This window comes from Ranitomeya imitator, chromosome 4, assembly GCF_032444005.1.
Source record: "Ranitomeya imitator isolate aRanImi1 chromosome 4, aRanImi1.pri, whole genome shotgun sequence".
NCBI lineage: Eukaryota > Metazoa > Chordata > Amphibia > Anura > Dendrobatidae > Ranitomeya > Ranitomeya imitator.
In genome coordinates, this window is record NC_091285.1 from 316,664,941 (window position 1) to 316,737,029 (window position 72,089).

The window sequence follows — 72,089 nt, forward strand, 5'->3', positions numbered from 1 at the left end:
TGGCAGCAGCACATGACAGAACGGGCGCAGGATGGCAGCAGCACATGACAGAACGGGCGAAGGATGGCAGCAGCACATGACAGAACGGGCGAAGGATGGCAGCAGCACATGACAGAACGGGCGCAGGATGGCAGCAGCACATGACAGAACGGGCGCAGGATGGCAGCAGCACATGACAGAACGGGCGCAGGATGGGAGCAGCACATGACAGAACGGGCGCAGGATGGCAGCAGCACATGACAGAACGGGCGCAGGATGGCAGCAGCACATGACAGAACGGTCGCAGGATGGCAGCAGCACATGACAGAACGGGCGCAGGATGGCAGCAGCATTCGGGGGCATACACACTGGAGCGGGGGGCATATAATACAATGGTGGCGCAGGATGGGAACAGCACATGACAGAACGGGCTCAGGATGGCAGCAGCACATGACAGAACGGGCGCAGGATGGCCGCAGCACATGACAGAACGGGCGCAGGATGGCAGCAGCACATGACAGAACGGGCGCAGGATGGCAGCAGCACATGACAGAACGGGCTCAGGATGGCCGCAGCACATGACAGAACGGCCGCAGGATGGCCGCAGCACATGACAGAACGGGCGCAGGATGGCTGCAGCACATGACAGAACGGGCGCAGGATGGCCGCAGCACAAGACAGAACGGGCGCAGGATGGGAGCAGCACATGACAGAACGGGCGCAGGATGGCCGCAGCACATGACAGAACGGGCGCAGGATGGCAGCAGCACGTGACAGAACGGGCGCAGGATGGCAGCAGCACATGACAGAACGGGCTCAGGATGGCAGGAGCACATGACAGAATGGGCGCAGGATGGCAGCAGCACATGACAGAACGGGCGCAGGATGGCAGCAGCACATGACAGAACGGGCTCAGGATGGCCGCAGCACATGACAGAACGGCCGCAGGATGGCCGCAGCACATGACAGAACGGGCGCAGGATGGCCGCAGCACATGACAGAACGGGCGCAGGATGGCCGCAGCACAAGACAGAACGGGCGCAGGATGGCCGCAGCACATGACAGAACGGGCGCAGGATGGCAGCAGCACATGACAGAACGGGCGCAGGATGGCAGCAGCACATGACAGAACGGGCGCAGGATGGCCGCAGCACATGACAGAACGGGCGCAGGATGGCAGCAGCACATGACAGAACGGGCGCAGGATGGCAGCAGCACATGTCAGAACGGGCGCAGGATGGCCGCAGCACATGACAGAACGGGAGCAGGATGGCAGCAGCACATGACAGAACGGGCGCAGGATGGCAGCAGCACATGTCAGAACGGGCGCAGGATGGCCGCAGCACATGACAGAACGGGCGCAGGATGGCAGCAGCACATGACAGAACGGGCGCAGGATGGCCGCAACACATGACAGAACGGGCGCAGGATGGCAGCAGCACATGTCAGAACGGGCGCAGGATGGCCGCAGCACATGACAGAACGGGCGCAGAATGGCAGCAGCACATGACAGAACGGGCGCAGGATGGCCGCAGCACATGACAGAACGGGCGCAGGATGGCAGCAGCACATGACAGAACGGGCGCAGGATGGCAGCAGCACATGACAGAACGGGCGAAGGATGGCAGCAGCACATGACAGAACGGGCGAAGGATGGCAGCAGCACATGACAGAACGGGCGCAGGATGGCAGCAGCACATGACAGAACGGGCGCAGGATGGCAGCAGCACATGACAGAACGGGCGCAGGATGGGAGCAGCACATGACAGAACGGGCGCAGGATGGCAGCAGCACATGACAGAACGGGCGCAGGATGGCAGCAGCACATGACAGAACGGGCGCAGGATGGCAGCAGCACATGACAGAACGGGCGCAGGATGGCAGCAGCACATGACAGAACGGGCGCAGGATGGCAGCAGCACATGACAGAACGGGCGCAGGATGGCAGCAGCACATGACAGAACGGGCGCAGGATGGCAGCAGCACATGACAGAACGGGCGCAGGATGGCAGCAGCACATGACAGAACGGGCGCAGGATGGCAGCAGCACATGACAGAACGGGCGCAGGATGGCAGCAGCAAATGACAGAACGGGGACGCAGGATGGGAGCAGCAAATGACAGAACGGGTGCAGGATGGGAGCAGCAAATGACAGGATGGGAGCAGCAAATGACAGAATGGAGGCGCAGGATGGGAGCAGCACATGACAGAACGGGGGCGCAGGATGGGAGCAGCACATGACAGAACGGGGGCGCAGGATGGGAGCAGCACATGACAGGATGGGGGCGCAGGATGGAGCAGCACATACCAGGATGGAGACCATATACCAATATAAATGCTCGCCACCCGGGCGTAGAACGGGTTCAATAGCTAGTACTATATATCTCAGTAAAATAAGTAAATAAATAAAGTAAATAAAAAAAATACTACATTTTTTGCATGTTATGTATTAAAAATAAATAATGAGACAGTTTTATAGATCTGCTTGCATTGGATTTGTTGATACAAATTATGTGTACTTTTTTGTTTATTTTGTTTTTACAATGTTACAGTGGCAAAACAGTTTTACATTTTTCCAAATTTTATTAAACTTTCTTTTTACATTTTTACGGAATTAAGCAACTGAATATTTTTCCCATTGTTTGCTTGTCTCATACACAGGAAAACTTCTCTACTGAAGTGCATGTGACCTGGTATTTTTACACTGACAAAGCTTGTTAGACCCTGCTTATTGTAGGGTTGTAGCTCATTATTACAGACAAAGATAGAAAGGTTTAAATCTGTATGTGATGTACTACTACAGCACTGAAGAATATTAAACATGGGAGAGGTAGTCTCAGTCTTCAGGCACAGGCAGACGGCTGTATAACATAGGTTATCGCATAGCAATATTCAGACTAGCCGGAGTCTCTCCTGCTCCGAGCATAACAGCATGTATTTTTATGCAGCTGTCAAATTCAGTTTAGCAGAGCCACCAGCCAGTCCGAGCATTGCGAAGCGATAGTCATCCATGTTATACGGCTATCTGTCTGTCCCGTTTGAATAACAATATAAAGATTCAAGCGATAGGAGGTGAAGGATCTGCAGAGTTAGTGTGGCTGAGAATTGATTGTTCTGTGAAATACTGCAGCACTACACTTTAATAACCCTTTTTTAATTTCTGAAGCATTGCAAACAAATAAGGAAATTTTATACGGTAAGGTTGACAAAAGCTATGTCCATCAAGTTCAGACAAAGTGTCTTTCATGCCTTGTAAGATGTACAAGCTATAACATAAGTGATTTTTTTTTTCATTTCTTTTGCTTTTTTCTCTAAAGGTGTTTTTTTTCTAAAACAAAAAAAAAATTCTCCACATTCGAGAAATTTAAAAGCAACCATCTACCTGAGAAAATGTGCATGTTGCAAAAAACAGTAGTATTTTTTTTTGCATATATTGGCTTTTGGTATATGAAATACTTAGCTTTTCTTGTCCTATTTTTCTTAGTAAAATGGTAGGATTATTTTAATCTTTAACCCCTTAGCGACCGCCGATACGCCTTTTAACGGCGGCCACTAAGGGTACTTAAACCACAGCGCCGTTAATTAACGGCGCTGTGGAAAAAGTGTATAGCGCCCCCCAGAGTCGGATTTTCTTTGGGGGTCTCGGCTGCCGGGGGTAGCCGAGACCCCAGAGAACATGATTCGGGGGGTTTTGTACCCACCCCGCATTTGCGATCGCCGGTAATTAACCGTTTACCGGCGATCGCAAAAAAAAAACAAAAAACGCGATCTCTTTTTAATTTCTCTGTCCTCCGATGTGATCGCACATCGGAGGACAGAGAAAAGGGGTCCCAGGTGGCCCCCCAATACTTACCTAGCTCCCCCGGTGCTCCTCGTGTCTCCCGGTGGGCGCCGCCATCTTCAAAATGGCGGGCGCATGCGCAGTGCGCCCGACGGCCGGCCCCGCGAGAATCTTTGGGGTCTCGGCTGCCGGGGGTAGCCGAGACCCCAGAGAGCATGATCGGGGTCGGTTTTACCGACCCCTGTTTTGCGATCGCCGGTAATTAACTGTTCACCGGCGACCGCAAAAAAAAAAAAAAAAAAAAGGTAAAGTGTAATTCTCTGTCCTCTGATGTGATCGCACATCAGAGGACAGAGAAATAGGGGGATTCGGGGACCCTACAATACTCACCTGTATCCCTGGATCCTCTTGCTGCTCCTCCTGGCCGCCGGCAGAAGAAAATGGCGGGCGCATGCGCAGTGCGCCCGCCATCTGTCTCCATCTGCCGGCCGGCAGGAGAACAGCAGTTGGGGCTAAAAGTAGGGTTAGGGGTAGGGGTAGGGTTAGGGGTAGGGTTAGGGGTAGGGTAAGGGTTAGGGCTAGGGGTAGGGCTAGGGGTAGGGCTAGGGGTAGGGCTAGGGGTAGTGTTAGGGCTAGGGTTGGGGCTAAATTTAGGGTTAGGGTTGGGGCTAAATTTAGGGTTAGGTTTGGGGCTAAATTTAGGGTTAGGCTTCTTTCACACTTACGTCGGTACGGGGCCGTCGCAATGCGTCGGCCCGACATACCGACGCACGTTGTGAAAATTGTGCACAACGTGGGCAGCAGCTGTAGTTTTTCAACGCATCCGCTGCCCAATCTATGTCCTGGGGAGGAGGGGGCGGAGTTACGGCCATGCATGCGCGGTCAGAAATGGCGGATGCGACGTACAAAAAAACGTTTCATTGAACTTTTTTTGTGCCGACGGTCCGCCAAAACACAACTGATCCAGTGCACGACGGACGCGACGTGTGGCCATCCGTCATGATCCGTCGGCAATACAAGTCTATGGGCAAAAAACGCATCCTGCGGGCACATTTGCAGGATCCGTTTCTTGTCCAAAATGACGGATTGCGACGGAATGCCAAACGACGCAAGTGTGAAAGTAGCCTTAGGGCTAGGGTTAGGGTTGGGGCTAAAGTTAGGGCTAGGGTTGGGGCTAAAGTTAGGGTTAGAGTTGGGATTAGGGTTACGCTTGGGATTAGGGTTAGGTTTGGGATTAGGGTTGAGATTAGGATTAGGGGTGTGTTGGATTTAGGGTTTTGATTAGGGTTATGGTTAGGGTTGACATTAGGGTTGTTTTGGGGTAAGGGTTGTGATTATGGTTAGGGTTAGTGATTAGGATTATGGATCAGGTTGGGATTAGGGTTAGGGGTGTGTTGGGGTTAGGGTTGGAGCTAGAATTGGGGGGTTTCCACTGTTTAGGTACATCAGGGGCTCAGCAAACGCAACATAACACCCACAGACCATTCTATCTAAGTCTGCATTCCAAAAAGGCGCTCCTTCCCTACCGAGCTCTGCCGTGCGCCCAAACAGTGGTTTACCCTCACATATGGCGCATCAGCATACTCGGGATAAATTGGACAACAACTATTGCAGTCCAATTTCTCCTGTTATCCTTGTGAAAATAAAAACTTGGGGGCTACAATATCTTTTTTGTGGAAAAAAAAAATATTTTTTATTTTCACGACTCTGCATTCTAAACTTCTGTGAAGCACTTGGGCATTCAAAGTTCTCACCACACATCTAGATAAGTTCCTAGGGGGGTCTAGTTTCCAAAATGGGGTCACTTGTGGAGGGTTTCTACTGGTTAGGTACATCAGGGGCTCTGCAAACGCAACATAATACCCGCAGACCATTCTATCAAAGTCTGCATTCCAAAACGGCGCTCCTTCTTTCTGAGCTCTGCCGTGCGCCCAAACAGTGGTTTACCCCCACATATGGGGTACCAGCATACTCAGGACAAATTGGACAACAACTTTTGGGGTCCAATTTCTCTTGTTACCCTTGTGAAAATAAAAACTTGGGGGCTATAAAATCTTTTTTGTGGAAAAAAAAATATTTTTTATTTTCACGACTCTGCATTATAAACTTTTGTGAAGCACTTTGGCATTCAAGGTTCTCACCACACATCTAGATAAGTTCCATGGGGGGTCTAGTTTCCAAAATGGGGTCACTTGTGGGGGATTTCTACTGTTTAGGCACATCAGGGACTCTCCAAACGCGACATGGCGTCCAATCTCAATTCCAGCCAATTCTACATTGAAAAAGTAAAACGGCACTCTTTCTCTTCAAAGCTCTGCGGTGCGCCCAAACAGTGGTTTACCCCCACATATTGGGTATCGACGTACTCAGGAGAAATTGCACAACAACATTAGTGGTCTAATTTCTCCTGTTACCCTTGTGAAAATAGAAATTGGTGGGCAAAATATCATTTTTGTAGAAAAAATGCAATTTTTTTTTCACGGCTCTACGTTATAAACTTCTGTGAAGCACATGGGGGTTCAAAGTGCTCGCCACACATCTAGATAAGTTCCTTAAGGGGTCTAGTTTCCAAAATGGTGTCACTTGTGGGGGGTTTCTACTGTTTAGGCACATCAGGGGCTCTCCAAACGCGACATGGCGTCCAATCTCAATTCCAGCCAATTCTACATTGAAAAAGTAAAACGGCGCTCCTTCAATTCTAAGTTCTGCGGTGCGCCCAAAAAGTGGTTTACCCCCACATATGGGGTATTGGCGTATTCAGGAGAAATTGCATAACAAAATTTATGGTTACATTTCTGTTTTTACACTTGTGAAAATAAAAAAAATGGTTCTGAATTAAGATGTTTGCAAAAAAAAGTTAAATGTTCATTTTTTCCTTCCACATTGTTTCAGTTCCTGTGAAGCACGTAAAGGGTTAATAAACTTCTTGAATATGGTTTTGAGAACCTTGAGGGGTGTAGTTTTTAGAATGGTGTCACACTTCATTATTTTCTATCATATAGACCACTCAAAATGACTTCAAATGTGATGTGGTCCCTAAAAAAAAAATGGTGTTGTAAAAATGAGAAATTGCTGGTCAACTTTTAACCCTTATAACTCCCTAACAAAAAAAAATTTTGTTTCCAAAATTGTGCTGATGTAAAGTAGACATGTGGGAAATGTTATTTATTAACTATTTTTCATGACATATCTCTCTGATTTAAGGGCATAAAAATACAAAATTTGAAAATTGCAAAATTTTAAAAATTTTCGCCATATTTCCGTTTCTTTCATAAATAATCGCAAGTAATATCAAAGAAATGTTACCACCAACATGAAGTACAATATGTTATGAAAAAACAATCTCAGAATCAGCGGGATCCGTTGAAGCATTCCAGAGTTATAACCTCATAAAGTGACAGTGGTCAGAATTGCAAAAATTGGCCTGGTCATTAAGTACCAAATTGGCTCTGTCACTAAGGGGTTAAAAAGGGACTCATTTTATATTTTTTTGCGTATCTCTTATTAGACCAATTTAGCAAAAGTCTCATGGTGCAGCGCTGAGCTCAAAGAGTTCACCGGGAGAAATTAGAAATTTCTCCCGGTGAACTGCGGTGAACTCACCTCTTCACCGTGAGACTTTTTCTCACTGTACTAGCGGTTGATGTCACCGAGGTCTCCACATTTCAGGGGTGTGGCTGGGAATGCAACCTCAGTGACCAGCTGTAACCTTGATGACATCACTGTTAGTCACTGAGGCTGAGCTCACAGCAGATCATTCCCCATTGGTTCTCAGCTTGAACGATCACATCTTGACACCGTCTAGGTTGAAAACTGTTTATCCCCAGACATGTATTACGGCATGTGACAAAACAATGGACAGTTGAGGGATATGGTTGTTTTTTTATTTTTGTTTTATTACAGGAGATGAGAGCCTTAACCCCTTAGTGACCGAGCCAAATTTTTGAAATCTGACCAGTGTCACTTTATGTGGTAATAACTCTGCAACGCTTCAACAAATCCCAGTGATTTTGAGATTGTTTTTTCGTGACACATTCTACTTTATGATAATGGTAAATTTAGTTCAACATTTTTTGTGTTTATTTATAAAAAAAATCAAAAATTTGAGAAAAATGTTAAAAAATTAGCAATTTTCTAAATTTGAATGATTATCCCTTTTATCCAGATAGTCATACAACAGCAAACCATTAATAAATAACATTTCACACATGTCTGCTTTACCTCAGGACCATTTGTAAAATGTTATTTTATTTTGTTAGCATTTTAGGAGGTTTAAAAATGTAGCAGCAATTGTTCATTTTTTCAAAGAAATTTACAAAATTTATTTTTTTAGGGACTTATCCATGTTTGAAGTGACTTTAGGGGTCCCATATATTGGGAAACCCCCAAACGTGATACCATTTTAAAAACAGCACCCCTAAACATATTGAAAACTGCTGTCAGGTAGTTTATTAACACTTCAGGTGCTTTACAGGAATTAATGCAAAGTGGTATGACAGAAATGAAAATGTGTATTTTTACCACCTAAATGTTGCTAACTTCTAAACAGATTACTACAGCCGTCAGACTCTAAGGCCGCTATTTGGTCATGAATTGCCATGGCAAACATCAGGACCACAAAATCATGATCTGAGGGCACCAATTGGGATAAAGAGGAAGCCCCCACACTCTGTTAACCATTTATAATGATGTAGTCACTATTGACAGCAGCATCTAAGGGGTTAAACAGATTTAGAAGGTGCAAATACTGATCGTGGCTGGTGCAGCAAGTTGTCAGCTATAGTGTACAGCCGACAGATGATGGATTGTCATCTGTATGGGGATACTATTCTCTTATATCTAAGGTCAGTTAAAAGACGTATTGGCGGTCATTAAGGGGTTAATGGAATTTGCATTAGGTGAGAATAACTGTGTTTGTTATTTTAAAATAAAAAAGAAAAGTGTTGTTTTTTTATTTTAAATAAAAGACTTTATTCTGACTGTTTGTATATTTACAATTAGTGTTGAGCGATACCGTCCGATACTTGAAAGTATCGGTATCGGATAGTATCGGCCGATACCCGAAAAATATCGGATATCGCCGATACCGATATCCGATACCAATACAAGTCAATGGGACATCAAGTATCGGAAGGTATTCTCATGGTTCCCAGGGTCTGAAGGAGAGGAAACTCTCCTTCAGGCCCTGGGATCCATAGGGATGTGTAAAATAAAGAATTAAAATAAAAAATATTGATATGCTCACCTCTCCGGCGGCCCCTGGACTTCACACTGCTAACCGGGAGGCTTCTTTGTTTAAAAAGCGCGCCTTTCGGACCTGTGAATGACGTCCCGGCTTCTGATTGGTCGCGTGCCGCCCATGTGACCGGCACGCGACCAATCAGAGGCCGCGACGTCATTCGCAGGTCCTCAATTCCTATAATTAGCAGTTTTGTGAATGAGAATGACGTCGCGGCTTCTGATTGGCTGCGTGCCGGTCACATGGGCGGCACGCGGCTAATCAGAAGCCGGGACGTCATTCACCGGTCCGAAAGGCGCGCTTTTTAAACAAAGAAGCCTCCCGGATAGCAGCGTGAAGTCCAGGGGCCGCCGGAGAGGTGAGCAATGTATATCAATATTTTTTATTTTAATTCTTTATTTTCCACATCCCTATTGATTCGATACCGATACCCGATATCACAAAAATATCGGATCTCGGTATCGGAATTCCGATACCGCAAATATCGGCCGATACCCGATACTTGCGGTATCGGAATGCTCAACACTATTTACAATACATCTATAAGATTAGTAATGGAGAGGCTTCAAATAGACTCCTCTCTATTACTAAGCTATGAGTTTGATGTCCCCGAGCAAAACAAAGATGACATCAACCCCACAAATATGAACCCTACTTGCTACTGCTACAGGGCAAGTGGGAATAGTCAAGCAAATTGCCAGAATTGGCGAATATATTAGATGTGCCTTTTCTGGGCAGCTGTGGGATGCTATTTTTAGGCTGGGAGGGGGCAATGTTCATGGCCCCATACTAGCCAGAGAATACCAGCCCCCAGCTGTCTGCTTTAACAAAGCTGGTTGTCAAAAATGAAGGGACCCCATGCTGTTTTAAAAATTATTTATTTAAAGAATTAAAAAATATGGCATAGTAACATAGTAACATAGTAACATAGTTAGTAAGGCCGAAAAAAGACATTTGTCCATCCAGTTCAGCCTATATTCCATCATAATAAATCCCCAGATCTACGTCCTTCTACAGAACCTAATAATTGTATGACACAATATTGTTCTGCTCCAGGAAGACATCCAGGCCTCTCTTGAACCCCTCGACTGAGTTCGCCATCACCACCTCCTCAGGCAAGCAATTCCAGATTCTCACTGCCCTAACAGTAAAGAATCCTCTTCTATGTTGGTGGAAAAACCTTCTCTCCTCAGCATGGGGCTGAGAGTTGACGGTTGCAGCCCTCATATGTGAGTTTTGCCTGGCTGGCGAAGATGATTTCACCACTGATCAGAAGCAGTGTTTGCCGCGCTGTCATGCACATGACATCATGGCAAACACTGTATGTGCAGGCCCCCATTCAAGTGAATGGAAACCAGATTCGGGTCTGGGTACTGTTCTGGTACCCAAACCCGAACTTTTTATAATTGTTTGGCCAAACCCACCAGACCCGAACATAGAGGAGTCTACCCATCTCTAGTGAAGTGGTCAAAGATGTTGAGAAGGCCTGACTTTTATTTTCCTATTTTGCATCTGTGTTCTCTAAGAAAGCATATGTAACATCAACTAATCTTCATGGTGCAATCGAAAAAATAAAGAATCCACACTATCTTATACAGAGAGATGGAGAGGGAACACTTAGCTAATTAAAATGAATTTACGTCTCCTGGACCAGATGAATTACATCCTAGTGTACTGAAAGAGTTAGCAGACAAAATTGCAGAACCACTAGCTAGAATATTTGAAAAATCCTGGAGTACCAAAAGATTAGAGAAGGGCAAAAGTTGTCTCTATCTTCAAAAAAAGAAAGAAGATAGAGCCAGGAAATTACAGGCCAGTGAGCCTTACTTCTATATTATGAAAGATTTTTGAACAAATTAGTAATCATCATGTATATAAGTATTTGAATAAGATCCTAGTAATTAACCCGAGCCATCATGGGTTTGCAGCAAATAATCGTGCCAAATTAATCTAAGTTCCTTCTATGATGGAATCACTGACGGGGTGGATCAGGAAAATGCAGTATAGTATATCTAGACTTCAGCAAAGCATTTGATAAAGTATCCCATACTACTCTTGATTAAAAAGTTGACCAAGTATGGGATTGACAAGGCTACGGTTTTTTGGATGCATTGCTGGCTCAGTGATCATGTTCAAAGAGTGGTAATAAATTGATTGACAGAGAACACTCACACCGGAGCGCAGAATCTTTAATTACCGGTTGTCGAGGGCCCGTCGTGTGGTTGAAAATGCCTTTGGGATAATGGCAAATCGGTTTAGAGTGTTCCACACAGCTATCAACTTGAAGCTGCCGTCTATAGACATTGTGGTTTTGGCATGCTGTGTGCTCCATAATTTCCTGAGACGTCATGATACGAACTCCTATTCTCCTCCTTCGTTTATTGATGCAGTGGACGCACGAACCGGAGATATTGTGCCCGGGGAATGGCGTACACAACCTGAAAATTTTACAGCTCTTCAAGCTCTTGGATCTGGCAGACAGGCAGACGATGCAAGGGACTGTCGCGAAAAATACTGTCAGTACTTTAATGGTTCTGGAGCTGTACCGTGGCAGGATCGCGCCGTATAACATAAAAATTTGTTTTTTTGCTTTGCTGTCATATAAACCTCGCTAAATAACTTTAAATGTGATGCCTATACAATGTTGCTGTTAACCCTTATAGCTTGGTAAACATTAAAGAAAGAATGCGAAGATTTTTGTTTTTTTTTGTAACACTTCTTGGTTTTAAATTATTTTACAACAAAATATAACATAACCCCCCCACCAAAAAAAATATTATCTCCTGCCCAAGAGGTGTCGCAGCGTCACGCCCTGCTGCTCCACTTGACTCTGGAGGAGCGCTGCTGTCTGCTGCAGGAGCGCTGCTGTCCGCTCCAGTCGCAATTGTCTCGCCAGGAGCTCTCTTACGGTGGCCGTTTCTGTGGATAGAAGAGTTTGGAGAACCAACGTTGATTCCTCTGAAAATACATCTCGACCTCTGGGGCAGGACCGAATTTTCTGTGTTGTAAATTTCTATTTGGTCTGGCACCACAGGGCGATGTAAATTTTAATATATTTTACAGTTTTGGTTGTCTATGGTGACATCCAGCAGAAAACCACTCGCATTATCTTGATACTTACGGAGAAGGGACGCCGGTTCCTCATTGCCAGAACCAGAGCTGCTAATGTCCCATCCCAGCGATCTGGCCACTGCTGCAGCACCTAAAAGCAAATAATAACAGATCTGGTTAACTATGGAACACGCCGTTGGGAAGCGCTCGCAGTTTTGGTCACTTACGTATGTTAGCTTCTGGGGAGAATGCCGCCGACCCGGGGGAGGAAGAGGAGTGTCGAAAGGGAGGTGTTGAGGGTGGTGTAGGGGTGCGAGGCCGTCTGCTCTCTGGTGGTGGCGTGGTAGGCCGCTGGGTCATTACTGCGTCTGTAATGTATTCAAATATTTCCGCTACCCTCTTATGTCCCGTATGCAGTTGAAAAATTGTAATCTATGATTGTTAACTTACGTGACGTCACGGACTGTGGGCTCCCGCTGGTGCTGGATGCTGTGGTGCTGCTGGCAATGGCAGGTACCTGTTGCTGCCGCTGTCTCTCTACACAGAAAGTTTACAAACGCAATCTTTAAAAACACATGTAGAGTGCTGCAGATCAAAGCTAACAATATACTGAAACATAAAATTTATATCACACTTCACAGGGGTGCGAGGGTGCATGGTCGCAACAGATGGTGGAGGTGTGGTAGGCCGCTGGGTCATTACTGCGTCTGTAATGTCTTCAAATATTTCAGGTACCCTGTTATGTCCCGTGTGATGTTAAAAAAAATGCAATAAATGATTGTGAACTTACGTGATGTCCCGGACTGTGGGCTCCCACTGGTGCCTGAAGATGGGGTACTGGTGGCAATGGTGTGTCTGACTTGCCGCCGCTGTCTCTCTACACCTAAAGTAAAGAATCACAATGTTTACACACAAATGTTGAGTGCTGCAGAGCAAAGCTAGTACTAGTACTTGCCTCGCCTTGCCTCCGCACGCAACTCCGCAAACATTTGTGGCGTTTTATAGCGGAGGTCAGCCCATTTTTTACGCAGCTGAAGCTGACTGCGGCAGACACCAAACCTCCTTTCCATCATTCTTGTTATTTGTCCAAGCACTTCTCGCTTGTGTATGTGTGGGTGGGCAGGGCGGCTCTCCAGACCCTCGTAATCCATGGCATCCATCTGGGAAATAAAAAAAAGGAGTTCTGGCTGCCCCAGAGGAGCAGAACGCATTCTCGCCGCCATTTTAGATGGAATGACCCTGAAGAGCAACGCCCAGAGGAGGAGCTGCGCTCCGCCGTCCTGCCGCGCCATTGGCATCGCAATAGCGTTGCCGTTTATGAACAGCGTCACATTTGTGACGACTGAGCGTTAAGAAAGGAACGCACATAGTAAATGCCGTTCGAAGTATCGTTATATAACGCCGGAGCGGCACGTTAAGTACGCTCGTGGTCTATGACGGCGTGATGACGTTACAGCGTTCCTGCGTGCCTGCCCTAGCTTGTTTTTGTCCCCTGACATCGTGATAATGGCTGCCAGTCGCCGTGGTCCACCTATGGGCATCCCAGAGCTCAAGTTCCTTATTGGAACAATGGATAGGATGCAGTATGAAACCACAGGGATGGTGCTGCACCGCAACCAGCACAAGGAGGAAGTTGTCCGTGTGGTGTCTGAGGGCCTCAGGAAGCGGTTTGGGATAACTCGGACCAAGGCCCAGATTGTTAAAAAATGGGGCGATCTCAAGTCGAAAAGCCCAGAGCGCCTGCAGGAGCTTCGCCAGGAGATTAGCAGAGGTTAGTACTCAGGTACCCAAAAGTATGTTGGACAGCTATGGGACAGTTTGAATGTTGCAGAGCCACTATGTGCCACAGCTATGGGACAGTATGAACGTTGCAGAGCCACTATGTGCCACAGCTATGGGACAGTTTGAACGTTGCAGAGCCACTATGTGCCACAGCTATGGGACAGTTTCTACGTTGCAGAGCCACTATGTGCCACTGCTATGGGACAGTTTGAATGTTGCAGAGCCACTATGTGCCACTGCTATGGGACAGTTTGAACGTTGCAGAGCCACTATGTGCCACAGCTATGGGACAGTTTGAACGTTGCAGAGCCACTATGTGCCACAGCTATGGGACAGTTTCTACGTTGCAGAGCCACTATGTGCCACTGCTATGGGACAGTTTGAATGTTGCAGAGCCACTATGTGCCACAGCTATGGGACAGTTTCTACGTTGCAGAGCCACTATGTGCCACTGCTATGGGACAGTTTGAATGTTGCAGAGCCACTATGTGCCACAGCTATGGGACAGTTTGAATGTTGCAGAGCCACTATGTGCCACAGCTATGGGACAGTTTGAACGTTGCAGAGCCACTATGTGCCACTGCTATGGGACAGTTTGAACGTTGCAGAGCCACTATGTGCCACAGCTATGGGACAGTTTCTACGTTGCAGAGCCACTATGTGCCACTGCTATGGGACAGTTTGAATGTTGCAGAGCCACTATGTGCCACAGCTATGGGACAGTTTGAATGTTGCAGAGCCACTATGTGCCACAGCTATGGGACAGTTTCTACGTTGCAGAGCCACTATGTGCCACTGCTATGGGACAGTTTGAACGTTGCAGAGCCACTATGTGCCACTGCTATGGGACAGTTTGAACGTTGCAGAGCCACTATGTGCCACAGCTATGGGACAGTTTCTACGTTGCAGAGCCACTATGTGCCACTGCTATGGGACAGTTTGAATGTTGCAGAGCCACTATGTGCCACAGCTATGGGACAGTTTGAATGTTGCAGAGCCACTATGTGCCACAGCTATGGGACAGTTTGAACGTTGCAGAGCCACTATGTGCCACAGCTATGGGACAGTATGAACGGTGAAAAGTACTATGTGGCACAGCTAACTGCTGACCGAACTTTTTTTTTCCTTCACAGAGGCAAAGAGACAGCGCCGCCGTAGACACGAGGCATCACACACCGCCTCTGAAGTCCCAGAGCCCTCCGGGTCAAAGACAACTGATCCTAGTAGGTTCCCACAATAATGTGATTTGGGTTTGGTTGCAGGTCCCCTCCTCCCCCCCCCCCCCCCGGCAGCCAGTGTTGCCATATATGCTGACAGACCTTTTTTTTTTTTTTTTCCCTTCACAGAGGCAAAGACACAGCACCACCGCCGCCACGAGGCATCCCGCCCAGCCTCTTCTGGCTCTGTGCCCTCCGGGTCAACTCCTCCAGATCCTAGTAGGTTCCCACAAAAATGTTATTTGGATTTTGTTTCTGGTCCCCTTCCCCCCCCCCCGGCAGCCAGTGTGGCCATATATGCTAACAGACCTTTTTCAAAAATTTTTTTTTTTTCTTCACAGAGGCAAAGACACAGCACCGCCGCCGCCACGAGGCATCCCGCCCAGCCTCTTCTGGCTCTGTGCCCTCAGGGTCCAATGTCCCGGAGCCCTCCGGGTCAACTCCTCCAGATCCTAGTAGGTTCCCACAAAAATGTTATTTGGATTTTGTTTCTGGTCCCCTTCCCCCCCCCGGCAGCCAGTGTTGCCATATATGCTAACAGAACTTTTAAAAAAATTTTTTTTTTTTTTTTTCTTCACAGAGTCAAAGACACAGCACCACCGCCGCCACGAGGCATCCCGCCCAGCCTCTCCTGGATCTGTGCCCTCCGGGTCAACTCCTCCAGATCCTAGTAGGTTCCCACAATTATGTGATTTGGATTAAGTTGCAGGTCCCCTCTTAACACCCCCCCCCTCCCCCGGCAGCCACTGTTGCCATATATGCTGACAGACCTTGTTTTGTTTTTTTCCTTCACAGAGGCTAAGAGACAGCGCCGCCGCCGACAGCACGAGGCATTCAACAGCGACTCAGATCCCGAAGTGCCCTCCGTGCCTCAACATTCTAGTAGGTTCCCACAATTAAGTTATTTGGATTTTGTTGCAGGACCACTCTTTCACCCCCAACCCAAACAACCACCAAACCCCCCCTTTGCTTATTTTTTTTATTTTTTTTCATTCACAGAAGCAAAGACACATCGGGAGATTACAGTGTTATTAATGTTATGTTTTTTGACCCACAGCTCTCGTCACTGTCAACAAAGAGGATATTGAAGCCGGCATAGACAAGTTACTCCACACTATGGCACATATTCAGGAGCAGCACAATGTGGCAATGGAGGAGCTGCAGAAGCTGCGGGACATGTGCCAGCAGTTGTAGGCGGGCCAATAATCCATTTTTTGTTGTTCCAATTAAAAGATTTAGTTAAACTTTCATTCGATTTTTTTTTTTTAGTTAACTGTACATGAATTTGTTACGTTAATTTGTTCCCTCATACAGTGCTGTGATTGAGACACACCAATCAAAAAGTAGTGATAGAATGTATAATAAAAGCTTTTATTTCAAACATTATTTTAACAAGACAAAAAAAAAAAAGGGATGTAAAAGTAGTTAGGAAATCACAAATTCTGATACGACGATTGTTCCGGCTGAAAATTTTGGTGCCTGATGGGCGAAGCCATATGTAAAGGTATTGGTGTGTAGGAGTTATTAGGGGGTGGCTGGCCGAAGTGGGAAACGTGAGGATTGTGTCGCATCGATGTCTGACCCTGTGACCAACCATTGAAATTTGATGGCTCTGTCCGCTGTATTGGCCGGGAAGAGACCAAACAAGTGTTCTTGTCCAAATCGCCATCAGTACCCTTGTTTACTGCTTCCAGAATCAGACGCTCTGCTAGTATTCTTTGGTTGTCGTCCATTTTTGCCAGTTTGTCAACCACATAGTGTCCAAACCCCTCTAACGCAGGGCTAACATTTCTTGTCAACACCTTCTTTGCCAGGCTCAATAGTTCATTTGAGGCGTCTGAGGTGGCTTTCCGTTTTCTTTGAACTTGCCTCGATTGACTCCTGGCAGGTGCAGCCTCCACTAGATCTGTTGTTGTGCAGTCCTGTGAACAGTCAAGTGTACTCTCCTGCGCACTGTCATCCTGGGGGGGGGAAAAAAAAAAAAAGTTATGAACCCGGCAACAAAAAGTAGTACCACCATAACCGCATCCAAACTATATATTCGTAGTAGAGCGAGTGTGAGCGAGCTGAGTGTGACCAGAGCGTAAGTGTGGACGCCGGTAAGTGTGACTTGTGATTCAGTGAAGAGGTATTTGGAAAGCCTTTAACAAATACCTGTGTGAATTGGTGTGAGTTGCTGAATTGGGGGTAGCTATATTCATAAGGGTTAACTTAGGGTGGGGGCTCATAGTTAAGGGTTTATAAGGGGCAGCTGTTTGGGGCTCAAGTCCTTTTTGAAAGTGCATTTGAACAGCAAGGTTGATTGCTGTTGAGGGGAACTAGGAAAAAAAAAAAAAAAAAAAATCTCTATAAATCTTCAGCAGAGCGAGTGTGAGCGAGCTGAGTGTGACCAGAGCGTAAGTGTGGACGCCGGTAAGTGTGACTTGTGATTCAGTGAAGAGGTATTTGGAAAGCCTTTAACAAATACCTGTGTGAATTGGTGTGAGTTGCTGAATTGGGGGTAGCTATATTCATAAGGGTTAACTTAGGGTGGGGGCTCATAGTTAAGGGTTTATAAGGGGCAGCTGTTTGGGGCTCAAGTCCTTTTTGAAAGTGCATTTGAACAGCAAGGTTGATTGCTGTTGAGGGGAACTAGGAAAAAAAAAAAAAAAAAAAAATCTCTATAAATCTTCAGCAGAGCGAGTGTGAGCGAGCTGAGTGTGACCAGAGCGTAAGTGTGGACGCCGGTAAGTGTGACTTGTGATTCAGTGAAGAGGTATTTGGAAAGCCTTTAACAAATACCTGTGTGAATTGGTGTGAGTTGCTGAATTGGGGGTAGCTATATTCATAAGGGTTAACTTAGGGTGGGGGCTCATAGTTAAGGGTTTATAAGGGGCAGCTGTTTGGGGCTCAAGTCCTTTTTGAAAGTGCATTTGAACAGCAAGGTTGATTGCTGTTGAGGGGAACTAGGAAAAAAAAAAAAAAAAAAAATCTCTATAAATCTTCAGCAGAGCGAGTGTGAGCGAGCTGAGTGTGACCAGAGCGTAAGTGTGGACGCCGGTAAGTGTGACTTGTGATTCAGTGACTTTGGAGTCAGGGAGTTTTCAGGGGAGGAATTACTGAATTGCTGTCTGATTTTTATCAATACTTTGTATTTATTTTTTTTTTTTTATTGAACTGTTCTGTCTGGTGCAATCCCCATTAGGAAATGTGCTCCACGATTGTTAATGCCATCCAGTGCACATCTTGCCACATGTATGCAGTCCTTGAGCAGCCGATCGAGGGTGCATACTGCTGTGCGAGATGTGAGCACGTTGTGCATTTGGAAACCCAGATTCTGACTCTAAATGTGCAGCTGGCAACACTGAGATCCATAGACAACATGGAGAGGAGTCTTCTGCTCACGGAGCAGACGCTCAATGGGACAGATGAGGGGGGGGATGGTGGGATGGAGCTGCAGGACAATGAAGTAGCAAGCTGGGTGACAGTTAGGAAGCGGGGTAGAGGGAAGAGTGCCAGGGAGGCTAGTCCTGATCTGGAACACCCCAATAAGTTTGCTAAGTTGGCAGATGAGGGGGGTGCCAGTACAGGGGTAGCACTGCTGCAGCCAGGCATGTCCTCTGAAAGCCGGAGGAGTGACTGCTCCAGTAAGGAGGGAAATAGGAGAGCAGGGCAGGCCAGACAGGTGCTGGTAGTGGGCGACTCAATTATTAGGGGAACAGATAGGGCAATCTGTCACAAAGACAGGGATCGTCGAACGGTGTGCTGCCTACCTGGCGCTCGAGTCCGACACATCGCTGATCGGGTGGACAGATTATTGGGAGGGGCTGGTGAGGACCCAGCGGTCATGGTGCACATTGGCACTAATGACAAAGTTAGAGGTAGGTGGAAGGTCCTTAAAGATGATTTCAGGGAATTAGGCTGCAAGCTGAAAGCAAGGACCTCCAACGTGGTATTTTCCGAAATACTGCCGGTACCACGTGCCACGCCAGAGAGGCAACGGGAGATTAGGGAGGTTAATAAGTGGCTCAAGAATTGGTGTAGGAAAGAGGGGTTTGGGTTCCTGCAGAACTGGGCCGACTTCTCAGTTGGCTACAGGCTCTACGCTAGGGACGGGCTGCACCTCAATGGGGAGGGTGCAGCTGTGCTGGGGGAGAGAATGGCTAGAAGGTTGGAGGAGTGTTTAAACTAGGAATTGGGGGGGAGGGTATTCATTTTATAGGAGGGGAAGATAGTGCAGACAGAGTCCTGGGCACAAATAAGGAAGTTGGGGGTGGCGGTGGCATGGGGGGTGGGGTCAGAACAGTTAATAATTTAAGAAATAGAAGTACAGAGAGGAACATAAAGTGCATGTATACTAATGCCAGAAGCCTCGCCAACAAAATGGACGAATTAGAACTAATGTTGTTGGAGCATAATTATGACATGGTGGGGATATCTGAAACGTGGCTGGATGAGAGCCATGACTGGGCTGTTAACTTGCAGGGCTATAGCCTGTTCAGAAATGACCGTACAGATAAGCGAGGGGGAGGGGTGTGTCTATATGTAAAATCATCCTTAAAACCCATCCTGCGCGATAATATAGGTGAATTTAATGAAAATGTAGAATCCCTGTGGGTGGAGATAAGGGGAGGGGGAAAAAATAATAAATTACTGATAGGGGTTTGTTATAAATCTCCAAAAATAATGGAAGCAATGGAGAATATCCTCGTAAAGCAAATAGATGAAGCTGCGACTCAAGGAGAAGTCATTATTATGGGGGACTTCAACTACCCTGAAATAGATTGGGGAACAGAAACCTGCAGTTCCAGCAAAGGTAATCGGTTTTTGACAATTATGAGAGACAATTACCTTTCACAACTGGTTCAGGACCCAACAAGAAGGGGGGCACTGCTAGACCTAATATTAACCAACAGGCCAGACCGCATATCAAATATAAGGGTTGGGGGTTACTTGGGAAATAGCGATCACAAAATAATAAGTTTTCATGTATCCTTTAAAAAGATGTGTAGTAGAGGGGTTACAAGGACACTAAACTTCAGGAGGGCAAATTTCAAACGGATGAGAGAGGATCTTGGTGCAATTAACTGGGACGATATCCTGAGACACAAAAATACACAGAGAAAATGGGAGACGTTTATTAGCATCCTGGATAGGACCTGTGCACAGTATATACCGTATGGGAATAAACATACTAGAAATAGGAGGAAACCAATATGGCTAAATAGAGCTGTAAGGGGCGCAATAAGGGACAAAAAGAAAGCATTTAGAGAATTAAAGGAAGTAGGTAGCGAGGAGGCATTAAATAAATACAGAAAATTAAATAAATTCTGTAAAAAGCAAATCAAGGCAGCAAAGATTGAGACAGAGAGACTCATTGCCAGAGAGAGTAAAAATAATCCTAAAATATTCTTTAACTACATAAATAGTAAGAAACTAAAAAATGATAGTGTTGGCCCCCTTAAAAATAGTCTGGGTGAGATGGTGGATGAGGATGAGGAAAAAGCCAATATGCTAAATGACTTTTTTTCATCAGTATTTACACAAGAAAATCCCATGGCAGACAAAATGTCTAGTGATAAAAATTCCCAATTAAATGTCACCTGCTTAACCCAGCAGGAAGTGCGGCGGCGTCTAAAAATCACTAAAATTGACAAATCTCCGGGCCCGGATGGGATACACCCTCGAGTACTGCAGGAATTAAGTACAGTCATTGATAGACCATTATTTTTAATCTTTAAAGACTCCATAATAACAGGGTTTGTGCCACAGGACTGGCGTATAGCAAATGTGGTGCCAATATTCAAAAAGGGAACAAAAACTGAACTCGGAAACTATAGGCCAGTAAGCTTAACCTCTACTGTGGGTAAAATCCTGGAGGGCATTCTAAGGGACGCTATACTGGAGTATCTGAAGAGGAATAACCTCATGACCCAGTATCAGCACGGGTTTACTAGGGACCGTTCATGTCAGACTAATTTGATCAGTTTCTATGAAGAGGTAAGTTCCGGATTGGACCAAGGGAACCCAGTGGATGTAGTGTATATGGACTTTTCAAAAGCTTTTGATACGGTGCCACACAAAAGGTTGATACATAAAATGAGAATAATGGGGATAGGGGAAAATATGTGCAAGTGGGTTGAGAGCTGGCTCAGGGATAGGAAACAAAGGGTGGTTATTAATGGAGCACACTCGGACTGGGTAGCGGTTAGCAGTGGGGTACCACAGGGGTCAGTATTGGGCCCTCTTCTTTTTAACATATTTATTAATGACCTTGTAGGGGGCATTCAGAGTAGAATTTCAATATTTGCAGATGACACTAAACTCTGCAGGGTAATCAATACAGAGGAGGACAATTTTATACTACAGGATGATTTATGTAAACTAGAAGCTTGGGCTGATAAATGGCAAATGAGCTTTAATGGGGATAAATGTAAGGTCATGCACTTGGGTAGAAGTAATAAGATGTATAATTATGTGCTTAATTCTAAAACTCTGGGCAAAACCGTCAATGAAAAAGACCTGGGTGTATGGGTGGATGACAAACTTAAATTCAGTGGCCAGTGTCAGGCAGCTGCTACAAAGGCAAATAAAATAATGGGATGCATTAAAAGAGGCATAGATGCTCATGAGGAGAATATAATTTTACCTCTATACAAGTCACTAGTTCGACCACACTTAGAATACTGTGCACAGTTCTGGTCTCCGGTGTATAAGAAAGACATAGCTGAACTGGAGCGGGTGCAGAGAAGAGCGACCAAGGTTATTAGAGGACTGGGGGGTCTGCAATACCAAGATAGGTTATTACACTTGGGGCTATTTAGTTTGGAAAAACGAAGACTAAGGGGTGATCTCATTTTAATGTATAAATATATGAGGGGACAGTACAAAGACCTTTCTGATGATCTTTTTAATCATAGACCTGAAACAGGGACAAGGGGGCATCCTCTGCGGTTGGAGGAAAAAAGGTTTAAGCATAATAACAGACATGGATTCTTTACTGTAAGAGCAGTGAGACTATGGAACTCTCTGCCATGTGATGTTGTAATGAGTGATTCGTTACTTAAATTTAAGAGGGGACTGGATACCTTTCTGGAAAAGTATAATGTTACAGGGTATATACACTAGATTCCTTGATAGGGCGTTGATCCAGGGAACTAGTCTGATTGCCGTATGTGGAGTCGGGAAGGAATTTTTTTCCCCAATGTGGAGCTTACTCTTTGCACATGGGGTTTTTTTGCCTTCCTCTGGATCAACATGTTAGGGCATGTTAGGTTAGGCTATGGGTTGAACTAGATGGACATATAGTCTTCCTTCAACCTTAATAACTATGTAACTATGTAACTATGTAACTATGTAGGTAACAAAAAGATTATAATATATTTGATGCTTAGTAATATTCTTTAACCCTCCCTTTTATTGAATACTTTGAACTACACTGTTCTGACTGCTATGGGAACCTGACCAATATTTAATAGTCTAAATAGTCTCAACAAGAGTACATCGGCAGCTTGACGCGATACTATTTTCTATATTGCTTCGATGGTATGGTTTACATATATCTCCATTTCATACATATTACGTTCCCCTTATAATTCTTGACTGCAACAGGGTTACTTATGTGTACATGTTTTTGTAACAACTTTAAACTGATGTGATAATCAGAAGTATAAAACCTAAAATGCAGAGAAAAATTATGTAATTATAGGACACATTGGTGAACTTTCGTCCAAAGAGCTACTTACTTGTTGCCCTTGTGACTCCTGCTCGGCGTGGTTCTCCGAAACTATTGGTTCCACAGGTGCCAACAATCGAAGACACGTTGAAGTCCGTGGCACCTCTTGGTCCCTCAGAAAATTAAGATGCTCAAAATACCACAGTTTGGGAACATAAACTTCTTCAGTGGAAGCTCCGGACCTTGTAGTCTGAAGAACCTTGTTCAGCTCCTTCCTCCAGACCGTGCGGAGCGCCTGGATTTTCTTTTTAATAACTGCTTCGTTAGCTGCCTCATCTGGTGCCTGACGATTGTAAAGCTCAATGAGCTGTAAGTAACCCTCCCTCCTCTTTTCCCTGTTACAATACTCAGGAGATTTTATTTTCCAGAGGCAGGGAAAAGACTGATAAATCTCGATGAAATCCCGGATGAACTCCACACGATTTGACATCTAAAAAGTAATTAAAAAAAAAAATTACATGGTTGACAAAGCGTCCTATTAACAATACTTTTGCCAGTGTGCCAAACGCTTAACAACAGCAGCCACACAAAGCGCTCATGCCTACCATCGCTTCTTCCATCTGCCGCGCCTATAGTCCACCATAACCCAAAACAGTGTACCGCCCGCTTCCCTACAGCAGCCACACAAAGCGCTCATGGTGACCATACATTGTACCATCTGCCACGCTCTAACTCAACAGACACAACCGGTCATAAGCAGTCACAACAGCGTACCATCCGCATCGCTTCAGCGGTGGAACGAAGCGGTCATGCCGAACAAACTGAGTTCCATCTACCACGCTGTAGCCCACCAGTCACGACCAGTCACGACCAGTCACAACAGCGTACCATCCGCATCGCTTCTTCAATCTGCCGCGCCTATAGTCCACCATAACCCAAAACAGTGTACCGCCCGCTTCCCTACAGCAGCCACACAAAGCGCTCATGGTGACCATACATTGTACCATCTGCCACGCTGTAGCGCAACAGACACAACCGGTCATAAGCAGTCACAACAGCGTACCATCCGCATCGCTTCAGCGGTGGAACGAAGCGGTCATGCCGAACAAACTGAGTTCCATCTACCACGCTGTAGCCCACCAGTCACGACCAGTCACAACAGCGTACCATCCGCATCGCTTCTTCAATCTGCCGCGCCTATAGTCCACCATAACCCAAAACATTGTACCGCCCGCTTCCCTACAGCAGCCACACAAAGCGCTCATGGTGACCATACATTGTACCATCTGCCACGCTGTAGCGCAACAGACACAACCGGTCATAAGCAGTCACAACAGCGTACCATCCGCATCGCTTCAGCGGTGGAACGAAGCGGTCATGCCGAACAAACTGAGTTCCATCTACCACGCTGTAGCCCACCAGTCACGACCAGTCACAACAGCGTACCATCCGCATCGCTTCTTCCATCTGCCGCGCCTATAGTCCACCATAACCCAAAACAGTGTACCGCCCGCTTCCTTACAGCAGCCACACAAAGCGCTCATGGTGACCATACATTGTGCCATCTGCCACGCTCTAGCTCATCACACACAACCGGTCATAAGCAGTCACACCAGCGTACCATCCGCATCGCTTCAGCGGTGGAACGAAGCGGTCATGCCGAACAAACTGAGTTCCATCTACCACGCTGTAGCCCACCAGTCACGACCAGTCACGACCAGTCACAACAGCGTACCATCCGCATCGCTTCTTCAATCTGCCGCGCCTATAGTCCACCATAACCCAAAACAGTGTACCGCCCGCTTCCCTACAGCAGCCACACAAAGCGCTCATGGTGACCATACATTGTACCATCTGCCACGCTGTAGCGCAACAGACACAACCGGTCATAAGCAGTCACAACAGCGTACCATCCGCATCGCTTCAGCGGTGGAACGAAGCGGTCATGCCGAACAAACTGAGTTCCATCTACCACGCTGTAGCCCACCAGTCACAACCAGTCACAACAGCGTACCATCCGCATCGCTTCTTCAATCTGCCGCGCCTATAGTCCACCATAACCCAAAACAGTGTACCGCCCGCTTCCCTACAGCAGCCACACAAAGCGCTCATGGTGACCATACATTGTACCATCTGCCACGCTGTAGCGCAACAGACACAACCGGTCATAAGCAGTCACAACAGCGTACCATCCGCATCGCTTCAGCGGTGGAACGAAGCGGTCATGCCGAACAAACTGAGTTCCATCTACCACGCTGTAGCCCACCAGTCACGACCAGTCACAACAGCGTACCATCCGCATCGCTTCTTCCATCTGCCGCGCCTATAGTCCACCATAACCCAAAACAGTGTACCGCCCGCTTCCTTACAGCAGCCACACAAAGCGCTCATGGTGACCATACATTGTGCCATCTGCCACGCTCTAGCTCATCACACACAACCGGTCATAAGCAGTCACACCAGCGTACCATCCGCATCGCTTCAGCGGTGGAACGAAGCGGTCATGCCGAACAAACTGAGTTCCATCTACCACGCTGTAGCCCACCAGTCACAACCAAGCACAACAGCGTACCATCTGCCACATTGTAGCCCTCCAGTCACAACAGTGTACCATCCACTTCGCTTCAGTGGTGGAACGAAGCACTCATGCCGTCCATACAGCGTTCCATCCACCACGCCCAAGCGGTTTACATACCTCGAAGCAGCGGTGCAAAGCGTGGTATATTCAGCGAGGTACAAAATTCCGATGTCCAGGTCCACCAAGTGTCCAAGTACGAAGTGAAGAAAGGAAATTTTGAAAGCAGTGAAGTGGCATTGGGAACAATAGCGCTCAGGTGACAAATTTTCCAACCAATTGTGTGCACAGAACCTTTGGCCTATCACCACACTAACTAGTGGCACAACACGCCCCTTGTGAACAACGTCACGCACAGATTATGCAAAATTTGCTCTGAATCGTCGTGTGTGACACGACCGTACGACTGTCCCATACGACTTCTACATCGCAAATACGTCATGAATTTATCGCTTCAGCGTCGTGCATCGTGTAGTGTGACCGCAGTCTACGATGTTTGAAACGATAATTAAGCGACGATGCAACGTCACAAATCGTGCCGTCGTAGCGATCTAAATTGCACTGTGTGACGGTACCTTAAGAGTTTTTCAAGTGGGGTACCATAAGGATCTGTTCTGGCCCCAGTGTTGTTCAACAATTTTATAAATGATCTTGATAAGGGAACTGAAGGTAAACTGATCAAATTTGCAGACAATGCAAAGTTAGGAGATCTAGCTAGCACTAGAGAAAAAAGAGAAAGGGCTGACTAAGATCTAGATAAGCTTCAACAAAGGGCAGCGACTAGTAGAATGGCATTTAACAGGGAAAATGCAAGATTCTACATTTAGGCAAGAGAAAATGAAAATTCCATCTACAGAATGTTAGGGATAGGACCAAGCAACGGCAAGCGTGAAAAAGACTTGAGTATACAGTACTAATAGATCACAGGCTGCACATGAGTCAACGGTATGATACAGCAGCAAAAAAGGCAAACACAGTTCTAAGATGTATTAAGAGAAGCATAGCATCTAGATCATATGAAGTAATTTCCCCCCTCTACTCCTCCTTCGTCAGTCCTCATGTGGAATACTGTGTCCATTTCCGGGCATCACATTTAAAAAAAGACATTGTAGAACTGGAGCAAGTTCAGTGAAGAGCTGCCAATATGGTGAGAGGACTGCAAAGTATGTCCTGCGAGCAATGATTAAAGAATCTGGGAATATTTAGCTTGCAAAATAAGGCTAAGAGGAGACCTAATAGCTCTCAACAAATATCTGAAGGGATGTCACATTATAGAGAGATCGTGCTCATTCTCATTTGCACATGGAAACACGAGAAGCAATGGAATGAAACTGAAATAGAGAAGATACAGATTAGATATTAGAAAAATAATGTTGACACTGTGGGTGATCAGTGAGTGGAATAGGCTGCCACAAGAGGTGTTGAGTTCTCCTTCAATAGTAGTCTTCAAACAGAGCCTGACAGACATCTGTCTGAGATGGTTTAGTGACTCCTGTGCTTTGACAGCGGTGTTTAACATGCCCTTCATGCAATTGCGCTGGAAATCCACACATCATGTGATCGCGGGTCACCGATGGGTTGGCATGACAATCAGAGGTCTCCTAGAGACCTCTATGGTTGTCACTGCTGGCTTCCTATGAGTGCCTCGGTGGTCAGCGCTAGGGTTGAGCGACTTTTACTTTTTTAGGGTCGAGTCGGGTTTCGCGAAACCCGACTATCTCAAAAGTCGAGTCGAGTGAAATTAGCCGATTATCGCGAAAAGTCGGGGATCAACTGAAACACGAAACCGAATGCAATTCAATGGGGAAGCATAGTCGGCAGTGAGTGGAGGCCAGGAAAACACCTACAGTGCCTATTTTAATGGCAAAAACATCCATTCTTGGTACTGAAGCTTGTCAATCTTAATTTACCTTATAATAATAGTTAGGCATTGGACATTGGGGGTCATTTGGCTAAAGTTGTTGGGGGTATGGCTGGTTCAAGTATTTAGTGGGCCCAGGAAACGTGGACCACGTCACGGCAGTGGAGCAGGGAGAGGTAAGTATTTCAACTTTGCAAGTACTGTGATCCTGAGCAAGCAGGAGTGGCCCACTCATTCGCATTGGCACTGGCACAGGGCCCCTCAAAGTACCGCGGTGTGTTTGCACGGCAGGGCGCCTCCCACCGGCAGTGACACTTTTACGTACTATGGGGGGCCCTGTGCCAGTGACGTTGCCAACGAGTATTCCCCCCCACCTGATGAAGGAACCTGCACTTTCATCTGCACCTTCCTCTTTGTCCCTGTGTAAGGTGGTATAGTATGCAGGAAGGGGAACCTCACTTTCAGCAGGGTCAGAATCTGTCTGTGTAGCGTGCAAGGGGAATGTAGCGGTCTGGGTCAATGTACCAGCAGAGTCATCTAGCACTGGCTGGGCAACGGGCAGGATGAGGAGGAAACACAGATATAGGCCCAAATAATAAAGTGGGCTAAATGCATTTCAAAATTGGTAACAGGACTAACCAGGCGGCATTGCTTTGTTCAGTGGAGGACAACTGTAATGAGAGGCTGACACAGTGAGTAGGCCCAAATCAATAAATAGTCTAAACGCAGTTCAAAATTGGTAACAGTAGTAAACAGGCGGCACTGCTTTGTTCAGTGGAGGAGAACAGCAATGAGCGGAAGACACCGTTGGTAGGCCCCAACCAAACTAGTAGGCCAAATGCAGTGTAATATTAACAACTACTTAATGAGAGCCTGAAGATCGAACCTCAGGACAGGAAACCAGGAGAACAGCAAGGAGCGGCAGACACTAGTGTTGAGCGATACCGTCCGATACTTGAAAGTATCGGTATCGGATAGTAACGGCAGATACCCGAAAAGTATCGGATATCGCCGATACCGATATCCGATACCAATACAAGTCAATGGGACACCAAGTATCGGAAGGTATCCTGATGGTTCCCAGGGTCTGAAGGAGAGGAAACTCTCCTTCAGGCCCTGGGATCCATATTAATGTGTAAAATAAAGAATTAAAATAAAAAAAAATTGATATATTCACCTCTCCGGCGGCCCCTGGACATCACCGCGGGTAACCGGCAGGCTTCTTTGTTTAAAATGAGCGCGTTTAGGACATGAGAATGACGTCGCGGCTTCTGATTGGTCGCGTGCCGCTCATGTGACCGCCACGCGACCAATCAGAAGCCGCGACGTCATTCGCAGGTCCTAAATTCCTAGAATGAGGAGATTAGTGCCTGAGAATGACATCGCGGCTTGTGATTGGTCGCGTGGCGGTCACATGAGCGGCACGCGACCAATCAGAAGCCGCGACGTCATTCTCAGGTCCTAAACGCGCTCATTTTAAACAAAGAAGCCTGCCGGTTACCAGCGGTGATGTCCAGGGGCCGCCGGAGAGGTGAATATATCAATATTGTTAATTATTTATTCTTTATTTTACACATCACTATGGATCCGATACCGATTCCCGATACCACAAAAGTATCGGAACTCGGTATCGGAATTCCGATACCGCAAGTATCAGCCGATACCCGATACTTGCGGTATCGGAATGCTCAACACTAGCAGACACCGTTAGTAGGCCTCAACCAAACTAGTAGGCCAAATGCAGTGCTATATTAACAACTACTTAATGAAAGCCTGAAGATCGAAGCTCAGGACAGGAAACCAGGAGAACAGCAAGGAGCGGTAGACACCGTTAGTAGGCCCCAACCCAACTAGTAGGCCAAATGCAGTGTTATATTACCAACTACTTAATGAGAGCCTGAAGATCGAAGCTCAGAACAGGAAACCAGGAGAACAGCAAAGAGCGGCAGACACCGTTAGTAGGCCCCAACCAAACTAGTAGGCCAAATGCAGTGTAATATTAACAACTACTTAATAAGAGCCTGAAGATCGAAGCTCAGTACAGGAAACCAGGACAACAGCAAGGTGCGGCAGACATCGTTAGTAGGCCCCAACCAAACTAGTAGGCCAAATGCAGTGTAATATTAACAACTACTTAATGAGAGCCTGAAGATCGAAGCTCAGGACAGGAAACCAGGAGAACAGCAAGGAGCGGCAGACACAGTTAGTAGGCCCCAACCAAACTAGTTGGCCAAATGCAGTGTAATATTAACAACTACTTAATGAGAGCCTGAAGATCGAAGCTCAGGACAGGAAACCAGGAGAACAGCAAGGAGCGGCAGACACAGTTAGTAGGCCCCAACCAAACTAGTAGGCCAAATGCAGAGTTATATTAACAACTACTTAATGAGAGCCTGAAGATCGAAGCTCAGGACAGGAAACCAGGAGAACAACAAGGAGCGGCAGACACCGTTAGTAGGCCCCAACCCAACTAGTAGGCCAAATGCAGTGTAATATTAACTACTACTTAATGAGAGCCTGAAGATCGAAGCTCAGGACAGGAAACCAGGAGAACAGCAAGGAGCGGAAGACACCGTTAGTAGGCCCCAACCCAACTAGTAGGCCAAATGCAGTGTTATATTACCAACTACTTAATGAGAGCCTGAAGATCGAAGCTCAGAACAGGAAACCAGGAGAACAGCAAAGAGCGGCAGACACCGTTAGTAGGCCCCAACCAAACTAGTAGGCCAAATGCAGTGTAATATTAACAACTACTTAATAAGAGCCTGAAGATCGAAGCTCAGTACAGGAAACCAGGACAACAGCAAGGTGCGGCAGACACCGTTAGTAGGCCCCAACCAAACTAGTAGGCCAAATGCAGTGTAATATTAACAACTACTTAATGAGAGCCTGAAGATCGAAGCTCAGGACAGGAAACCAGGAGAACAGCAAGGAGCGGCAGACACAGTTAGTAGGCCCCAACCAAACTAGTTGGCCAAATGCAGTGTAATATTAACAACTACTTAATGAGAGCCTGAAGATCGAAGCTCAGGACAGGAAACCAGGAGAACAGCAAGGAGCGGCAGACACAGTTAGTAGGCCCCAACCAAACTAGTAGGCCAAATGCAGAGTTATATTAACAACTACTTAATGAAAGCCTGAAGATCGAAGCTCAGGACAGGAAACCAGGAGAACAGCAAGGAGCGGTAGACACCGTTAGTAGGCCCCAACCCAACTAGTAGGCCAAATGCAGTGCTATATTAACAACTACTTAATGAAAGCCTGAAGATCGAAGCTCAGGACAGGAAACCAGGAGAACAGCAAGGAGCGGTAGACACCGTTAGTAGGCCCCAACCCAACTAGTAGGCCAAATGCAGTGTTATATTACCAACTACTTAATGAGAGCCTGAAGATCGAAGCTCAGAACAGGAAACCAGGAGAACAGCAAAGAGCGGCAGACACCGTTAGTAGGCCCCAACCAAACTAGTAGGCCAAATGCAGTGTAATATTAACAACTACTTAATAAGAGCCTGAAGATCGAAGCTCAGTACAGGAAACCAGGACAACAGCAAGGTGCGGCAGACACCGTTAGTAGGCCCCAACCAAACTAGTAGGCCAAATGCAGTGTAATATTAACAACTACTTAATGAGAGCCTGAAGATCGAAGCTCAGGACAGGAAACCAGGAGAACAGCAAGGAGCGGCAGACACAGTTAGTAGGCCCCAACCAAACTAGTTAGCCAAATGCAGTGTAATATTAACAACTACTTAATGAGAGCCTGAAGATCGAAGCTCAGGACAGGAAACCAGGAGAACAGCAAGGAGCGGCAGACACAGTTAGTAGGCCCCAACCAAACTAGTAGGCCAAATGCAGAGTTATATTAACAACTACTTAATGAGAGCCTGAAGATCGAAGCTAAGGACAGAAAACCAGGAGAACAACAAGGAGCGGCAGACACCGTTAGTAGGCCCCAACCCAACTAGTAGGCCAAATGCAGTGTAATATTAACTACTACTTAATGAGAGCCTGAAGATCGAAGCTCAGGACAGGAAACCAGGAGAACAGCAAGGAGCGGAAGACACCGTTAGTAGGACCCAACCAAATTAGTAGGCCAAATGCAGTGCTATATTAACAACTACTTAATGAGAGCCTGAAGATCGAAGCTCAGGACAGGAAACCAGGAGAACAGCAAGGAGCGGCAGACACTGTTAGTAGGCCCCAACCCAACTAGTAGGCCAAATGCAGTGTAATATTAACAACTACTTAATGAGAGCCTGAAGATCGAAGCTCAAGACAGGAAACCAGGAGAACAGCAAGGAGCGGCAGACACCGTTAGTAGGCCCCAACCAAACTAGTTGGCCAAATGCAGTGTAATATTAACAACTACTTAATGAGAGCCTGAAGATCGAAGCTCAGGACAGGAAACCAGGAGAACAGCAAGGAGCGGCAGACACAGTTAGTAGGCCCCAACCAAACTAGTTGGCCAAATGCAGTGTAATATTAACAACTACTTAATGAGAGCCTGAAGATCGAAGCTCAGGACAGGAAACCAGGAGAACAGCAAGGAGCAGCAGACACAGTTAGTAGGCCCCAACCAAACTAGTAGGCCAAATGCAGAGTTATATTAACAACTACTTAATGAGAGCCTGAAGATCGAAGCTCAGGACAGGAAACCAGGAGAACAACAAGGAGCGGCAGACACCGTTAGTAGGCCCCAACCCAACTAGTAGGCCAAATGCAGTGAAATATTAACTACTACTTAATGAGAGCCTGAAGATCGAAGCTCAGGACAGGAAACCAGGAGAACAGCAAGGAGCGGAAGACACCGTTAGTAGGACCCAACCAAACTAGTAGGCCAAATGCAGTGCTATATTAACAACTACTTAATGAGAGCCTGAAGATCGAAGCTCGGGACAGGAAACCAGGAGAACAGCAAGGAGCGGCAGACACTGTTAGTAGGCCCCAACCCAACTAGTAGGCCAAATGCAGTGTAATATTAACAACTACTTAATGAGAGCCTGAAGATCGAAGCTCAAGACAGGAAACCAGGAGAACAGCAAGGAGCGGCAGACACCGTTAGTAGGCCCCAACCAAACTAGTAGGCCAAATGCAGTGTAATATTAACAACTACTTAATGAGAGCCTGAAGATCGAAGCTCAGGACAGGAAACCAGGAGAACAGCAAGGAGCGGCAGACACAGTTAGTAGGCCCCAACCAAACTAGTAGGCCAAATGCAGAGTTATATTAACAACTACTTAATGAGAGCCTGAAGATCGAAGCTCAGGACAGGAAACCAGGAGAACAACAAGGAGCGGCAGACACCGTTAGTAGGCCCCAACCCAACTAGTAGGCCAAATGCAGTGTAATATTAACTACTACTTAATGAGAGCCTGAAGATCGAAGCTCAGGACAGGAAACCAGGAGAACAGCAAGGAGCGGAAGACACCGTTAGTAGGACCCAACCAAACTAGTAGGCCAAATGCAGTGCTATATTAACAACTACTTAATGAGAGCCTGAAGATCGAAGCTCGGGACAGGAAACCAGGAGAACAGCAAGGAGCGGCAGACACCGTTAGTAGGCCCCAACCAAACTAGTAGGCCAAATGCAGTGTAATATTAACAACTACTTAATGAGAGCCTGAAGATCGAAGCTCAGGACAGGAAACCAGGAGAACAGCAAGGAGCGGCAGACACCATTAGTAGGGCCCAACCAAACTAGTAGGCCCAATCCAGTGTTACATTAACTACTACTTAATGAGAGCCTGAAGATCGAAGCTCAGGACAGGAAACCAGGAGAACAGCAAGGAGCGGAAGACACCGTTAGTAGGACCCAACCAACTAGTAGGCCAAATGCAGTGCTATATTAACAACTACTTAATGAGAGCCTGAAAATCGAAGCTCAGGACAGGAAACCAGGAGAACAGCAAGGAGCGGCAGACACTGTTAGTAGGCCCCAACCCAACTAGTAGGCCAAATGCAGTGTAATATTAACAAATACTTAATGAGAGCCTGAAGATCGAAGCTCAAGACAGGAAACCAGGAGAACAGCAAGGAGCGGTAGACACCGTTAGTAGGCCCCAACCAAACTAGTTGGCCAAATGCAGTGTAATATTAACAACTACTTAATGAGAGCCTGAAGATCGAAGCTCAGGACAGGAAACCAGGAGAACAGCAAGGAGCGGCAGACACAGTTAGTAGGCCCCAACCAAACTAGTAGGCCAAATGCAGTGTAATATTAACAACTACTTAATGAGAGCCTGAAGATCGAAGCTCAGGACAGGAAACCAGGAGAACAGCAAGGAGCGGCAGACACCATTAGTAGGGCCCAACCAAACTAGTAGGCCCAATCCAGTGTTACATTAACAACTACTTAATCAGAGCCTGAAGATAGAAGCTCAGGAAAAGCAACCAGGAGAACACATTGGAGCGACAGACACTGTTAGTAGGCCCCAACCAAACTAGTAGCCCCGCTGCATTTGTTCCATTTAACAACTATTTAACAAGAGCCTGAAGATAGAAGCTTAGGAAAGGCAACCTACAGTATTGTTTCTGTGGCAGAAAATGACTGACAGATACCACAGACTGTAATCAAATTTTGAGTATAATTGGTCTGCACTCTTTATAAATGTAGATGGTGGTGCTGGTATAGTGGACAAGAGTCCCAAATACTAGTAATGTAGAATTATACCGCACTCACAAGTGGAATAACTTGCAAAAAATTGAACAATTTATTGTGTACAACAATAACATAGCACACAGCTACAGCAGGGCGCGGGAGCGTAGCTTTTCCAGATGGACACATAAGCAAACGGACTTTATATATTGTTCTCTACCCCTTTTGGGTGTACTCATAGACCACACATCACTCCAACAAAGCGGTGTATGATTAAGGGCCCGGAGGGTCCGAAACGTCATTTTTTGGTTACGCTTTGAGTTTGGACTTTGTATAGTGATGCTATGTTATTGTTGTACACAATAAATTGTTCAATTTTTTGCAAGTTATTCCACTTGTGAGTGCGGTATAATTCTATATTACTAGATACCACAGACTGGACTGGCACAAATGCACAGATTTGCCAATATTAATCTCCCCTTTTTTTTAATGGGAGACTAGTGAATAAATCTGGCCCACTGTTTTACAGTATTGTTTTTGTGGCAGAAAATGACTGACAGATACAACAGACTGGACTGGCACAGATGCACTGATTGGCAATATAAATCTCCCTTTTTTTAGGTGTGGGACAGTGCAGAAAAATACAGGCCCACTGTTTCACACTACACAGTTTCAAGGGCAGAAAGTGGCTTGAAGATATATTTTAAAAAAAAGGGACTGTACTACAATTACTATCTCCCTACAGTAATCTCAGTTAAGTATGGCAGGCAGCAATAAAAATGACTGCTGCACACAAAAGTGTGGACAAACAAACAAGATAGCTGTGCAGAAAGGAAGGAGCAACAGGATTTGTGCTTTGAAAAAAGCAGTTGGTTTGCACAGCGGCGTACAAACAGCATTGCAGCTATCACGGAGCCTTATGAGGCAGCCTTATAAGCTACAGAGCTGATGCACAGAAATCTAGCCTCCACTGTCCCTGCAAGGAAAAGGTGGTGTTGGACAGTGGAAATCGCTACAGCACAAGCGGTTTGGGGGTTTATATTCCCTGCCTAACACTATCCCTGCTTCTGACGAAGCGGCAGCAACATCTCCCTATGCTCAGATCAGCAGCAGTAAGATGGCGGAAGGCGTGCACGCCCCTTTATAGCCCCTGTGACGCTGCAGAAAGCAAGCCAATCACTGCCATGCCCTTCTCTAAGATGGTGGGGACCGAGAACTATGTCATCACGCTGCCCACACTCTGCGTCCTCCTTCATTGGCTGAGAAATGGTGCTGAATGCATCATATGAAACACGACTTTGGCGCGAAGGTCGCCGACCGCGTGGCCGACCCCACACAGGGATCGGGTCAGGTTTCATGAAACCCGACTTTGCCAAAAGTCGGCGACTAATGAAAATGACCGATCCGTTTCGCTCAACCCTAGTCGGCGCTTATAACAAGTGAGGTATTCTGCTACATACAGGTCATCTGATCATCAACTGTATGTAGCAGAGCCGATCGGGTTATGTCAGCTTATAATCTCCTATGGAGACTATTGGAGCATGCCAAAAGTTAAGAAAAAATGTTTTTAAAAATGTAAAAAAAGTAAAAAAAATATAAAAGTTGAAATCACCCCCTTTTGCCCATTCAAAATAAAACAATAAAAAAAATCAAACATACACCTATTTGGTATCATTAGGTTCAGAATCGACCCGATCTATCAATAAAAAAAGGATTACCTGATCGCTAAACGTCGTAGTGAGAAAAAAGTCAAAACGCCAGAATCATGTTGTTTTGATTGCCATGACATTGCATTAAAATGAAATAACGGGCGATCAAAAGATTGTATCTGCACCAAAATGGTATAATAAAAAATGACAACTTGGCATGCAAAAATTAATCCCTCACACAACCCGAGATCACGAAAAATGGAGACACTACGAGTTTCAAAAATGGCACTTTTTTTTTTTTTTTTTAAACAAAGTTTGGAATTTTTTTTCACCACTTAAGGTAATAAAGAACCTAGAAATGTTTGGTGTCTATAAACTTCGTAATGACCTGGAGAATCATAATAGCAGGTCAATTTTAGCGTTTAATGAACCTAGTAAAAATGCAAAACAAGAAACAACTATGGGATTGCACTTTTTTCCTGTTTTTCAGTACATGATATGTTAAAAACAATGGTGTTGTTCAAACGTACAACTTGGCTCACAAAAAACCAGCCCTCACATGGCCATATTGACAGAAAAATAAAAAATTACGGCAAAACGGAAAATGCCGCCGGTTATGAAGGGGTTAAAGCACTATCATGCAAAGTAGAAGCCATATATCATCACAATCCAGAAAGCTCATTTTTAATGGAGGCAAAATGGAAATCTGTTCTGTCAAGGGATGAATCAAAATGACATTATTTATCCTGATTATTTTCAGTGCACAGTTCAAAAGTCTGCATCTACTATGCTACTGACTATGGCATGGGCAGTTTACACATTTTGAAAGGCACCATCAATGCTGAGCATTATATATAGGATTTAGAACAACATATTTTCCCAGCCAGTCAGTCTATTCCAGGGAAGGCTTTTCATATTTCATCAAGACAATGCAAACTGTACAGTACATTGCATCCTTTACAACAGCATGGTATTTTAGAAGAGTTCAGGTGATGAACTGTCCACCTGCAGTTCAGACCTTGGAACAATAGAAACAATTTGGCCCATCTTGAAATAGAATAGGCAATGCTGCACGATAGTAGACATGGCATTGCCCATTGTACTTTTTGGAGATGTGTTGCTGTCATCAATTTCTAAATTAGTTAGTTTTTTTAAATGAAATGGAAAAATCTCTCTCAACTTCTGATATATTTTCTACAAGAATCATTGCATGCTTTTTTTTTTACATTTGGCAAAACATTTTAACTTTTTTTAGAATTGGGGTTGTTGCAAATAGAAGGCAGAAAATAGAAAAAGAATGGTCGAATGAACACCGGTGGTGAGACAAGGTATCGGAGGATCGAGGAGAAGAGGAGTATACCATTTTTTTTATCAAAATGGCGGTCATATGTCAACATCAAACGTCTTTGTAAAATTAGAGGTGAATTCAATTTCTTTCAAATTTCTCAAAGATTCAGTCACCTCTACATTCTATTGTTCATCTTGTCTTTTTTTTCTAGTATAAAGGACAAATATTTTTTTTCTATTTCAGCAAAAGTCAGTGGCCTTAAAATTTACATAGTGTTTGGTACATGTAATTTTCACAAAACTGCTGCATTGCCTTTTTTGCTAAAGTGATGTTACTTTTCTCTACATTAAAAGCTTAGTGCACTATCTGCTTTGTGCATGATTGATTATTGTAATATTATGATAGTAGGAATTCCTGGAACTATTACTTCCAGGTTACAATTGCTGGAACATTGCAGTTTGTATGCTGACCCACCATGAACTACCACAATACATTAAGCTCTGCTTAGAACATAACTACATTTTGATGCTGTCAAGAATGAGTCTGAAATGTTAATTGGAAGCTGTGGGCATTGGCTATTAAAGCTGTCCGTGCAAATTTATCTTTACAAGCTTAAATTGGCTTAAATCTAGTGGATACTAATTTTATGTTTAAAAACCCTCTCTGCAATTTTGGTTTAAATTGATTTCTAATTTTATTCTAATAGTCTGGTTTCATTTTTTTCCTTATTTTTAAAACAGCAGAAAGTATTGTGTGACTTATAAAACATTAAAATATTACAAATAACCAGTAAGACTTTAATATGTTTCAAAAGGACATAAAAATGCAAATCATGAAAAAAATAAATGAGTTCCAGGACAGGCACAAATGGGTCTACAATGAGGTCTGATTGTTTTCTGTTAGTGTTCCTCATTTTAACAAAAAATAAATAAATAACAAAAAAATTACAACCTAGGATAGTACGGTAATATTCAATAGCATCACTGTATAGCATTGAACAATATTTTTTCATTTTTTATAGTTTACAAGACTAAATGGTGTTACAATATTCACACACTGCCTGAATAAAAATAAGTCTCAGGTTAGGAAGTGACATATACTTCAAATATTAAAATATATAGCTTTCATTTGAAAATGTTTACATTAAAAAATGATTAATTAAACGGTGTGTGAATATTACAATGCAGAAGTGTTATACATAAGATGTCATTGCAACAGGTGTGTTAAGTAAACTAACTATTTGATCTCTCATGTTACTAATGAATTCAATATAAATAAGCAATTCAAGTATGGATCAGTAGTGTAGCTACAGGGGCAGCAGAGAGGGCAGTCAATCTTAATCAACTCACAGCGAGACCTTACTGGAGCACTCACCATTCTTAACTGTACTGGCAAGCAAAGCACAATGATATGGTTAAATCTTGTTATAGAATAGGGAGCCAAAGTCTTCTTACCACTTTCCATTATCTAGGTCGCTGGTTACTTTAGACATCTAGTCTACAAAAAGGTAAGAACATGCACAGACTGTAAGCATCCTAGAGCTTGCGCGAGATGACATCACCATGGCTCATCGCACCATCTGCACTGGTACACTGTCCGTGTGTTAGGGTTGGTGGATTGCACTAAATAAAAATAAATAAAAAAGTGCAATCGCAACCCGAGGTCCACCGTACAGAGATGGATAACTGCTGTTAGTGAACAACGGCGGAACGAAGCAGTAAGCGTTGACCTTAAACAGACTGCATTTACTCCTCACAGTAAGAACAGTATGCAAAGTATCAAGCTGAGTTGCTTCACGGAGAGGTACTGAACTCAATATGCTGAGTACAATACCCTGTTAAATGTCAAAGGGATGGAATCACCTGGGTAGCGCTCACTCCGCAACTAAACTGTGCCAATCGCACACAAGAATGAAACAGGTGCAGACCCAATGAAAAAATCTAATGTGATGCTAGGTGCAAAGCCCCGATGCTATCCCTGAGAGGTGTAGCCTGAGGGTTGGGCTTGCTCTGTAACGCAGCTGTGCTAACCGCACACATGGAGGAAACAGATGGTAAGCCAAGAGGTAGCTACCCTGTTCTAACCCTACCTGCCAACGTAAGAACTCTCAGTGTATAAAGCGTCACGTGCAGAGTGGTAGCGTATTGACTCCCAAACTCCACACTTAAGTGAAACTAGTGTGCCCATGTGCACTGCTGAAAGCTTTTTAAACCCTAGGCTCCACCCTAAACACTCACACCCAGTCGGCCATGGCATCGCCCGTGGGCCAACCCGGAGTCGCCACATCACCAGAGCAGCTAACGTCCACCAACCAATGAGAAGACGCCACATCACGGACATGCTCAGTAAGGTGATCTCTGGACTTTGACTCTGGAGCGCAGGACTGCACCAGAACATCACTTGTTCCTATAGCCTTAGCTGGAGAGCCAGCAGTAACCAAGTATATAACACGAGCCTGAGCAACAAGCTGGAACTGATGTCTGTGCTGAGCAGCACCCACCTCTTCCGGAGCTGAGTGGGAGACCGCAGCATCAGGCAATGCTTGGGATCTATCCCAAGCAGCGGGAAAATCCTGACGCCTAACTCTGTGCCAGCGGACTCATCAAATTCTGGGGGTTAGGTGATTTTATTGAATTATTTTTTTTATTATCTTTATACGTTAATTGTAAGCACCAGGTCCTATAAATTTTTTAATTGTTTTCAAAACATATTTATGCCTTATTCTTCATCAGCAGCAAGTGAATATAAAAATGATGAATAAAAATCAAACATGTTGTATATTAAATCATGAGATATCGACTTTGATAGAGAAAAATTGTGTCAGTTGAATCTGTGATAGAACAGATGAAAAGGTACTGCTATGTGTATATATTACCTTATTAAATAAATCTTTTGGACCTGATAAGGTTTGTATACGTTATTAAAATGAGCCTTTTACACATTCAACTAAGGAGAGAGCTCAAAAAACAAAGCTTATTCCATCTCTGCCCACCCAGCTTGAATGACAGCCACAGGTTGTATAGTGTGTTAAATTTCACAACAGAGGAGGGGCACTGAGCTGTCAGTCAGGCTTATTGGGTGAAGAAGATTCAGCTGAAGGGAGGAGAGACACATAGGTGCCATTCCAACACATTACATGGAAAGAGACTAAGTTTAAACCTTCACATATGGTTATTCAGCCATTCTGACATGGATTTTCAATTTAAATTCACCAGCCTCATCAGGTCTAAGACATCCTTTCAGTTATCTGTGCATGTGATACTTATTTCATAGCAGTAAAAAATAAATCTTATCTGCCAACCTTTCTTCCTCATAGGTTTGACATTTTTTGTATGAGAAAGGATAAACTACTGCTACATTTATCTTTTTAAATACATTAATTTGTTGTAAAATACTCCTGCTTTTGTTTCTGAACCCTAATGAAAGCCAAGCCATTGCATAAAGTGTGAAACTAGAAAAAAAGAAATTAGAACAGTCGGTGTTAGAGTTCAGAAACATCTATTTATTGATTCAAGGGAAGCCAAGCTAAGATATTGTCAGGATTCATGACCAAAGAATTTGTGGTTTCAACCACAATTGTTTTAAAAATATGCCTGGGATCATGAAAAACTATTATAAGGTATGGGCACATGTTAAGTCCTTCCAGCAAACATTTCCGTACATGAAACATGTTGCTTAGCAGGAAAATATTTAAAATACTTTAAATCTGCACAGAAAAAATAGGCAGCATGTACATGTCATTTCAGAAATGTCACTCATTTTTTTGGTGCAGCCATACACTATCTTTGGGAGAAAAATGCTACTTATAATTATACCCTTTCTATCTTTTTTTTATAATTATTGGGGGTTTTAAGCTAAAGTTTAATAATGCCATAACTACAGTTGTGCTATATAAATGGATTCAAATCTATCTTGGTAAATAAACAGATTTTCTGAGAGAAGCTATGACATCAAATGACTGTATCAACTGTATTGCAGCTCTTCCTGAGACATATTCCAGTTTAACTTTCATCAAAAGGGCCAAAAAGTCCAGTATATGAAGTGTTGCAGTTAGTTGAATTTGTAATAATAGAATAGAATTTCTTATAGGTATTTTAAATAGTCTGATACCCTGATGAAAAATTATAATTGCACTTAAATTCTATACAACACTGCGAAAACCATTTTGCAAGCTATAGTTTTACATGGTCCAAATAAATAACACAAGCAAAAAGCACAAAAATTGCAACACTTGTTTGTACACAGTCATATGTACTTTTGACCAGGCTGCACTGGCATTAATTTTTCACTTTTTTATCTATTAGCGTTGTATCTTGCAGATACAACAGCTATAACCTACTGAAACAAAATCGCTGGTGTTATTGTAGTGCCAGTAAAACATTGCAGGCTGTTCAAATAGGGTGTTCGTGTAACCTTCAAAAAGATTTTTCTTAGCAATATGTATTAACATAGCAGATGTTTTAAAAGTAATGCTATTTTTTTTATTAATTTTAATATTATTAGTGATGAGCGAATATATTCGGCACTATTCATTACTTGCACAAATAGTACAGTATTCGGGCTATTTGTTACTCGGCAAGTAAGTTTCTATTCACCTCAGTATATTCAAGTCAGCATGCTTGGCGCTTCATTTACAATCAATGAACATGCTGGGCTTTCTTGGCAATCACAGTAATGCTGGTAACATCTTTGGGGTGGCATTACTGTGATTGGTTGCCCGAATAGCGGGTGTTTGTCGCGCTGTCATGTGCATGATAGTGCGGAAAACATCGCTTCTGATAGGTGGTGAAATCATCACCACCAGTCGGAGAGGCATGGTTCCTATGCTGTCAAAAGACAGCGTGAGCCCGCAGCTGTGATCAGAGGTATAAAGCTTATCTCTGGTTACTGGTGTCAGCTGATGGGACTACAGCTCCCATCAGCTGCCGCCTGCTGGCGCTAATAACAGTCAGAGCAAGAGTGGCTGATGGGAGTATTCATCAGCCAGCTCCTGGGCTGTAAATAATTTAAATAAAACCCGGAATTGGTTCCCCTGTATTTTTGATAACCAGCCAGGCAAAACTCAGAGCTGGGGGCTTCAACCCTCAGCTGTCAGCTTCAACAAGGTTGGATATAAAGAATAAAGGGGACCCACACCCTATCTTTTAAATATTTTAAAAAATAATTTAAGAAACACAGCATGGACTTTCTCCCATTTTTGACAACCAGCCTTGCAAAATCAGACAGCTGGGGGCTAGTATGCTCAGGCTGGTAAAGAGCCATGGATATTGACCCCAGCCTAAAAATAGCAGCCTGCAGCCTCCCAGATAAGGCTCATCTATTAGATGCGCCAATTCTGGTGCTTTACTGGCTCTTCCCACTTGCCCTGTAGTGGTGGAAAGTGAGATTCATATTTGTGGGGTCGATGTCACCTTTGCATTGTCAGGCGACATCAAGACCATGGCTTAGTAATGGAGAGGTGTCCATAAGACATCTACCTTTACTAATTCTATAGTTGCATGGTAAATAAACACACAACCAAAATAAATTATTTTATTATAAATAAAGTAAAAAGCACAGTTTTTCATTTTTATTTAAAAATAACAAACACAGTTAAACACAATTGACACCTAATTCCTCTGAATCCCTCGTCTCCTGTAATAAAACAAAAATAAAAAACAACCATATCCCTCACCTGTCAATCATTCTGTCCCACGTTGTAATCCATGTCTGGGGGTTAAACAGTTTTTCAACCTGGACAGTGCCAAGATGTGACCGTCCAGATTAAGAACCACTGACCCTGCGCTCGCTGCAGTTCATTCCTCAGGCTGGTTGTCAAAATGGGGGGACCCCACACTGGCTTTTTTTAAATGATTTATTTAAATAAATAAAAAATATGGCATGGGGACCGCTATATTCTTGATAATCAGCCTTGATAACACTGACAGCTGAGGGTTACAGCCTTCAGCTGTTAGTTTTGCCTGGCTGGTTATAAAAAATACAGGGGAAACTGTTTTTCATTCATTTATGCAATTATAACTCAGGTGGCGGGTGAGGAATACTCCCATCAGTCACTCCTAATGTCACTGTTATTAGCGGCAGAAGGTGTTGGCTGATAAGAGTAATAGTCCCATCAGCCACCATCTAATGTCACTGTTCTTACTTGAATACAACTCTCATCTTTCTCATGCTGGTGCTGATCACCGGCAGAGCAGGGGATTATAATGTGAGTCATCTTTAGCACCAGGCACCGGAGGACAGGTCTTACTGTACCCTGCATCTCTGGCGGCCACCGTTTGTTGGTGATGCGGCACACGGTTGCCACATGTGTGCCATGTGTATTACACACAGACACTGACATCTCCGGTACTGATTTGATGTTAGCGCAAGTGCCGTGGCAAAATTTTTATCGATGCTCTCGCTACGTGAAGTAAGTTTATTGGTTGTGAACTCCCAGGACCTTTCTGATAGCTTGAGAACTTTCTCACTCTCGTGGTGACAACAGACAGGTCCTTTCTAGTTCACCTCAAGACACTGGGTAGTGGTAGCCCACGCTGCTCAGTGTCCCTGTTGGATGGCAGGCTCTATGGTTGCATCATGCAACCATGCAGCCTGCCATCTAGGTGTAACAGAGCTAGACCTGTTGTGGGATAGATGGATTACCATCTTCTTTGCAGAAAGGTAAAGAATATTGTTGTTTTTATTTTAACTCTTTTTGCAGAAGACAATAATGTCGTAAGTATGGTTTAATACTGATTTATTAATGTAGTCTGCGTCATTCTTTCAATTGAAGGACTTTTTCTGGATGCCAGTGTTTTATAAAATATGACTATGGGGTTAGTAATGGGTGGTCTTATAGATTCCTTTCCATTACTAACCTCTGGGCTTGATGTCACCTGACAATACAAATTTGACATCCACCACCCCAACTATCACCCCACTTGCCAGCACTACAGGCCAAGTGGGAAGAGCGAGGCTAAATGCCAGAATTGACACATCTTATAGATACGCCTTTTCTGGGGCACCTAAGAGCTGATGTTTTTAGCCTGGGAGGGGCAGTATCATGGCACCTTCCTAGGCTATTAATATCAGCCCACAGATGTCTGCATAGACTTTGCTGGTTATTAATTATAGTGGGTCCCTACATCATATTTGGGGATCCCCCATTTTAATATCCAGTAAAGGCTAGGTATTCAGCTGTGAACTGATAATAGTCTGGGAGGCTCCATGGGTATTACCCCCTTCCCAAGCTATAAACATCTGCCACCAGCCATTGCCTTTCTCTCTGCTGGTTAACCCCTTCACGACATGCGCCGTACTAGTACTGCGCATGCCGTGAATCCCCCTTTGATTTGGGCTCCGGCGCTGAGCCCACATCAAAGTCGCGACATGTCAGCTGTTTTGTACAGCTGACATGTGCGCGCAATAGTGGCGGGTGAAATCGCTCGCCGCTATTAACCTGTTAAATGCCGCTGTCAAACACAGACAGCGGCATTTAACTACCGCATCCGGCCGGGCGGCCGGATATGACGTCATCGCCTACCCCCGTCACATGATCGGGGGTCGGCGATGCATCAGGAAGGTAACCATAGAGGTCCTTGAGACCTCTATGGTTACTGATGCAGGCCTGCTGTGAGCGCCCCCCTGTGGTCGGCGCTCACAGCACACCTGCATTTCAGCTACATAGCAGCGATCGAATGATCGCTGCTATGTAGCAGAGCCGATCAGGCTATGCCAGCTTCTAGCCTCCCATGGAGGCTATTGAAGCATGGCACAAGTAAAAAAAAAATGTTTTTAAAAATATGAAAAAAATTTAAAAAATATAAAAGTTTAAATCACCCCCCTTTCGCCCCATCCTAAATAAAACAATAAAAAAAAATTAAACATACACATATTTGGTATCGCCGTGTTCAGAATCGCCCGATCTATGAATTAAAAAAAAGCATTAACCTGATCGCTAAACGGCGTAGCGAGAAAAAAATCCGAAACGCCAGAATTACGTTTTTTTGGTCGCCGCGACATTGCATTAAAATGCAATAACGGGCGATCAAAAGAATGTATCTGCGCAAATATGGTATTATTAAAAACATCAGCTCGGCACGCAAAAAATAAGCCCTCACCCGACCCCAGATCATGAAAAATGGAGACGCTACGGGTATCGGAAAATGGCACTTTTTTTTTTTTTTTTTTTTAGCAAAGTTTGGAATTTTTTTTCACCACTTAGATAAAAAATAACCTAGTCATGTTAGGTGTCTATGAACTCGTAATGACTGAGAGAATCATAATGGTAGGTTAGTTTTAGCATTTAGTGAACCTAGCAAAAAAGCCAAACAAAAAACAAGTGTGGGATTGCACTTTTTTTGCAATTTCACCGCACTTGGAATTTTTTTCCCGTTTTCTAGTAAAAGACATGGTAAAACCAATGGTGTCGTTCAAAAGTACAACTTGTCCCGCAAAAAATAAGCCCTCACATGACCATATTGATGGAAAAATAAAAAAGTTATAGCTCAGGGAAGGAGGGAAGTGAAAAACGAAAACGCAAAAATGAAAAAGGGCCGCGACTTGAAGGGGTTAAGAAAATTACAGGGGAGCCCACACCATTTTTTTCTGAAAAATAATCTTTTAATAATTAAATACATGTATAGTATGCTGCAAACACACTGTACTAATTGTATTTGTCACTGACATCTAAATATCTATCTATTGTATGTGGATATACTGTGTGTAATCCATCTATGCTGTCAGCTCCTGCTGTGATTTTGCAGTACATGGCTGCTGAATTGCCGGCTTTTCTTATATAGATTGATAGATAGATAGATAGATAGAACGATAGATACTGTAGATAATTCAATATACATACATATATACTGTATGTGTGTCACTGACATTTCTTTATCTGACTATTCTATGTGTATATATCTATTCTATTTATTCTATTCTAACTTTTCATGCTGTGATTTGACTGTACGCGGAAGATGAATTGACAGATTTTCATTTATCTAAATAGAAAAAAATCAGGCAGCACTCCAGTTCAAGAAAAATTGTGAACTTTAATCCAGCACCAAGTGGTGCAATGTTTCGACCTCACAATACGGTCTTTGTCAAGCAAAATTTGCTCAAGTTTGTGCTGCTATTGTTTTTTCTATGTATCTATCTGTCCCATCCATTTCAGCTTTTTTCTCATGCCCACAGACCTGTTGTTGGGTGCTGCAGAAAAATGTTCGGATTTCCCATTGTCCTGAATTGGATCAGTTATTCGGTACGAATACATGGATATTAGAAAGCATTTGTGCCGATTTTCCTAAATCCAAATATTTCACTATTCACGCTTTATTATTTATTATGTTAGTTGGTACTGATATTGTAGAAAACCTCGTTTTGCAAACTTTCAATCTTTACAGGCATAATGAGCTGGTACTGTATGTATGAATGCATTACCATATGCAACTACATATGAATTGAAAAATTTGTAAAAGAATAAGAAATAATGGCACAAATAAGACTGCAATAAGCACATTTTTTTAATAACAGTCATATTATGTATCCCTATAACTGAAACAGCTACCATAATAAAGTGAACATATTATTTATGTTTATCCGTAAAAGGCATAATTAAAAATGTAAAATGATTGTTTTTCCTGCATTTAATTCATAATAAAAGTTAATATAAATAGAACACTTAATATTTGTATAATAAAATGCTCATTCTGCAAAAGAAAAAACTTGGTGTCCTAAATAGACGTTTAAATTGAAAAAAAGTTGTCTTTTATAGTTATGAATGTGGAAAGATAAAAATAAAAAAATTATCTTGTCAGGTAAACTACAACATCACAATTTATATCTGTATAAGGATTTAATTTCAAACACACCATTGTTACAATGCCAGGTTTTTGACATGTTAAAAAATCATTCCAAGAAGAATCATTCTAGAAATTTTCCACCTCTAATTTCACCCATATTCTGGAAGATTCAATTGAATAATTAAACTAAAATATTTTAGGGTGTTAACCCCTTTCTGCCATCCGGTGTACTATCCTGTCTATGTACCATCTAACCATGAATGGGATAGTATGTCATAGAGATCGGCCGTGCACACGGGTGCCAGCTGATTCTCACAGCTGACACCCGGTACTAAGTGCCTGAAGCTTTTCAGAGGCTGCTGCCGGCACCTTAAACCCCGAAATGCCCCGACATGATCGCAGCATTGCGGGACAAGGCAGAGGGCTGGCAGCCCCTCTGCCTTGGGATCGGAGACCCTGCGGTGTGACACGGGGTGCCGATTACTGCCTTGGAGATCCGATGTCGTCATGACGACATCCTGGTCTCCAGAGCTGAAAACCTTACTGTCATGCGCAGTGCATGTCAGGAAGTCTCTCACGTCAGTGTACAGAAACTGCAGCGCTGACAGCTTCTATAGCATGCAGATGCTGCATCTGCACGCTGCAGAAACGATCAGCCTGCAAAAAATGAAGTGTAAAACTTAGAATGAAATAAAACATTTTTTTTAAATAATTGTAAAATATATATAAAAAATAATAATACAAAGAATCAATATTTATTTTATCATTAAATAAATATTTGAATGAAAAAAATCTAAACAATAAAAGTACACATATTTGGCATTGCCGCGTCTGTAATACCCTTTCTATAAAACTGTTGCACTAGTTAACCCCTTCATGACCCAGCCTATTTTGACCTTAAAGACCTTGCCGTTTTTTGCAATTCTGACCAGTGTCCCTTTATGAGGTAATAACTCAGGAACGCTTCAACGGATCCTAGCGGTTCTGAGATTGTTTTTTCGTGACATATTGGGCTTCATGATATTGGTAAATTTAGGTCAATAAAATCTGCGTTTATTTGTGATAAAAACGGAAATTTGGTGAAAATTTTGAAAATTTCGCAATTTTCACATTTTGACTTTTTATTCTGTTAAACTAGAGAGTTATGTGACACAAAATAGTTAATAAATAACATTTCCCACATGTATACTTTACATCAGCACAATTTTGGAAACAAAATTTTTTTTTGCTAGGAAGTTATAAGGGTTAAAATTTGACCAGCGATTTCTCATTTTTACAACGAAATTTACAAAACCATTTTTTTAGGGACCACCTCACATTTGAAGTCAGTTTGAGGGGTCTATATGGCTGAAAATACCCAAAAGTGACACCATTCTAAAAACTGCACCCCTCAAGGTACTCAAAACCACATTCAAGAAGTTTATTAACCCTTCAGGTGCTTCACAGCAGCAGAAGCAACATGGAAGGAAAAAATGAACATTTAACTTTTTTGTCACAAAAATTATATTTTAGCAACAATTTTTTTATTTTCCCAATGGTAAAAGGAGAAACTGAACCACGAAAGTTGTTGTCCAATTTGTCCTGAGTACGCTGATACCTCATATGTGGGGGTAAACCACTGTTTGGGCGCACGGCAGGGCTTGGAAGGGAAGGAGCGCCATTTGACTTTTTGAATAAAAAATTGGCTCCACTCTTTAGCGGACACCATGTCACGTTTGGAGAGCCCCCGTGTGCCTAAAAATTGGAGCTCCCCCACAAGTGACCCCATTTTGGAAACTAGACGCCCCAACTAAATTATCTAGATGCATAGTGAGCACTTTGAACCCCCAGGTGCTTCACAAATTGATCCGTAAAAATGAAAAAGTACTTTTTTTTCACAAAAAAATTCTTTTAGCCTCAATTTTTTCATTTTCACATGGGAAACAGGATAAAATGGATCCTAAAATTTGTTGGGTAATTTCTCCTGAGTACAACAATACCTCACATGGGGGGGTAAACCACTGTTTGGGCACATGGTAAGGCTCGGAAGGGAAGGAGCGCCATTTGACTTTTTGAATGAAACATTATCTCCATCGTTAGCGGACACCATGTCGCGTTTGGAGAGACCCTGTGTGCCTAAACATTGGCGCTCCCCCACAAGTGACCCCATTTTGGAAACTAGACCCCCCAAGGAACTTATCTAGATGCCTAGTGAGCACTTTAAACCCTCAAGTGCTTCACAAATTGATCTGTAAAAATGAAAAAGTACTTTTTTTCACACAAAAAATTATTTTCGCCTCAATTTTTTCATTTTCACATGGGCAATAGGATAAAATGGTTCGTAAAATTTGTTGGGCAATTTCTCCCGAGTACACCGATACCTCATATGTGGGGGTAAACACTGTTTGGGCACACGGCAGGGCTCGGAAGGGAAGGCGTGCCATTTGACTTTTTGAATGGAAAATTAGCTCCAATTGTTAGCAGACACCATGTCGCGTTTGGAGAGCCCCTGTGTGCCTAAACATTGGAGATTCCCCACAAGTAACCCCATTTTGGAAACTAGACCCCCCAAGGAACTTATCTAGATGCATATTGAGCACTTTAAACCCCCAGGTGCTTCACAGAAGTTTATAACGCAGAGCCATGAAAATAAAAAATAATTTTTCTTTCCTCAAAAATGATTTTTTAGCCTGGAATTTCCTATTTTGCCAAGGGTAATAGGAGAAATTGGACCAGAAATGTTGTTGTCCAGTTTGTCCTGAGTACGCTGATACCCCATATGTGGGGGTAAACCACTGTTTAGGCGCACGGCAGGGCTCGGAAGGGAAGGCACGCCATTTGGCTTTTTAAATGGAAAATTAGCTCCAATTGTTAGCAGACAACATGTCGCGTTTGGAGAGCCCCTGTGTGCCTAAACATTGGAGATCCCCCAGAAATGACCCCATTTTGGAAACTAGACCCCCAAAGGAACTAATCTAGATGTGTGGTGAGGACTTTTAACCCCCAAGTGCTTCACAGAAGTTTATAACGCAGAGCCATGAAAATAAAAAAAAAAAATTATTTTCTCAAAAATGATCTTTTAGCCCACAATTTTTTATTTTCCCAAGGGTAACAGGAGAAATTTGACCCCAAAAGTTGTTGTTCAGTTTCTCCTGAGTACGCTGATACCCCATATGTGGGGGTAAACCACTGTTTGGGCACATGCCGGGGCTCGGAAGTGAAGTAGTGACGTTTTGAAATGCAGACTTTGATGGAATGCTCTGTGATCGTCACGTTGCGTTTGCAGAGCCCCTGATGTGGCTAAACAGTAGAAACCCCCCACAAGTGACCCCATTATAGAAACTAGACCCCGAAAGGAACTTATCTAGATGTGTGGTGAGCACTTTGAACCCCCAAGTGCTTCATAGAAGTTTATAATGCAGAACCGTGAAAATAATAAATACGTTTTCTTTCCTCAAAAATAATTATTTAGCCCAGAATTTTTTATTTTCCCAAGGGTTACAGGAGAAATTGGACCCCAAAAGTTGTTGTTCAGTTTCTCCTGAGTACGCTGATACCCCATGTGTGGGGGTAAACCACTGTTTGGGCACACGTCGGGGCTCAGAAGGGAAGTAGTGACTTTTGAAATGCAGAATTTGATGGAATGGTCTGCGGGCGTCACGTTGCGTTTGCAGAGCCCCTGGTGTTCCTAAACAGTAGAAACCCCCCACAAGTGACCCCATTTTAGAAACTAGACCCCCCAAGGAACTTGTCTAGATATGTGGTGAGCACTTTGAACCCCCAAGTGCTTCACAGACGTTTACAACGCAGAGCCGTGAAAATAAAAAATCATTTTTCTTTCCTCAAAAATGATGTTTTAGCAAGCATTTTTTTATTTTTATTTTCACAAGGGTAACAGGAGAAATTGGACCCCAGTAATTGTTGCGCAGTTTATCCTGAGTATGCTGGTACCCCATATGTGGGGGTAAACCACTGTTTGGGCACACGTCGGGGCTCGGAATTAAGGGAGCACCATTTGACTTTTTGAATACGAGATTGGCTGGAATCAATGGTGGCGCCATGTTGCGTTTGGAGACCCCTGATGTGCCTAAACAGTGGAAACCCCTCAATTCTACCTCCAACACTAACCCCCCCCCCCCACCCCTAACCCTAATCCCAACTGTAGCCATAACCCTAATCACAACCCTAACCCCAACCCTAACCCTAAGGCTATGTGCCCACGTTGTGGATTCGTGTGAGATTTTTCAGCATCATTTTTGAAAAATCCGCGGGTAAAAGGCACTGCATTTTAGCGGCGGATTTTCCGCAGATTTCCAGTGTTTTTTGTGCGGATTTCACCTGCGGATTCCTATTGAGGAACAGGTGTAAAACGCTGCGGAATCCGCACAAAGAATTGACATGCTGCGGAAAATACAACGCAGCGTTTCAGCGCTGTATTTTCCGCACCATGGGCACAGTGGATTTGGTTTTCCATAGGTTTACTTGGTACTGTAAACCTGATGGAACACTGCTGCGAATCCGCAGCTGCGAATCCGCAGCGGCCAATCCGCAGTGTGGGCACATAGCCTAATTCTAAAGGTATGTGCACACGCTGCGGAAAACACTGCGGATCCGCAGCAGTTTCCCATGAGTTTACAGTTCAATGCAAACCCATGGGAAACAAAAATCGCTGTACACATGCTGCGGAAAAGCTGCACGGAAACGCAGCGGTTTACATTCCGCGGCATGTCACTTCTTTGTGCGGATTCCGCAGCGGTTTTACAACTGCTCCAATAGAAAATCGCAGTTGTAAAACCGCAGTGAAATGCGCAGAAAAAACGCGGTAAATCCGCCATAAATCCGCAGCGGTTTAGCACTGCGGATTTATCAAATCCGCAGCGGAAAAATCCGCAGAGGACCAGAATACGTGTGCACATAACGAAACCCTAGCCCTACCCCTAACCCTAACCCTAACCCTACCCCTAACCCTACCCCTAACCCTACCCCTAACCCTAACCCTACCCCTAACCCTACCCCTAACCCTAACCCTACCCCTAACCCTACCCCTAACCCTACCCCTAACCCTATTTTAACATTAGTGGAAAAAAAAAATTCTTTATTTTTTTATTGTCCCTACCTATGGGGGTGACAAGGGGGGGGGGGTCTTTTATTATTTTTTTATTTTGATCACTGAGATAGATTATATCTCAGTGATCAAAATGCACTTTGGAACGAATCTGCCGGCCGGCAGATTCGGCGGGCGCACTGCGCATGCGCCCGCCATTTTGGAAGATGGCGGCGCCCGGGGAGAAGACGGACGGACCCCGGCAGGATCGGTAAGTATGATGGGGTGGGGGGGAGCACGGGGGGGATCGGAGCATGGGGGGGTGAATCGGAGCGCGGGAGGGGTGGAACGGAGCACGGGGAGGGTGGAACGGAGCACGGGGGGGCGGAACGGAGCACGGGGGGGTGGAACGGAGCACGGGGGGGTGGATCGGAGTGCAGGGGGGGGTGACTGGAGCACGGGGGGGGTGATTGGAGCACGGGGGTGAGCGGACAAAAGCACGGGGGGAGCGGAGCACAGGACGGAGGGGAGCGGGGAAGTGTACCGGGCAGATCGGAGGGCTGGGGGGGCGATCGGTGGGGTGGGGGCACATTAGTGTTTCCAGCCATGGCCGATGATATTGCAGCATCGGCCATGGCTGGATTGTAATATTTTACCCGTTATAATAGGTGAAATATTACAAATCGCTCTGATTGGCAGTTTCACTTTCAACAGCCAATCAGAGCGATCGTAGCCACGGGGGGGTGAAGCCACCCCCCCTGGGCTAAACTACCACTCCCCCTGTCCCTGCAGATCGGGTGAAATGGGAGTTAACCCTTTCACCCGATCTGCAGGGACGGGATCTTTCCATGACGCCACATAGGCGTCATGGGTCGGATTGGCACCCACTTTCATGACGCCTACGTGGCGTCATGGGTCGGGAAGGGGTTAACCCCTTTAGTGAACACCATAAAAAAAACACAAGGCAAAAACAATGCTTTATCATTATACCACTGAACAAAATGTGGAGTAACACGTGATCAAAAAGACGGATATAAATAAATATGGTACAGCTAAAAATGTCATCTTGTCCTCCAAAAAACATTCTGCCATGTAGCTGCATCACCGGAAAAAAAAAAGGTATAGCTTTCAGAATAAAGCAATGCAAAAAATAGTTATTTTTTTATATAAGTATTTATTGTATAAAAGCGCCAAAGCATTAAAAAAAATATTTAAATGAGGTATCACTGTAATCGTACTGACCCGTTGAATAAAACTGGTTTATCAATTTTACCACACGTGGAACAGTATAAAAGCACCCCCCCTCCCAAAAAAAAAAAAAAACAAAATTCATGAATTGCTGTTTTTTGTTCATTCTGCATCCCAAAAATCAGAAAAAAAAGCGATCAAAAAATGTCATGTGCCCAAAAATCAAACCAATAAAAACGTTAACTCGTCCCGCAAAAAACAAGACATCACATGATGTGGGCCAAAATATGGAAAAATTATAGCTCTCAAAATATGGTGATGCAAAAACAATTTTTGGCAATAAAAAGCGTCTTTTAGTGTGTGACAGCTGCCGATGTCGGAGATGTCAGTGTCCATGCATTTAATACTTGTGGCACACATGTTGCATGCGTGTGCTCCATCAGTACCACAAGGACGGGAGCCAGGGAAGAAACATTACAGTAAGCACTGTTCCCCGGCGCCAGGTGCTGAACACGGCTCTCATAATTCACCCCTGCTCTCCCGGCGATTGGCGCTAGCAGGGGAGAATGATGAGAGTTACATTTAAGTAATAAAAGAGACAGCAGATGGCGGCTGATGGGACTATTAATCCCATCAGCCTACCCCTGCTGCTACTAAGAACAGTTAAGTAAATAAGGCAGCACACTGCAGCGCTAGAACAGACAAACTTGAAAAACGAAATTTGAACTGCATTACTGCACTAGAAATATGAAAATTGAGAGCTTTTAGCGCATCAAAATGGCCAATTTTATGTGTACCTGGTAGCCCCTTTACGGCATCTCTCTTATACCAGGTCCTACACTTGCCTTACCTCGCTGAAAATAAACGTCTCCATCTGAATGGGTACATGTGAAACCTCTTCCTAGACCAAAATTCTCTCTCTCTGTGGAGGGGTATCGGACCTGCTGTAATTAAACACCTGTGACTAGGAGGCGGAGTGCACGATCAGAAGGCTAGAGAATACATTTCAAAAACCTGATCGGCACATCCAAACATAGATTCAGTGTGAACAGGTGCTGAACCTAGAGTCGCCAACTCGTATATAGTTAAGTAAATAAGGCAGCACACTGCAGCGCTAGAACATACAAACTTGAAAAACGAAATTTGAACTGCATTACTGCACTAGAAATATGAAAAATGAGAGCTTTTAGCGCATAAAAATGGCCAATTTTATGTGTACCTGGTAGCCCCTTTACGGCATCTCTCTTATACCAGGTCCTACACTTGCCTTACCTCGCTGAGAATAAACGTCTCCATCTGAATGGGTACATGTGAAACCTCTTCCTAGACCAAAATTCTCTCTCTCTGTGGAGGGGTATCGGACCTGCTGTAATTAAAACACCTGTGGCTAGGAGGCGGAGTGCACGATCAGAGGGCTAGAGAATACATTTCAAAAACCTGATCGGCACATCCAAACATATACTCAGTGTGAACAGGTGCTGAACCTAGAGTCGTCAACTCGTATATAGTTAAGTAAATAAGGCAGCACACTGCAGCGCTAGAACATACAAACTTGAAAAACGAAATTTGAACTGCATTACTGCACTAGAAATATGAAAAATGAGAGCTTTTAGCGCATAAAAATGGCCAATTTTATGTGTACCTGGTAGCCCCTTTACGGCATCTCTCTTATACCAGGTCCTACACTTGCCTTACCTCGCTGAGAATAAACGTCTCCATCTGAATGGGTACATGTGAAACCTCTTCCTAGACCAAAATTCTCTCTCTCTGTGGAGGGGTATCGGACCTGCTGTAATTAAAACACCTGTGGCTAGGAGGCGGAGTGCACGATCAGAAGGCTAGAGAATACATTTCAAAAACCTGATCGGCACATCCAAACATAGACTCAGTGTGAACAGGTGCTGAACCTAGAGTCGCCAACTCGTATATAGTTAAGTAAATAAGGCAGCACACTGCAGCGCTAGAACATACAAACTTGAAAAACGAAATTTGAACTGCATTACTGCACTAGAAATATGAAAAATGAGAGCTTTTAGTGCATAAAAATGGCCAATTTTATGTGTACCTGGTAGCCCCTTTACGGCATCTCTCTTATACCAGGTCCTACACTTGCCTTACCTCGCTGAGAATAAACGTCTCCATCTGAATGGGTACATGTGAAACCTCTTCCTAGACCAAAATTCTCTCTCTCTGTGGAGGGGTATCGGACCTGCTGTAATTAAAACACCTGTGGCTAGGAGGCGGAGTGCACGATCAGAAGGCTAGAGAATACATTTCAAAAACCTGATCGGCACATCCAAACATAGACTCAGTGTGAACAGGTGCTGAACCTAGAGTCGCCAACTCGTATATAGTTAAGTAAATAAGGCAGCACACTGCAGCGCTAGAACATACAAACTTGAAAAACGAAATTTGAACTGCATTACTGCACTAGAAATATGAAAAATGAGAGCTTTTAGCGCATAAAAATGGCAAATTTTATGTGTACCTGATAGCCCCTTAAATGAGGTATCACTGTAATTGTACTGACCCGTTGAAAAAAACTGGTTTATCAATTTTACCACACGTGGAACAGTATAAACGCCCCCCCCCCCCCCGCAAAAAAAAATAAATCATGAATTGCTGTTTTTTGTTCATTCTGCATCCCAAAAATCAGAATAAAAAGCGATCAAAAAATGTCATGTGCCCAAAAATCAAACAAATAAAAACATCAACTCGTCCGGCAAAATACAAGACCTCACATGACTCTGTAGGCCAAAATATGGAAAAATTATAGCTCTCAAAATATGGTGATGCAAAAACAATTTTTGGCAATAAAAAGCGTATTTTAGTGTGTGACAGCTGCCGATACCGGAGATGTCAGTGTCCATGCATGTAATACTTGTGCACACATGTTGCATGCGTGTGCTCCATTAGTACCACAAGGATGGGAGCCAGGGAAGAAACATTACAGTAAGCACTGTTCCCCGGTGCCAGGTGCTGAACACGGCTCTCATAATTCACCCCTGCTCTGCCGGCGATTGGCGCAAGCAGGGGAGAATGATGAGAGTTACATTTAAGTAATAAATGAGACAGCAGATGGTGGCTGATGGGACTATTAATCCCATCAGCCTACCCCTGCTGCTAATAAGAACAGTGACAGCAGGACTGGCAGATGGGAGTAATCATCTGCTGCTCCTCCACTGTAAATAAATACAGTAATTTAAAAAAAAGGCGTTGAGTCCCCCCTATTTTTCATAACCAGTCAGTCAAAACTCACAGCTGGGCTGCAACCCTCAGCTGTCAGCTTCAGCAAGGCTGGTTATCAAGACTAGAGGGGTCCCCACGCTTTTAAAAAAAATTATTTATGATGAGAGCCGTGTTCAGCACTGGGGAACAGCGCTTACTATAACCCTTCTTCTCCAGCGCCGATGCGTGTCACATGGATGACATCCATGTGTATTATGCGTATGCATGTGTGCTGGATGTTTTGTGGCCCATGTTGACATTAAAATACAGACATGTCAGCATGTTTTGCCCACAGGCACACGGTCCGTGGAATCACACTGACATATGCACAGACCCATTCACTAGAATAGGCAAATAGCACTCCATTCTTTCCAAGTCTCTCTGCATGGCTAAGTAGCACTGTACAGCCACATATGGGGTATTGACAGTAGAAATTGTGGGATAAATTCTAATGCCGTTTTTACTCACTTCTTGTTATTTTGTCCTCACTGCCCAATGGTATAACATTCTGTGACACACCCATGGTGTCAATATGATCACTGCACCCCTAGATGAATTCATTGAGAGATGTAGTTCATAAAATTGGATCACTTATGGGGGGTTCTTCTGTTTTGGGACCTCATGGGCTCTCCCAGTGGGTCATGGCACCTGCAAACCATGACAGTAAAATCTGGTGCTCCTTCCCTTCCAAGCTCTGCCATGTGCCCAAACAGTGGTTTACCCCCACATATGGATTATCAGCATACTCAGGACAAATTGCACAATAACTTTTAGGGCCCAATTTTTCCTGTTATCCTTGGGAAAATAAAAAATTGGGGGCAAAAAATCATTTTTGTGAAAAAAATGTTTTTTACTTTTACGGCTCTACGTTATAAACTTCTGTGAAACACTTGGGGTTAAAAGTGCTCACCACACATCTAGATAAGTTCCTTAGGGGGCTTAGTTTCCAAAATGGTGTCACTTGTTGGGGGTTTCCACTGTTTAGACACATCAGTGGCTCTCCAAAAGCGACACGGCGTCCGATCTTAATTCAAGCCAATTTTGCGTTGAAAAAGTCAAATGGCTCTGCCATGTGCCCAAACAGTGGTTTATCTGCACATACGGGCTATCAGCATACTCAGGACAAATTGCACAACAACTTTTGGGGTCTAATTTCTCCTTTTACCCTTGTTAAAATAAAAAAAATTGGATCTGAAGTATTTTTTTTGTGAAAAAAAGTTAAATATTCATTTTTTTAAACATTCCAAAAATTACTGTGATGCACCTGAAAGTTTAATAAACTTCTTGAATGTGGTTTTGAGCACGTTCAATGGTGCAGTTTTTAGAATGGTGTAACTTTGGGATATTTTTTGGTATTTTCTATCACATAGACCCCTAAAAATTACTTCAAATGTGATGTGGTCCCTAAAAAAAATGATGTTGTAAAAAATGATAAATCGCTGTTTAACTTTTAACCATTAGAACTTCTTAACAAAAAAAATGGTTCCAAAATTGTGCTGATGTAAAGTATACATGTGTGAAATGTTAATTATTAAGTATTTTGTGTGACATGTCTCTGTGATTAACGGGTATGAAAATTCAAAGTTGGAAAATTGCGAAATTTTCGCCAAGTTTCTGTTTTTTCACAAATAAATGCAATTCATATCAAATAAATTTTACTACTATAATGAAGTACAATATGTCATGAAAATGTCAGAATCAACGGGATCTGTTGAAGCATTCCAGAGTTATTACCTCATAGAGGGACAGTGGTCAGAATTGTAAAAATTGGCCTGGTCATTAATGTGCAAACCACCCTCCGATGTTAAGGGGTTAAAAGAGAAATTAGGAACTAAAATATTGTTGTTGCATAAGTAAGCACAGTTTTGGAAGGAATATTCCAAAATGTTGATCTTGTTCTGGTGAAGCCATTCTTTTATTAATTTGGAGGTACATGTAAAGTCATTGTTGTGCTGAAATATAGAAATGCTCTTTGTTTTCAGCTCTTTGCTGTGTTGTAAGCTGGTAATGAATCATGGCTTTTCCTGTAAAATGCAAGGAAAAGCGCAAAACAGAACTGCTACACTTTATATGGGGTTAATCAGAATCGTTTTAAATGATGGCAGCTGTGTTCTGACTATGATTTAACATAAGATTAAATGCATTTGGCTCATTCTAAACTAAACCACATCCCCAATTAAAAGAGGGTGTTATAACACTTATGCAACCACATTATTTTCCTTTTTTTATTTTTAACTATAAAAAAACAAATGTATTTGCACAGACTATTACTTGTGACATGAAAAGGTGGAAAAAGTTCCAAAATAATTTTTTTAAAAACCAGACATTGTAACAGACATATTGCATTTTAACTGACATGTGCAGTCTGTTTATATCCACTGTACATTACTGTTTCTACCACTTAGGCCGGTTTCACACGTCAGTGGCTCCAGTACGTGAGGTGACAGTTTCCTCACGTACCGGAGACACTGACTCACGTAGACACATTAAAATCAATGTGTCTCTGCACATGTCAGCGTGTTTTCATGGACCGTGTGTCCGTTTGGAAAACACGGAGACATGTCAGTGTTCGTGGGAGCGCACGTACGTATTACACGGACCCATTAAAGTCAATGGGTCTGTGTAAAACACGTACCGCACACAGATGTTGTCCGTGTACAGTCCGTGTGCCGTGCAGGAGACAGCGCTACAGTAAGCGCTGTCCCCCCAGCGTGGTGCTCAAACCGATATTCATTTCTCTCCAGCATCGTTCGCTGGAGAGAAGATATGAAAAATCTTTTTTTTTTTTTTTTTGGGTGTTTAAAAAAAAGATCCCTGTCCCCAACCCCCTCCCACCCCCTGTGCACCCCCCGCTGTTAAGAAAATACTTACCCGGCTCCCTCGCTGGCGCTGCTTCCTGTCCTCGCCGCAGCTTCTCCTGTATGAGCAGGCACGTGGTGCCGCCCATTACAGTGATGAATATGCGGCTCCACCCCTATGGGAGGTGGAGCCGCATATCCATCACTGTAATAGGCGGCACCACGTGACCGCTCATACATTAGGAGCTGCGGCGAGGACAGGAAGCAGCACCAGCGAGGGAGCCGGGTAAGTATTTTATTAACAGCGGGTGGGGCGCACAGGGGGTGGGAGGGGGTTGGGGACAGAGATCTTTTTTTTAAACACCCCCCAAAAAAAAAAGATTTTTCATATCTTCTCTCCAGCGAACGATGCTGGAGAGAAGAAATGAATGGCGGCTTCAGCACCAGATGCAGGGGACAGCGCTTAACTGTAGCGCTGTCTCCTGCACGGTGCGTGTGGTACCCAGTCGGCACACGGGCAGCACACAGATGCCGCACGTGTGCCACACTAATGTACCACGTGAGCACACGGACATACGGACACGGATAATTCCGGTACCGATTTTTCAAGTACCGGAATTATCTGGACGTGTGAGACTGGCCTTAGGGATAGACACTGACAGCTTAGGGCAAGAAATATGTCTGGGCCCCTCTCTTTGGGTGACAAAGCTCTCTCTCTCTTTATATATATATATATATATATATATATATATACTGTATATATATACTGTATGTATATATATATATATATATATATATACATAGCCACACACAAATACATGTATATATATTACATAGTCTAATTTATTATGTATATTGTTGTCTGTTATTACACAGTGCCCTCTCTTGTTATGTGCAGCGCTGTCCCTTATATTTCGGATTATATATAGCCCAATCTTTATTACATACCATCATCTCTTGTTAGATGTAAAATGCAATGACGTCTGATGGAGCATGGGAAAGCTTCTTTTCTAATGGAGGAGCTGATGGACTGGTCATCTGGTCACCGACTGTTCCATCAGCAGTCATTTTAAATCTAACCAGAGAGGGGGACAATGCAATAAAAGCAGTTAAGTAAACAGGACCTGGTATAAGAGAGATGCCGTAAAGGGGCTACCAGGTACACATAAAATTGGCCATTTTTATGCGCTAAACGCTCTCATTTTTCATATTTCTAGTGCAGTAATGCAGTTCAAATTTCGTGTTTTCAAGTTTGCATGTTCTAGCGCTGCAGTGTGCTGCCTTGTTTACTTAACTATATGCGAGTTGGCGACTCTAGGTTCAGCACCTGTTCACACTTAGTCTATGTTTGGATGTGTAGGTCAGGTTTTTGAAATGCAATAAAAACAGGCACTGTAAATAACAAAAGTAACAAGAATACACTATGTAAGAGACAGCACTGTACATAACAGCTGAGGAAGCTATATAATAAGCTATGGCATTATATAACTAGAGAGGATGATACACAATAAGGAACAGTGTTATACATAATAAAAGAGGAAACTGTGTAACTAAGGATTGTGTTATAAATAATGAGTTAGTACCCTACATACTAAGGGACTGTGCTATATATAAGTGAGTACACTATATATTAAAGGACTGTGCTATATATAAGTGAGTACACTATATATTAAGGGACTGTGCAATACATAATAAGTGAGTACACTATATACTAAGGGACTGTGCTATACATAAGTGAGTACACTATATACTAAGGGATTGTGCAATGCATAATATGTGAGTACACTGTATACTAAGGTACTGTGCTATACATGATAAGGCTACATCCTGGTATCTGTGTGCAGTGATGGTGTGCTGCCCGCTTTTACAGATGCACTGAGCATGTCCAATTCTGATCCTCAAAATTGGATCAGAACAGAGCATACTCTGAGTCTCATGGATCTCATTCTTAGATCCGTGATTTTCATGTATGTGTGAATGGACCTATAAAACTCTAGGAGGTTGTGTGCCAGATGATAAAAAAACCTTGAAGCACACGGACATTTCACACAATTGTGAGAATGTAGAAAAAGGGATTTTACAAAAAAACATCACACCACATCAGACAGAACAGATACAGAATAATATTTACATCCAGGCACTTACCACTGACGTTTCATCTGATTAGAGCTGCTTTCTCCTGTTGCTACTTCATCTGGTCAGACCTTCATGTTGACATCTCCCAGCCATTACTCGTCTTGTCACGATGATCTTTGCAGCACTGAAAATAACAAGGTCACATGTATACATACATGTGTCTCCCCCTGAATACATAAATGTACCTCACCATTATTACTCTATATTATACTATTTTATTATATAAAAAAATAAAGTGATAAGCAGCACTGTGTCCCCCATTAACTATAATTTCTGACTCCCAATAATATAAACTAATCAGTCGGTGACTCTCTTCAACTAACTGTAAGGCTATGTGCACACGGAAACTATACAAATTTTTACAGTGCAGGAAAAGTGAATGAGATCCCTGAAGTCTAATGCACACACTGCTTATTTTTTCCTTGCAGATTTGCAGCAGATTAAAATCTGCATAATCTCAATTCTTGCAGCGTATTTCACTCTTAAAGGGAAGGTGCCGCGTTTGTAGATCATTAATAAATCACTGTAATGTAGCATAACATGCTACTATAAGCAAGTTTTAAATGCATGTGAAACAGATTTCATGTGTTATATGAGTTTAAAGAATGCACTGGGGGCTGACATCTTGGTTTTGCAGCAGTAGCAGGGCACTATCAGTGTCATAATACGGCTCCCCATGGACATAGGAGATAATAGACTGGCGCTGACCCTATCTCTAACATTGTAGCAGCTTTAGCAGTGAGCTGGGCACGCCTCTGTGTGCTACACAACTCACTGCTGTAGGTGGGACTAGCTGCCATTTTATTATAGCCCTGTGCATCTGAGCTCCACTTACTCTCTATCGCAGGACAGAAGAAGCGCTCACTGCTCCTCTGTACTCCAGGCAGGCACATCCTGGGCAGACATCCTCCTCACATGCTGCCCTGTGTGCTTCTTCTGCTGTGTCTCCGCCTCCCCCTCACACACAGTCCCTGTGATCTCTGATAAGCTGCACTCACAGCCTGCAGAGAGGGAGCTGACACCTGGGGAGAGAGCAGGGCAGCTGACAGGATAGGGATTAAGGTGGGGGAAGGGGGATGGCAAGAATGTTATTCACAAAAAATGCTGCTGAGTCCACTGTGTTCTGCTCCTCTGTAAACAAGCTGTGCCTCTGATGCAGTAACTGCTGGTGATAGCAGGTCACAGGGCAGTCACACACAAAATGGCGCTGCCCTGTGATGCTGCTCTTCATTCTGCCCCAGGGATATTAGACCACCCAAAAGGGGAGGGAACTGGTGATGTCAGCAGTTACTGCCCCAATTTTGCTGCTAACAGTAAAGCTGGTAAATCTTATAATAGCAGCTTGAGGTCTAAAATGGAAAATGCTCCCCCTAGTGGTAAATATGTATATTTGTAAAAAAATATATAATATTTTTCATATAGAAATGTTTGCAAACAGTGCAAACATTGCATTAATACATTTTAATTACTATTTTAAGCTTAATTTCACAAAAAAAACAAAATACAAGAAAACTGGTGGCACCTTCCCTTTAATAATGGGGAAAAATATGCAACAATAGCATGGCAAAAATATGGAAAGGAAACAAATGTATTTTACGCAACTTTCTTACTGTCAACACATTAGGATAAGCAGCAGAATTTTCTACTGTAAATCTTGAAAATGATGACATAGCCTCAGTCGCGATCCCGTGTCCCCATCATTCACTATACAGTGGGGGAAATAAGTATTTGATCCCTTGCTTATTTTGTAAGTTTGCCCACTGACAAAGACATGAGCAGTCTATAATTTTAAAGTTAGGTTAATTTTAACATTGAGAGAATATCAAAAATAAAATCCAGAAAATCACATTGTCGGATTATATAAATGAATTTTCATTTTGCAGTGAGAAATAAGTATTTGATCCCCTACCAACCATTAAGAGTTCTGGCTCCTAAAAACCAGTTAGATGCTCATAATCAACTAGTTACCTGCAGTAAAGACTGCTGTTTTACATAGTCACCTTTGTAAAAGACACCTGTCCACAGACTCAATTAAAGGGAACCTGTCACCTGAATTTGGCGGGACTGGTTTTTGGTCATATGGGCGGAGTTTTCAGGTGTTTGATCCACCCTTTTCTTACCCACTGGCTGCATGCTGGCCGCAATATTGGATTGAAGTTCATTCTCTGTCCTCCGTAGTACAAGCCCGCGCAAGGCAAGATTGCCTTGCGCAGGCGTGTACTATGGAGGACAGAGAATGAACTTCAATCCAATATTGCGGCCAGCATGCAGCCAGCGGGTAAGGAAAGGGTGAATCAAACACCTAAAGCTCAGCCCATATGACCGAAAACCAGTCTCGCCAAATTCAGGTGACAGGTTCCCTTTAACTGAACTCACCATGTTTGGAGGAAGAGAAATGCTGCCTATGACCCAAAGAGCAATATCCCCACTGTCAAGCACGGAGGTGGAAACAATATTTTTTTGGGAGAATGGATGGAGCCATTTATCATAAAATCCTGAGGGACAACCTCCTTCCCTCTGCCAGGACACTAAAAATGGGTCGGGGCTGGGTCTTCCCGCAAGACAACGACCCAAAACATACAGCCAAGGCAACAAAGGAGTGGCTCAAAAAGAAACACATTAAGGTCGTGGAGTGGCCTAGCCAGTCTCCAGACCTTAAACCCTTAGTGACTTGGCCAAATTTTTGAAATGTGACTAGTGTCACTTTACATGGTAATAACTTTGGAATGCTTCAACATATCCCAGTGATTTTGAGATTGTATTTTTTTATGGAACATTATAATGGTATTGGTAAATTTAGGTCGATATGTTTCGTGCTTATTTTAAAAAAATATAGAAAAAGATTATCCCTTTAATCCAGATAGTCATACCATAGAAAAAAATTGCTAAATAACTAAATTCACCGATTAATTCATAGAATATTCGCCGAACATAACTGAATGCCATTACAGTCAAACAAGCACAATCACAACACCTTATATCGGCCCCAAGTGCTGCCAAAACACATCAAATGAGAAGAAGACACCAGGAAAGTGGCCTCAAATCACCCACAGTACTAATTGGAACATGTTGTGAATTCTGTGGCTGAGTTCACTTCTGTGGTCACAAGTGGTATTGCAGTCTCTGGGCTTCCTCCCTCAGGTGTTTTGGTGAGCTCGTTGGCTGCCTTGCTATTTAGCTCCACCTGAGTCTGTCTTCCTTGCTCCTTGTCAATGTTCCAGTGTTGGATCTGAGCTACTGCATCTTTCCTTGGGCCTGCTGCTCTGCTAGATAAGTGCTTCTAGTTTGTTTTCTGTTTTTTCTGTCCAGCTTGCTATTAACTTTTGCTGGAAGCTCTGAGAAGCAAAGGGGTGCACCGCCGTGCTGTTAGTTCGGCACGGTGGGTCTTTTTTGCCCCTTTGCGTGGTTTTCGTTTTAGGGTTTTTTGTAGACTGCATAGTTCTCTTTGCTATCCTCGCTCTGTCTAGAATATCGGGCCTCACTTTGCTGAATCTATTTCATTCCTACGTTTGTCTTTTCATCTTTTCCCCTTCTACTATCGAGATGGATCCGGTTAAGGTTCAGGCCATCCAGGATTGGACTCAGCCGACATCTCTAAAAAGTCTGCAGAAATTCCTGGGCTTTGCTAATTTTTATCGTCGCTTCATCTGTAATTTTTCTAGCATTGCCAGACCATTGACCGATTTGACCAAGAAGGGTGCTGATTTGGTTAATTGGTCTTCTGCTGCCGTGGAAGCTTTTCAGGAGTTGAAGCGTCGTTTTTGCTGTGCCCCTGTGTTGTGTCAACCTGATGTTTCTCTTCCGTTCCAGGTCGAGGTTGATGCTTCTGAGATTGGTGCAGGGGCGGTTTTGTCACAGAGAGGTTCTGGTTGCTCAGTGTTCAAACCATGTGCTTTCTTTTCCAGGAAATTTTCTGCTGCTGAGCGTAATTATGATGTGGGCAACCGAGAGTTGCTGGCCATGAAGTGGGCATTCGAGGAGTGGCGTCATTGGCTTGAGGGTGCTAAGCATCGCGTGGTGGTTTTGACTGATCATAAGAACCTTACTTATCTTGAGTCTGCCAAGCGCTTGAATCCTAGACAGGCCCGTTGGTCGTTATTTTTTGCTCGTTTTGATTTTGTGATTTCATACCTTCCGGGCTCTAAAAATGTGAAGGCGGATGCTCTGTCTAGGAGTTTTGTGCCCGACTCTCCGGGGTTATCTGAGCCGGCGAGTATCCTCAAGGAAGGAGTCATTGTGTCTGCCATCTCCCCTGATTTGCGGAGAGTGTTGCAGAAATTTCAGGCTAATAAACCTGATCGTTGTCCGGCCGAGAAACTGTTCGTCCCTGATAGGTGGACTAGTAAAGTTATCTCTGAACTTCATTGTTCGGTGCTGGCCGGTCATCCAGGAATCTTTGGTACCAGGGAGTTGGTTGCTAGATCCTTCTGGTGGCCATCTCTGTCACGGGATGTGCGTGCTTTTGTGCAGTCCTGTGGAATTTGTGCTAGGGCTAAGCCCTGCTGTTCACGTGCCAGTGGGTTGCTTTTGCCCTTGCCGGTCCCGAAGAGGCCTTGGACACATATTTCGATGGATTTCATTTCTGACCTTCCCGTTTCTCAAAAAATGTCGGTCATTTGGGTGGTCTGTGATCGCTTTTCTAAAATGGTCCATCTGGTGCCCTTGGTTAAATTGCCTTCCTCCTCTGATTTGGTGCCTTTGTTCTTCCAGCATGTGGTTCGTTTACATGGCATTCCTGAGAATATTGTTTCTGACAGAGGTTCCCAGTTTGTCTCGAGGTTCTGGCGAGCCTTTTGTGGTAGGATGGGCATTGACCTATCTTTTTCCTCGGCCTTCCATCCTCAGACTAATGGCCAGACCGAACGAACCAATCAGACCTTGGAAACATATCTGAGATGTTTTGTTTCCGCTGACCAGGATGATTGGGTGTCATTTTTGCCGTTGGCTGAGTTCGCCCTTAATAATCGGGCCAGCTCGGCTACCTTGGTCTCTCCATTTTTCTGCAATTCTGGGTTCCATCCTCGTTTCTCTTCAGGACAGGTTGAGTCTTCGGACTGTCCTGGTGTGGATTATGTGGTGGACAGGTTGCAGCAGATCTGGACTCAGGTAGTGGACAATTTGACCTTGTCCCAGGAGAAGGCTCAGCTTTTCGCTAATCGCAGACGCCGTGTGGGACCCCGACTTCGTGTTGGGGATCTGGTTTGGTTATCTTCTCGTCATATTCCTATGAAGGTTTCCTCTCCTGAATTTAAACCTCGTTTTATTGGTCCGTATAGGATTTCTGAGATTCTCAATCCGGTGTCTTTTCGTCTGACCCTCCCAGACTCCTTTTCCATACATAATGTATTCCATAGGTCGTTGTTGAGGAGATACGTGGCACCTATGGTTCCATCTGTGGAGCCTCCTGCCCCTGTTTTGGTGGAGGGGGAATTGGAGTATATTGTGGAGAAGATTTTGGATTCTCGTGTCTCTAGACGGAAACTCCAGTATCTGGTCAAATGGAAGGGTTATGCTCAGGAAGATAATTCCTGGGTTTTTGCCTCTGATGTCCATGCCCCAGATCTTGTTCGTGCCTTTCATGTGGCTCATCCTGGTCGGCCTGGGGGTTCTGGTGAGGGTTCGGTGACCCCTCCTCAAGGGGGGGGTACTGTTGTGAATTCTGTGGCTGAGTTCACTTCTGTGGTCACAAGTGGTATTGCAGTCTCTGGGCTTCCTCCCTCAGGTGTTTTGGTGAGCTCGTTGGCTGCCTTGCTATTTAGCTCCACCTGAGTCTGTCTTCCTTGCTCCTTGTCAATGTTCCAGTGTTGGATCTGAGCTACTGCATCTTTCCTTGGGCCTGCTGCTCTGCTAGATAAGTGCTTCTAGTTTGTTTTCTGTTTTTTCTGTCCAGCTTGCTATTAACTTTTGCTGGAAGCTCTGAGAAGCAAAGGGGTGCACCGCCGTGCTGTTAGTTCGGCACGGTGGGTCTTTTTTGACCCTTTGCGTGGTTTTCGTTTTAGGGTTTTTTGTAGACTGCATAGTTCTCTTTGCTATCCTCGCTCTGTCTAGAATATCGGGCCTCACTTTGCTGAATCTATTTCATTCCTACGTTTGTCTTTTCATCTTGCTAACAGTCATTATATGTGGGGGGCTGCCTATTCCTTTGGGGTATTTCTCTGAGGTAAGTCAGGCTTGTATTTCTATCTTCAGGCTAGTCAGCTCCTCAGGCAGTGCCGAGTTGCATAGGTAGTTGATAGGCGCAATCCACTGCTGCTTATAGTTGTGTGAGGATAGATCAGGTACTGCAGTCTACAGAGATTCCACGTCTCAGAGCTCGTCCTATTGTTTTTGGTTATTACCAGATCTCTGTATGTGCGCTGATTACTGCACGCTGTGTTGCCTGATTGCCAGCCATAACAGGAACATGGCACTGCAGCAATCAGCCAGGCATGAGATATCAGGGTCTGGGACAGCATTTACAGCTTTCAATTGAATGTCACAGTAAGATGAGGTAGGTGAGGGATCGGTGTAGGCCTCCTGTGCTGGGAGCCCTGATACCACATGCAACACCTCTACCTGCTTTCATGTTGAACCACACTCAGGAGACACAAATATCAGTTTTGTAGACTACCATTGTCAGAAAAGTTTAAGGATAGTAATTAGTGTTGAGCGATACCTTCCGATATCCAGAAGTATCGGTATCGGATTGGATTGGCCGATTTTCAGAAAATATCGGATATCGCCGATACCGATACCCAATACCAATGCAAGTCAATGGGACAAAAATATCAGAATTAAAACAAACCCTTTCTTTCCTTGTAGGTTAATTCAACATGAAGGAAAACAACTAAGAATAATATAGAATGTATTGGGGGAGGTGGAGGAGACATTAAAGGCATAGAGGTTTAGGCCAATCAAATGGAATAACAGGAATTATTTTTTTTTTTTTTAAGAAGTTCGGAGTTACAAAGATATTGACTATGTTAAGATTTTTTATATTTTGTCAGATATTTATGTTTCACTGCTTCCATGCTTTTCACCTTCTTTTTTACTTCTCCCACACTTTCTCCTTCATCATCCTCAGCAGCATCTTTTTCATGAACTTCTCATTCACCTTATTCATCCTCTTCTTCTTCACCTTCTTCCTATTACTTTTTTTTTACATTCTTCATATTCTTTTTATTCAACTATTATTCTTCTTCATATTCAACTTCTTCATCTTCTTCATATTCTTCTTCTGCATCATATTCTTATTTGTGACAGGCCTTCTTGTAGTTGTTATCTATAAAAGTTTGAAGATTACACCTTCCGTTCTGCCTGTCACAAAAGATTTACAACAGGATTTGTCCGCGTTCAGTTTGGCCTGCAGCAGCAGGTTTTTTCCAGGGGCACCACGAGGAGGAACGGACTCACCCCCATGCACTGCTTAGTCTTCTTCTGCTTACGAGGGGCGATCCAAAAGTTATGATAATCGGTTATTTCTATTGCACACAGAAATTAAAATAAAATGTTTTCTTCTCTCTTAGGTGCCCACTAGTCCAGGAAAAAAAAATCACTTAAATAGACCACGATTCCTGGGAGCTACATTCATTTGAATATGAACTGCCGAGGAGTGAACATCAAAATGGAAAAAAACGAGCTCAGAGCTGTCATCAAATACCTCTGCTTGAAAAAAATGACTACCAAAGACATACACAGCGACTTGGTGGAAACATTGGGGGACTCTTCTCCTCCATATTCCACAGTTGCATGCTGGGCCAAGGAATTTAAGCTGGGAAGAACATCGACGGAAGATGAACATCGTCAAGGACGCCCATCCACGTCCCTCAATGAAGAAAACGTGAAAAAAGTTGAAGAAGTTTTATTGGCAGATCGAAGAGTGACTATCAGGCATGTAGCTGAGGTCACAGGGATCTCATATGGCAGTATTCAAAGAATCCTTGCAAAAGAATTGCATATGAGAAAGGTCTCCGCGCGTTGGGTGCCAAAAATGTTAACCGACGAGCAAAAGAAGAAACGAGTTGACATTTCAATAGCAAATCTCGAAAAGTTCCAAGCAGACCATGGACAAGACCTGGATCCACCACTTTGATCCCGAAACTAAACAACAATCGATGACGTGGAAACGAGCCGACGAACCAACGCCGAAGAAATTCAAAGTGTCAAGCTCAGCAGGGAAGGTTATGGCGTCCGTTTTTTGGGACGATGAAGGAATTATTATGGTGGACTATTTGGAGAAGGGAGCCACTATTACGGGCTCCTACTACTCAGAACAAATAAGAAGATTGTGGGAGGCTATCAAGGAGAAAAGGCGCGGCAAACTGTGGGCTGGAGTGCTGTTTCATCAAGATAATGCGCCGGCTCACAAAGCTGCAGTTGCCATGGCTACCATTCAAGAAGCGGGCTTTGAACAGGTGGAACACCCCCCCTATTGGCCAGATCTAGCCCCCAGTGACTTCTTTCTCTTTCCTCGATTCAAGGAACACCTCCGGGGCAAGAAATTTGATGACAATAGCGACGTGATAACCGCTGTTGGGGATTTTTTTGAGGGTCAAGATCAAGAATTTTTTTCTAAGGGAATTCTAAGTTTAGAAAAGAGATGGACTAAATGTATAGACTTGATAGGAGACTATGTAAAAAAATAAAAAAATTTTTTGACTATATTCATTGTGTTTAGTATTGATTATCATTACTTTTGGATCGCCCCTCGTATAATTTAGATAATATCTTTTGCTCTGATTTTTAGTCTTATGCTTAATGTTCTGCTTTTTGTTCTGCAGCTTCTTGTTCTTCGTCTTCAGGGTTGTCGTCTCCAGGGTCGTCGTCTCCAGGGTCCTCATCTCCAGGGTCATCTTCTTCTTCGGGGTGGTCTTCAGGGTCGTCGTCTCTGGGGTCGTCGTCTCAGGGGTCGTCGTCTCCAGGGTCATCGTCTTCTTCAAGGAGGTATTCAGGGTCGTCGTCTTTAGGGTCTTGAACTTGGAAATGTAGCAGAAGGTACAAGAAGACTGAGGAACTGCCGATAACCAGCTGACGGTACTGGAAACTGGATGGCTACCTGAAGGTACAAGAGCCAATGGAACTACCGAGGACCAGCTGACGGTACTGGAACCCGGTTACTAAGAGGATGTACCCATGCCAGAAAGCACTACCAAGGACCAACAGACGTTGGTGGAACTCGGATACCCAGAAGGAGGCACCTAAGCCAAAGGCTCTGCCTGGAACCAGCTGACGGTACTGGAACCAGGGTGGGGAGCAGAAGGTACAAGAGCAAAAGACACTGCCGAGAACAGCTGACAGTACTGGAACCCGGATGGCTACCCGAAGGTACAAGAGCCAATGGAACTACCGAGGACCAGCTGACGGTACTGGAACCTGGTTACTAAGCAGGATGTACCCATGCCTGAAAGCACTACCAAGGACCAACAGACATTGGTGGAACTCGGAAACCCAGAAGGAGGCACCTAAGCCAAAGGCTCTGCCTGGAGCCAGCTGACGGTACTGGAGCCAAGGGGACCTATTCAAGATTGTCTTCCTAAGAAACAGCTAATGGTGCTGGAACTCAGATAGGCAGCAGTAGGTCCACAGGAAAAACAAAATGCTAGGCTGCGAGCCGGCCATAGTTACCAAAAACCCACAGTCTTACAGGGGGAGCATGTCCTATTGGCACTACAGAACCAGCCTTGATTGCCAGTTCCCGCAGCCCACATAGGAAGCACCTAAATGGCAGGCACCATAGAGTTGGCTAACCCGACCACAACCCGACAGGACAAAGTATTGGAGGCAAAGTGACCTTGACACTACCCGGAAACAGATGGCGTTCTGGAACCGGGAAGGGCAGGAGGGAGTACTCGTGCCAAGGACACTTCTGAGCAGCAACTGGCAGTGTTGGAACCCAGGAATTACATGAGAAACAGAGTGTAGGCTGAGGCCTAATTGAAGCAAGTTGAAAGGGAATCTTTAACCCCCCAGGAATTTGTAACTAAAAGAGCCACCTTGTGCAGCACTAATGCTGCACAAGGAAAAGATGGCTCTTTTACTTATGCTCCTTGCACACACTGAAGTTAACATTTATAAAATGTGGCCCCTCATACCATGAAACCGTCCCGGAGGTGGGACTTTCCTTCTTAATGAGATGCAGCACCGCCGTCATTCATACCCCCTTGGCGCCGGGTGCTGCCTCCTCAGCGTTGTTTGACTCTTGTTGTCAGGCTGGCTGCGCCTGTGCGGCCGCCCTGCTCGAGGTCCCGCCCCGCAGTGTCTTCTGATTTATTCACACTGTGGGGCTGGGATTCATGGGTATGCGCTGTGCATATCTTCGCCTATCGCTCATCTCCTTCCGCCTTCTTTAGACTGTGCGGTGTCAGCTGATCCCTAAGTGCATGTGAATAATAATAATAATCTTTATTTTTATATAGCGCTAACATATTCTGCAGCACTTTACAGTTTGCGCACATTATCATCATTGTCCCTGATGGGGCTCACAATCTAGATTCCCTATCAGAATGTCTTTGGAATGCGGGAGGAAACCGGAGTACCCGGAGGAAACCCACGCAAACACGGAGAGAACATACCAACTCTTTGCAGATGTTGTCCTGGGTGGGATTAGAACTCTGGACCCCAGCACTGCAAGGCTGCAGTGCTAACCACTGCGCCCCCATGCTGCCCTAAAATAAATCCAAAGACACTGTGGGGCGGGATCTCGGGCAGCCCGACCGCACAGGCGCAGTCAGCCTGACATCAAATGATGTCAGAAGACGGGCAGCACTAACTGCGCATGGCCAAGGGATAACATAAAAGCGCAGGCTCCGGGACAGATTCAAACAATGCTCAGGAGGTGGCACATGGCGCCAAGGGGGTATGAAAGACGTCTGTGCCACGTCTGATTAGGAAGGAAAGTCCCGCCTCCAGGACTTTCACGGTATGAGGGGGCACATTTTATAAGTGTTTAGTTCAGCATGTGCAAAGAGAATAGCTAAAAGAGCCACCTTGTCCAAATGCAGCATTAGTGCTGCACAAGGTGGCTCTTTCAGTTACAAACGCCTGGGGGGGACAGGTTCCCTTTAATTTCTGTAGTAGTGTGAGTGTGGACGGAGGAGGAGAAATTGCCGGATACACAGCTGGTGATCAGCTGACGTTACTGAACCCCAACAACACGGCAGCAAGTGTTGACTGTGCAGATTGCATTTCCGAGCAGCAACTGGCGGTGTTGGAGCCCAGTGTCCATGCTAAAAGCAGAGTGTAGGCCGAGGCCTTATTGGAGCTAGTTTAATATCGGTTATAGTCTTAGTGT

General features: G+C 44.2%; 1 protein-coding gene across 1 annotated transcript; it reads right to left on the reverse strand.

Annotated features, from left to right (window-relative positions):
* Positions 1 to 16,024: 16,024 nt before the first annotated feature.
* On the reverse strand, positions 16,025 to 23,682 carry LOC138676037 (uncharacterized). Its single transcript, XM_069764862.1, has 2 exons — positions 22,774 to 23,682; positions 16,025 to 17,010 (listed from the first exon to the last, which is right to left on the reverse strand). The coding sequence occupies exons 1-2, from the start codon at positions 23,191 to 23,193 to the stop codon at positions 16,483 to 16,485; spliced, it is 948 nt and encodes a 315-aa protein (XP_069620963.1). The 5' UTR covers positions 23,194 to 23,682; the 3' UTR covers positions 16,025 to 16,482.
* Between the last annotated feature and the right edge of the window lie 48,407 nt (positions 23,683 to 72,089).

Bases quoted from the DNA above. Each gene is read 5' to 3' on its own strand.
- LOC138676037 (XM_069764862.1), bottom strand. From the start codon at position 23,193: ATGTCAAATCGTGTGGAGTTCATCCGGGATTTCATCGAGATTTATCAG. The intron at 17,011-22,773 runs GTAAGTAGCTCT...TCCCCCCCCCAG, and splicing joins AGGAGTCACAAGGGCAACAA to GATGACAGTGCGCAGGAGAG.